General features: G+C 43.7%; 1 long non-coding RNA gene across 5 annotated transcripts; it reads left to right on the top strand.

The window, feature by feature from the left end:
* Positions 1 to 13,417: 13,417 nt before the first annotated feature.
* On the top strand, positions 13,418 to 38,378 carry LOC106508820 (uncharacterized). 5 transcript variants are annotated; one of them, XR_014844894.1, is made up of 8 exons: positions 13,418 to 13,553; positions 13,737 to 15,057; positions 16,480 to 16,609; positions 19,529 to 19,777; positions 22,561 to 22,650; positions 26,677 to 26,835; positions 29,678 to 31,321; positions 31,811 to 33,239. It is a non-coding gene; the product is annotated as an uncharacterized LOC106508820 (long non-coding RNA). The 5 variants fall into 5 exon arrangements; XR_014844886.1 differs by lacking the exon at positions 31,811 to 33,239 and having other exon boundaries at positions 30,447 to 30,658; XR_014844885.1 differs by lacking the exon at positions 31,811 to 33,239 and having other exon boundaries at positions 26,674 to 26,835; positions 30,447 to 30,658.
* Positions 38,379 to 72,089: the final 33,711 nt, after the last annotated feature.

The raw sequence follows: 72,089 nt of genomic DNA, 5'->3' as shown, positions 1-72,089 counted from the left end.
CTTGGTCCTCTTCTCCTAGCTTCTTCGTACCCTCCCCATCCCTCTGCCCTTTCCCTCTAGGAGTGAACCCCGCAAATTCCTCATATTGTCTCCAAAGCAGGCACTTCCCCTGTCTGACATCCATTGCGTGTCACCCCATCCAAGCAGGTTCATCGAGGCATTTTTTTCAAGCAGAGGCTGATCCTTTCTGAAGAGGTGTTCAGAAGCCAGCTGTTAAAATAACCACCCCTGGCTAAAATAGTGCTGTCGCTAACTGCTGTGAAAACAAACCAGGGCTCAAAAGGTGGCTCTTTCCACCAACAGCAGCTGCATCACCTGGTAACTTGTTAGAAATACAAATTTAAGGGATGCAGATCTATTAGGTCAGAAACTCTAGGGGCAGCCCAGCGATCTGTGTATTAACAGCCTCTAGGAGATTCTGATGCTGGTATGAGGATCCCTGAATGCTCTAAAGGTGCTCGAGTCTCCATCTCCCTTACCAGTTACGCAGCATCTGGCATAATGCCTGAGGGATAGCAACACTTCAATACGTGCTCCTTAAATCCATGAGGAGACAGAGTTCCACCTACCCAGCTCTCTGATGCCGTGTGAAAAGGAAGAGGAAGAACAGTACAAAACCCAATTTCTGCTCTCGTGACTTGAAACCAGCAACAAGGAAAAAGCAATGCATGAACTTGGAGGTCACAGGGCAACAAGTCAACTGAGAGATATTTAGCCCATGTTTCTAATGAGGCAGAGGAGAGAACAGAGACCACACAGATTGACCAACATGTGAGGAGCGGAGTCGGCCCAGGATCCAGCTGCCCGGGTATCCTGGCCTCGGGGTTCTTGGGATTTCCTGGTTCCACAACCCTTCCAAGGTGGAGGATGATTAACGGCTGGATTTCACGGTTCAGGCCTCGAATCTGCAGGGACTCAAAGGGAGAGCTCAGTGTGGCCTGGAGGAGTTGGAGATGGTCGTGCCGCTGCTGGGAAGCTCGGCTGGGCTTCTTCTCGGAACAAGAGAGAGCGGGATGAGCAGAGATTTATGGGATTTTCTTTTCCGGTTTTGGTAGCGTTCCAGCGTGCGGAGAGAAAATATACAGCATGATTTTATTTAGTGGACATAAATTGTATTTGCCCGAGGAAGGAATCTAGATCCAGCCGAGCAAAGACACAGGCCAGCCCCCCAGGCCTAGCAGGAAACTGTGGCGGGGCTCTGGGGCCCCCAGAGATGCCTCTCTCCTCCAGCCCCAACTTGCCCCTTAAGGATGGGGAGGCTGAGCTCGGTTCTCTCCCTTCACCTTGATGCTGCTCTTGGCGTTTTCACTTCTCTCTTCTTGGGCACATCCACCCCTCTTGCCTACCCCTTCTGGGTAAATTCAGCGGCAACAATCAAGTCTGATGATTTCTTTGAATTAGAGGTTCCCCCACCCACTTGTCTGTGTCACTGCCAGCAAAAGGTCCCCTGAGTAGTCATAGTCTTGGAGGACTTGTGGTGTGGATGAAGGTGAGTGGGAGGTGAGAAAAAGCCAAGTGAAACCTTGACAGTTTTGCTTCAAAGAAAGTAGGCTGGAGCCCAGGGGAGATACAAAGAAAAGAATGCTAAATTTGCTACTTTTGAAAAGAGTGACTAGCTTTCGACTTACAAAGGGGTGGAAGCAGTAGAGCCTGTAAGGGACATTTATCATAAAAGCTTCAGCCACAAAATCGGACACACCATGTACATGAGTGAACGAATAAATGAAGGAAGGAAGGAAAAGAGGAAAAGAAAGTAGCCTTTTTCAAGAACTTGAAGTGTGAAACGCCCATGCATGAGTCGCAAGTTATCTTTCAACAGCGTTAGAGTTTGGCAAGCGCCAGGGAGCCCACCCGATGGTTCATAATCGGCTTTGTTGGAAGCTGTGTTAAGCAAAAGGTTGATACAGTATGTTTAGCTCCTGAGGTGGTAGCCTAAACGAGTCTGCAAAAGAAAAAGCTACCTGAAATGGAGACTAACTACAAATCATCTCTAGACTTTCCGTCGATCTTAACTTGTTAAAAACATCAGCGGCTTCGTTACGGATTTATGTGTGGAGGGAAGAGGGTGGGAAGAACAAGTGGCACGTGAAGCATAAAATCAACAATTCAAAAGCAGAGCGTTTTCAGAGGCGGAAAAGTAAAACAAAACAAAACAAAAAACTTTCCATGTTACACCGCAGAACAAGAACAGGCAGTGATGCTAGTCACACAGCAAAAGCAAACACCCATGTGCTCCAACTTGAGCAAAAAGTACAGCATTACTGTCTGCTGGGGGGAAAAGTATTCTTCTGAAAGGCACCAAGCATTTCATGACTGGCAATCTAGACGTCCTTAATAGTCACGTGACAATGTATTTGGGGGAAAAACACTCTTTTTTTCATCTAATTTTTTGAAAGTCAGCTCACTCCACCTTTTTGTGTACTTTTTGAGCAATTCATGGAAAGAGGTCAACATCTTAGTAATCTAACAGCCACGGGGCTGGGGTACAGACGGGGGGGCTGTGATTCGGGTGATCAGAAACAAAACTCAGCACTACTTGGAGCTCAGGAAGCCTCATTCTCAATCTCAAAATTGACCAGAAGTTCGACATGTCTCTCTTTTGAGATTCTAGGAACTAAGCACCTTATAATAAAAGTGCCAAGGAGATTCTTGCGATTTCTGATCACTGTGTACACAACTGGGTGCTGTTTCACTAAGGATCTCAGTTCTCTAGGGGTATTTGTCTATCTTCAAGGTGAAGAGCTTAAGGATCAAAAATAATAAATTCCCATTGAAGAGTTCCCGTTGTGGCTCAGTGGTTAATGAACCTGACTAGTATCCTGCCCTTGCTCAGTGGGTTAAGGATCCGTCATTGCCGTGAGCTGTGGTGTAGGTCGCAGACGCGGCTTAGATCCCGCATTGCTGCGGCTGCGGGGTAGGCCGGTAGCTGCAGCTCCAATTCTACCCCTAGTCTGGGAACCTCCATATGCCACCGGTGTGGCCCTAAAAAGACAAAAGACAAAAAAAAAAAAAAAATTCCCATTGACCCCCCCCCCCATGTTTGAAAAGGGAAGCTGTCTTGCCAACGGTCTATTCATTTCATCAGCAATTTACTCAGTGCTTTGACACTTGGCTCTCATTATTCCTGCCCATGACTGGCTCCTCCAGGCATCCTTGAGCCCCGCAGGCTGCATTTCCTCACAGTTCTTCCTGGTGGGGATGCTGTGCCTGACACTAGGAAACATTCAATAAATGTGTACTAATGTAAAAAGTAAAATGTTTTCATATGCTACAGCAATGCAATTCATGTTTAAAAATTTCAAAATGTCATTCCATCTTTGCGTATTCAAGTTATTTCAAGATATTACCTTTTCTCTGTACAGGTGATCATGCATTGAAAATTGTCTATTTTGTGTCAGTCATTTGTGCCCAGAGCCAGTGAGATTTTTTTATTTTCACCTGCAACTAGGGGTCAGATCGGAGCTGTAGCCATTGGCCTCCGCCACAGCTACAGCAACATCAGATCCAAGCCACATCTGCGACCTACACCACAGCTCACAGAAACAATGGATCCTTAACCCACTGAGCCGGGCCAGGGATGGAACCCGCATCCTCATGGTTCTTAGTCGGTTTGCAACCTGCTGAGCCACATGGGAACTATGGTAAGATTTTTAAAAGCAACAAAATGGTGTTCTGCTGTGGCACAACAGGATCTGCTTTGTAACAGCAGGAACAGAGTTCGATCCCCAGCCCAGCGAAATGGGTTAAGGATCCAGCGTTGCCGCAGCTATGTTGTAGGTCGATGCTCTGGCTCAGATTTGATCTCTGGCGGGGAACTCCCTATGCTACAGGGTGACCAAAAAGGAAAAAAAAAGCAACATGAATTTCTTAAGAGCTCTGAGTCTAGCTATGCTAATCACTAGCATTTTCCCCGTGTCCACAGTCACACTCTCTCGTTGAGTCCTCACGGCAATTCTGGGTTGGGGGGGGAGCTGTTATCTTTGTTTTACATATGTGCACATCCAGGCTCAAGAGGTGAGCCTGGATTACCTGAGCTCACGTTGCCTAGAAAGAAACAGAGCCAGGATGCATACCCAGGTGGTCTGATTCTAAATCCCCCACACCAGAATTCCTTCTAGCCTAATGTCCTTAAATACAGAAGACACTGATACTACAATAGGGAACTGATAAAGCCAATTCTCATCTCCAAGCACGTTGTGGAAGCTGCTTTCCATATGGGGACAAGTGCTCTTCCTCCCGCCCCTCCTGCACCTTCACCATCTGCATACATTGGCAAATGCTTTTTATCACACCATCGCAGTTATTTAGGTTCTTGATAAATAAAATTTCCTTGTGCAAGCAACCTTGAAACACACTCCTTTCAAGTGTGGTTGCATAATTTGCAATGATTTTTTAAAAAAGAATATTGGGGACCTGAAAGTGTGCTTTGAGAAAGTGACTTTATATCATCGTCTAAGACTGAATGGAGTTAGGGGCAATATTTCTGATGTTCATCCCCCTTTGTTAACCAAGCTTCAGAGGCTGGCGGAGGGAGGACAAGGCTGGGCTTGGGCCTCAGGTCTCCGGGACCCTTACCCCAGAGGACACAGTCTTAGCTCTCTCCTTCCACCCAAGCATGCTCTTCTGATATGAGTCAAACCTCTCTGACCATATCTGCCTGACCCTGAAAAGTCTGGTGCTCTGTTCCTTGAGAGGAAATACTTATTATTATTATTATCCTTAGATTGGTCCCCGTGGAAGAGAAATAATGGTTCCTGAGCCAAATGTTTATTCAGTTGAGAGTGAGAAAATTCAAGCTGCATAGAGGAAAGATCTTGTTCTTGCCAAGGGGATGGGCGGAGGCTACGAAAAATAAGAGGTTCAATGCTTACATCACAGATTAAAGTATAATCCTTTCCTTTAATTTCCCAAACTCCACTCTAAGCTACCATTAGTACAATTTTCACTAATCTACCCAGGGGCGCTTGTTCTACATTTATACATTTGGCAGCAAGTTTATGGTTAAATGAGACTCAAAGAACCGCTCACTCACAGCAACCAGGATGCTTAGAGAAGTGATGGCGACAGGCAACAGTGTAACCTCTCGTTCTGTATGGCTAACATGTTGTTTCAAAGACAGCCCAACACAGATCCACTTTGTTCCCTACAGTGAGACCCAGAAATCCATTCTACGTGGGGAAACAGAACACACAGGAAAATGAAAAGATCCAATGGTGTCTCCTCCCAAGGAACGAATGAACAATTGGGAAGGCAAGATCTAAACAGAAGAAACATCAAATAGGGGCACATGATGAGAAAGCCAACAACATGAAAAAATGACCCTGAACTATACATTCAGTAAGGGGAGCAAAGAACATGACATTCCCCCCCCCCCAAAAAAAAAGACACTATTAGCAGTTTTAAGAGTGGTCGTGTAACCTACCCCTGTACACAAAGGTACAGGGTTTTGCTAAAGAACCATAAGGTCTACATGTATTGGTGTCATGGTGGCGAGAACCAAGCTTTAGGGTCCACGGAGGTGAGGCTGTTCCTCTAGACACTGGGGACATGATATCTCGCTTTCCTACTGCTACTAATTGTGGAAACGGCTACATTCCTGACCTGAGCCTCCTTAATTCCAAGCTGGTGTCCCAGTAAGACAAGAAAAAAATGTTTTCGTTTTAGCACATTTGTTCTTATTTAATGGTCATAAAAAAGAAGCAGAATTTTGTCCTGTGTCCTGTTTTACAGAAGGTAAAATAGGCAGTTTCCCCATGTGGGTTCGTGGGCAGCAGCTTTCTGGTTCCTCTGAGGGCGGGTCTGCTCCAGGCCCGGGAGGAAGGGAGGCGCAAGGCCCCCTTACAGCGGTGGGGATCTCCGTGCCGCCAGCCGCTCCCAGGGCTCGTGCTCAGCCCTCGATACTGCAGGTTCCTGCTCTGCTCCCTTCAGCCAGACCATCCTCCGAGTCTCCTGTAGTTTAGAGGAGAGGAATGTGTTTACTTTTAAGACGAGGACCCTGAACCCGAAACACGATTAGCTGCCCTTATGAAGCAGAAATTTGGGCCAAACAGGGCCTATCCAGAGAGAAATGCGTGACTTGTAATAACTGAAAAACAGGTACCGTTGATTGTGAATGATAACATATTAGGAGGTTTGCAAATAACTTAAAGACCTTTTGTTGTCAGGAGACTACCTTGGCTATTTATTCGCTCCAATTGCAAGCAGAAACTGTGCTTGAAAAAAAAAATGCAGCTGTCTCTAGTCCAAAACCATGGAAACCAGCTCTCTCTGCAAACAATGAGCCTGCTTCCAGCCAAGGCAGCAAGAGATCCTCATTGCTCCTGATTTTCTTCCAAATCCCAAACAGCAAATGCCTTTGAAATGCACCAAAGAGCAAGGAGCCTACTGAATTGGCAATTATTCTTGTTCCTTTTTAGTAAAGGACGGGAAAGCATAGAAAGCTCCATGTTTTGCTCCTTTGGGTTTTCCAAAGACAAGATGGCCTTATGACAAGTGAACCCTCAGCGTAGAGAAGGGCTCGGAGCTGCAGAGGGAGAGTGGTGTTGCATTTTCGAGGCCGAGGTATGTTTTCTTTTCAGCAAAGGCTTTGTGCCAGGGGTAAACCAAAATGTACGAGTTCCGGAATGAAGCCCGTAGAAACCACAGCACTTTTTAACATGGCCATAGTCAGCCCAGAGTTCGCCAGTTAGAAGCCACCCTCCCTCTCATGCTCCAGGACCAGCGTGTCCGCCGTCTGCTTCCCAAACACACTTGCGCAGCAAGTAGCGATAACCCACTGTAAGCTGGAATTTTAAATATGCACCCAAATGAAGGTCACGTCAAGGGTGTCGTCCTCCAAGGCTGACCTGTTCACCCAATGACTGACCCAAGCAGAACTGTCAGACGGGAGATGCTGGAGGAGGCTGTCCACCTCACTGCCTCCATCGACCCAAGACAACGTGGGCCAAGGTAAGACCCAAGTCCTCCTTGACCAGGCCTCTTCGTCCACCTGGGACAGCGGGCTGGCACACACGTCCACATCTGTGCAGGGCGTTAGCAGCCCAGGCTGGCTTCTTATCTCCTCCGAAGGACTCCTCCGCTGCTCTGGAGTGGGTTCATGTTCCTGGAAAATCCTGCCCTTCTGATGTCTGATGTTCTGAAGTCTCCTTCTAAGAAGTCTCTGCTGCCCTGGAGTGGGTTCAATTACTTCATTATGTTCCTGAAAGCTCCTGCCCATCTCGTAGTCTGTCCACAAGCCTAGGAGCTCCATTCCACTCACGGCTGGGTCCCTAGCCCCCAGTTCAGTGCCAGGCACACAGCAGAAGCTCAGTGAACATTTCCTAAATGTTGCGAGAGAGGCGATGCTCACAGAGAGCCATGCTAGCGCTCCAGTCATTCAAAAGGAACCTCTATTGGTGGAATTTCAGTGGAGGGTGTCTGAGAGGCTCACAGACATAGAGACCAGACTTGCGGTTGCCAAGGAGGAGAGGGGAGGGAGTGGGATGGACGGGGAGTTTGGGGTTCGTAGATGCAAACTCTTATATTTAGAATGGATAAGCAATGAAGTCCTGTGTACAGCACAGGGAACTATATCGAATCTCTTGGGACAGAACATGACGGAAGATAGTTCAAGGAAAAGAATGTATATATATATATGGCTGGGTCACTATGCTGTGCAGCAGAAACTGACACAATGCTGTAAATCAACTATAATTTAAAAAAAATAAGTATCTGAGAAAGAGGTATTTGAACAGAGGCAAAACCCATCACATGGGGTGGTATTTATTAGGTTTGCCCTGGACATAATCTAGAACCTTCGTAGTATCCTGGAGTGCTTTGCGAATATGACTAAACCTATACCCTCTCTACCCAGAAAAAAAAATCCACACATGCCTGCGCACACACAGAGATATTTGCAATCTTGTCAGCGATTTCAAGAGATTAAAGGATGCACTGCACTACATTCCTGGAACCCCAGACTAAGAACCTCTGCTCCATCTTAACTGGATCTTTTTCTCCATTTCTACTCCTCCCTCCCCAAGGGCAGGATGGAAATCACGGTTGGCTCTGTGTCTACTGGAAGTGACCACAGTTCCTTGCACATAGTGGGAGCTCAATATGTGGTCAGTGGAAAAAATGCACATGTGTTGAGAAAAGTTGACCCATTCATTGACAAATAGCTTCTGTGCTTCCTTTCCACCTGTCCAGAACCCCCAACACACACACCCCACCAAAGAAATGGAGGTGCTACAACCTGCCTTGTGGGGAGTAGGAGTTCTCCTGACATTCCTGGAGAGTTAGTGACCAAGGACACCTGCCCCAGACCCCTTGGGCTTCTGTGGTCCGCTGTCCTCTGTGATGAGTGGGAAGGTGGCAATACTGCCCCAGGGATGGTTTGAAATTATATGGAGGTACTTTTTGGTTGTCAGTAGGGATGCCCATCAGTGTGGACTGGCTGAGGCTCCAGACACTTTGCAATGTGCAGGCAAACCCTACCTTCATAGCAAAGAATTGTCCAAAGTTCCAGACGACCTCCGTGTGGGCCATCAGATATTCACATGGGTAAAAACCTGTTTATAAACCTGTGTTCCTAGATGTCAGCTTGGTGTTGCACATCACAAAGTAATCTTTTTTTTTAAATTTTATTTTTATTTTTTTGTCTTTTGTTGTTGTTGTTGCTATTTCTTGGGCCGCTCCCGCAGCATATGGAGGTTCCCAGGCTAGGGGTCGAATCGGAGCTGCAGCCACCGGCCTACGCCAGAGCCACAGCAACGCGGGATCCGAGCCGCGTCTGCAACCTACACCACAGCTCAGGGCAACGCCGGATCGTTAACCCACTGAGCAAGGGCAGGGACCGAACCCGCAACCTCATGGTTCCTAGTCCAATTCGTTAACCACTGCGCCACGACGGGAACTCCACAAAGTAATCTTTTGCATCCTTTGAATGTACGCTGAATTTTCCCAAAGTGAGGCTACCGCTTAAGTCAACGTAAGACTGTCTATCACTTGGTTTTGGAACTTTACCGAGAGTTGTCCACCTTTTGAAAAATCACAATACCAGGATCTACACCTCTGATGAGATTTGAGTCACCAGCACATCACATCTGCAGCAGTGCAGCTAATTCATTCATGGTGGGTCTACACAGACCTGCAAGCCCTGACTACCTCATCATGTCTTGTAGCATAGCCGGGGCCCACCATCTACACATTTAAATGCATATTCTTCTTTTAAATTTTTTAATATTTCTCCTTTACTTTATAGTAAAGGCATTATTGATTTTTTTTTTACTTGTGTGTAGAGGAAAATTTTCTTATCTAGGTGTTTGATTCCAAGAGAGTGAAAGGAATGTAACAAAAAAAATATGTAAGTCTGATAGTGAACTGTGACTGTGCCATTGACATGGGGAATCATTAAGGATGCCCAAAGGCAAGTAACCGTGTATTCAATTTATTAATGACAGTGTATTAAGTTTGGCTTTAAAAATAACACAAATTTTCATATAAGAAGAAGCCCAGTAGCAGGTAGTTCGAACATTGGTTTAGCAGTTTAACGAGATGGAAAAGGTACCCAGCTGATAGCTGGCTCCCTTCAGTGTGTGGGCATTTATGCTCGGGCTTGTCCCTTCACGGATTCAAGAGGACTCTGGCCCCTGAGGTTGTATCCAAGAGGAAGAGGCACTAGTTTTCCCTTGCATGGCTCTTTTTATTAAAGAGGAAGACGTTTTCCAGAAGCTCTAGGGAAGACTTCTCTTCTTGCTGAATTCACCAAGATTTAATTGGAGGCCCTTGGGAATGTACCTAGATGCCCATGGCCTCAAGGGAAGCCAGGAAAGTCAGTCTTTTCAGTATGAAGTAGAGAGGGGTTCTGCTGGCAAGAATATGGGGGAGGGTGGCTATAGGTTATAATCAAAACTCTGCCACTCATAGTGGTGCATATGACTTCTCAGGAACAAAAATCAAACTAAAACAGAAAGCAAGAGCAAATGTAGCTTTTAGAATGATGTGACTATACATTTATGCTTGAACCAGAAGTGTGAAAACATTGGCCAGTTAGTCTCTGTTTGACAGTATTGAGTCTTCATCACTCTTTGCCCCTTGTTGCCATAATCTGATTCCAATTCAAAGTGGCATGTTCTGTGTTAAAAAAAAAAAAAATCTTCAAATCTGTCCCCTATCTCAGCCTTGTTATGGGTACCAAATGAGGATATATGCAAATAGACAAAACTCTTTACACGTGAAGGATATTCTTTTTTTTTTTTTTTTTTTTTTTGTCTTTTCTAGGGTCACACCTGCGACATATAGAGGTTCCCAGGCTAGGGACCTAATTGGAGCTGTAGCCGCTGGCCTACACCACAGCCACAGCAATGTGGGATCTGAGCGAGTCTGTGACCTACACCACAGCTCACAGCAATGCCAGATTCTTAACCCACTGAGCAAGGCCAGGGATCGAATCCGAGTCCTCATGAATATTAACTGGGTTTGTAAACCACTGAGCCACGACGGGAACTCCAAAAATCTGCATATTTTAATTGAAGTTTTACAACTTTCAAACTAGAGACCTAATAGGCTAAACTACTTGAATATTGAGAATGTGATCCTTTTTATCCAGAGAATAAAAAAACAGGAGTTCCCCTTGTGTCTAAGCAGGTTGAGAACCCGCATAGTATCTAGGAGGATGCAGGTTCCATCCCCCACCTCGCTCTGTGGGTTAAGGATCCAATGTTACCGCAAGCTATGGTGTAGGTCGCAGATGCTGCTCAGATTTGGCATTACTGTGGCTGTGGTGTAGACCAGCAGCTGAAGCTCTGATTCGACCCTTAGCCTGGGAACTTCCATATGCCTCAAATGTGGCCCTAAAAAGCACAAAAAAAGAAAGAAATACAAAAACACTAATTTGAAAAGATACATGTATCCGTAAGTTCATCATTTATTTTACAATAGCCAAGATATGGAAACAACCTAAGTGCCCATCAGTGGATAAATGAATAAAGATCTTTAAAAACACAAAATTGGAGTTCCCCGGTGCCTCAGTGGGCTAAAGCTCTGGCAATGTTACGGTTGTGGCTAGGGTCACTGCAGTGGGACTGTTTCGATCCCTGGGCCCAGGGGGTCATCTATGTGTATAGAACGCCCCTTTGCTGCTGTGCAATGGAGCCAAGTTAACCATGGTGACCACGTGTCATGGATTTTCACTCTCAAAAGTGTTCTGGCAAAAAAAAAAAAAAAGCTCCCATCATGGCTCAGTGGTTAACGAACCCAACTAGCATCCATGAGGATACAGGTTCGATCCCTGGACTCGGTAATTTTTTTTTTTCCCCAGAATATCATCTTATTGTGAGGTTAAATATAACAGTATAAAAAGTATAATTCATATAATAACACTAGCTGCCATTTACGGACCACTTACAAAACTCTAGCCACTATGCTACATGCAACATGTTTAATCCTGCATGGAGTTACTGTCTGTGCCATCCTACAGGTTGAGAAAGGGTAACAGTATGTGATTTATTTGCCCGTTGAAGAGCACTCAGGTTGTAATGGCCTCGGTAATTTATAAATGGTCACCTCACTAACTGATTTAAAGTTTCTCGATTATAAACACACATTCATTCCCAAATCCCTGGCTTTAGGATCGAAGAAGGAAAAGGTAAGAGAAGGAGAAAGCTGTAGGGTTGGGAAGTTGGAGCCGAAGAGTGTTGAACAGGAAAGAAAAAAAAGAGTAGACAAAAAAAAAAAAAAGTAAATAAAACAACCTCCCATTAGAAAGAACAAAAATCCAGAAGTCATTCCTGCAGGTACTCTGCTCCTTGGCTGGGAGGCGTGGTGGGGAAGGAACATTTCACAAGGGCCGGATGAATGGATGGCTTGTTCCCTCCAAAGAGACTTGCAGCTGGACACCAGTAGTCCGACCGAACAGCAGTCCTGTTTCTCAGGTAGCCTTCCCGGGCCACCAGGTGTTACAAGCCCTTCAGAGAGGAACAGATTTTAAAGGGGAATCGAAACTATTTTTAGATCCCGCCAGGGCAGCTGATGGACAGAATGACGGATGCTTACTACGGTGTAGCTGTTTTCATTCCCGACCCAACTATGCACACAGCACTGTGGGTTCATGACTGGTGTGGTTCGTGCTCTCTGCCAGCAAGACGCATTCTATGAAATATGCAACGAAGAGGGGTAGGGACCAGTTTACCAGTTCTTCTAAATAAAATAGAAAAATAATGACCAGGCCATAAGAAGACCAGGCAAGTTGCTCTGGAATTTTGAGATCCTATTGGGAGAGAGGGTGATGTGACATGTACGTAACACTGTCCTTTTAGGAGTGTCATTCAGTACAGCAAAACTGAGGGTTCTTTGGGATCAATGTCACCAAATTCTTTAGCTAAAATAATAATAAATTTTAGTATGGCTTGATGATTCAACGTTCCAGTTTTGGATCAACTTGCCTTGGTTCAAATCCCAGCTTCACCAGTTACCAGTAACTTGAGGCAAGTTTCTTGACCACTATGTATCTGTTTCCTCATCTACAAAATGGGTATAATTATACTACCTGCCTCATAAGATTGTTGAGAAATGTTGATGAGGGAAATGCTTAAAATGGTCTCTGGCACATGGTAGTGCGTGTTAATGTCACTTGTGGCTCATCACCACTGTTCAAAAGTGTAATTGCCGGGTTTCATTGTAATCTCTTAAATGTACAGCTTGCTATAGTCAGTTCGATGAGGCAGGGAATTTTTTTTTTTTTTTTTTTTTTTTTTTTTAAGGGCCAAATGTGCAGCATGTGGAAGTTCCCAGGCTAGGAGTCAAATTCGGAGCTGCAGTTGCTGGCCTCCATCACAGCGGCAGCAGCCAGGGATCCGAGCCGCATCTGCAACCTACACCGCAGCTCACAGCAATGCTGGATCCTTAACCCAGCAAGGCCAAGGACTGACCCTTCATCCTCATGGATACCGGTGGTGTTTGTCACTGCTGAACCACAAAAGGAAGTCCCAGAGTGACATTCTGATGCATGTCCTAGTTTATCTCGCTTGAGTGGTTGGGGAAGAGAAGGGCTGTGAAAGAACAGAGCTTTTATAAAACAGAATAACAGGGTGGCTGGGCTTCTGTGCTGCCGTGGTTACAAAACACTGAGAGAAGTCATAAGAAATTGACAGTAATTAGAGTTTCCCAGCGCTGGAGAGTTAGGACTGGGATGTTTTCATTCCACAAGCGTCACCTAAGCACCTGCCTGCACAAAGCTCTTGACTAGGACCCTTCTGTGCTGCAAACACATATCTAATGCTTAGGAGTTCCTTCTTTCACTCACTTATTCCATAAATCTGTGAGTGTTTATTACATGCCAAGAACTGTTCCAGGGGCTGTGGATAGAATGACAAATACCCCAGGGTCCTGAGCTCTGGAGCCTTGCAGAATATGAGGAGGCTGGCCGATAATAAGCCTCAGATGCAAGCTTGATCAGCAATAGCTGGGGGAACTTGGGGAGCACAGAGAAAGGATGCCAAACCCAGGCTCTTGATGCTTGCGAGTCAATCTCAGGTTTGGGCACCGCTAGGAACGGCATCCGGAAGAGTTTCAAGGTGAGTCCTTCCTGACTTTATGTCAGATTGGGAAAGGCAGGAGAAGCTCAGTCAGTTTAGTGTGAGCAGCAGGGGCGGGGGCAGGAGTGGGGGGACAGGCACTGGGCAAGGCGGGGAGGACACTGTGCACTGGCTCTTTGCTGACAATCCCGTGAAGTCAGGATCGCTATTGTCTTTTGACAGATGAGGAACCGGCTCTCAGCTGTGGAGCTGAGTGAAGGAGGTGGATGTGGCTTCAACCCTTGGTTTTTCCACTGCTCACCAGGAGGTCAGTTCTAGAAGGACCAATGGAGTCCAGGCAGGAGGTTATGGAAGAAAATTAAGAGCAAATGGTTACACTCTGAGTGATAGAAATATGCTTGAAATTAGATTATACTAGGAAGCTGACAATGCTAGGTGTCCCCTGGTGTGATCAAACCTGGATGAAGATTTAGACAAATCAAGTTCATTAGCAGCAGCCTGATAAGCCCAAAGACAAGTGTTCATTCACTCAGGGGAGTTGAACTGCCCAGTCAAGGAGACTACCTGTGATTTTTCTCTTGTGAACCGCCTGTGTGGCTCTAGGACTTACGCAAATGATCTTTGAATGTTGGGACTTATGCAAATGATCTTTGAATGTTGGGACTTATGCAAATGAGATTTGGATGTTGGGACTTATGCAAATGATCTTTGAATGTTGGGACTTATGCAGATGACTTTGAATGTTGGGACTTATGCAAATGAGCTTTGACTGCTGGGACTTATGCAAACATGCTTTGAATATGGATGAAGTCTGTCTCTCCATCAGTTGCAGACTGCCGCTGCTCCTCCCCTCCCAATCCAGTTTTTCTTTCTCGTCTCGCTCGGTTCTTTGAATGGTTTTGCTCCTCCATTTCTAAGACCTCCTTCAGTATCACCCCATCCTGGGTCAGTTACAGGTCATGTTCAACTCCAAGGAACAGAAAACTTGACTCAACAATGGCTTCAACAGATCAGGAGGTTTAATTTTCCTTTTTGGCCATGGCCAGCACTGGCGGAGAGACCGAGGGAGTTAAGGCTGAGATAGCTGCCAATTTTTGCCGCAATCCTGTTATCATAACCATATTCTAAATGGAAAGAGCAGGAAGCACCCAGGAGGAATGGGAAATCCCTGTGTTTGAAACGCAAAACCAGTCCAGAAATGGCCCACAGACTTCTCCTGGGTCTCATCAGTCAGAGCTGAGGTTGAGCCTACCCAGCCAGGAAGGCGGCTGGAAGGTACCGTTTTTCACCTGAGACCGTTGCTGCCTCACACAGATCCGTGAGGCCAGACCTTCGAGAACATCAAGCGAAACCAGCTGCCAACAGGATCACAAATGTGTGCAGTCCCGTGAGAGGACGTGCGTCCTCACAGAGTTTGGGGTTTCTCTTCCAACTTCCCGGTCCTGTCCCAGTTCCCGTGGGAGACTCAAGGCAGAATCGGGAGCAGCTCACAGACTGGCTTTGAGGACCTTGCCACCCAGTGGGGAGATCCACGCAAACCCAGGTAACGACAACATGCCTGCGTTCTGACCTGCAGCGTGATGGTTTGGGATCCATAGATGTGGCAGGCAGTTTATAAAGATTGAAGGGGAAATGTCTTTTTCCATAAGAAATTAACAAAGGGCTCAAGATATATTTTAGGAGGTTGAAAAATGTCACTGGTCCACTTGGTCATTGCATCATCAAAAATAGTAAATAAACCATTTATGGAGAACCTGAGTATGGCGAATATTTATAAAATAAGCATCAAAATTCACTGACAGTGTCTGATGATATCGCGGGTCATCCTTCAATTGCTGGCTGTGCTGTCCTCCACCGTCTCCATCACTGGAATGTTTACAGAGAAGGTTCGGTGCTTTTCCAAACACCACGCTCCCCCTGGTGGGGTCCTTCAATGAGGTGAACCACATCCTGTGGTCAACAGCACAATCCCTTTGCCTTTTTCAGAGAAACTGAAAACACCTACTCACTCCCATCAGGAGAGTTTTTCACTGCTTCTGAATCTGGGAGTCCATGTGCAAAGTTCACGGGCGTTTTCTGGTTATACATGTAACTCAGAAGTGGAGAAATTCTGAAAAAACGTGTGTTCATAGGCTCAGACTCCTGACCAGGCCAGTGACATGGTCATGACAGGCAACGACCTCCTTGGTAACTGGAGGTTACCCTGCCGTGCTGGTGAGAGTCTTGCTCTCTCCCCAAGGCTGCTTGGTCACTCTGCACTGGGCAACCAGTAAGAGACCAGCGAACCTTCACCAGGCACTTTAAATCATATGGCCCTTAAATGGTGTGTGTGTGTGTGTGTGTGTGTCCATGCCTATGTGTGGCTGCTTGAAATTTTAACTTTTTAAAATATTTTATTCTGAAAAGAAAGCATGTGATGTGATGGCTCCATAGGGATACAGAGCCTTATAGGAACCCAAAGGAAGGTCTTTCCATGTGAGGCATCAAGCTTGGTCCTTCAGGGGACATGACGTCTAAACTGACATCTCATGAAGTTTAAGCTCCTTTACCTAGACCCTCACCCAACCTCCTATTTCTGCAACTCCATCCTGGACGTTGTGCAACTAAACCTTTTTTTTTTTTTTTTTTTTTTTTTTTTTTTCCATTTTTGGAGCTGCACCTGCAGCATATGGAAGTTCCCAGGCTAGGGGTCAAATTGGAGCCACAGTTTCTGGCCTATGATGCCACAGCCACAGCAATGCCAGATCTGAGCCATGTCTGTGACCTACACCACAGCTCACGGCAATGCCAGATTCCTGACCCACAGAGCGCGAGGCCAGGGATCGAACCTGCATCCTCATGGATGCTAGTCAGATTCCTATCCGCTGTGCCACAACGGGAACTCCCCAGCTAAGCCTTCTTGATGGAGAAAGTTCTTCCTAGGAGATTGCTGGCCTCACATTAACAAACCTTCTCTCCGGGACAGGTTCATTGCACTTCATGCTGATTGCTTCAGACTAAAATTCAGAGGGTGACTTTCTGAGCCTTTCCCCGCTGGACTGGAGCTTCCTGTAGAGACAGGATTGATGAGACACCCCTTGTTTTTACCCAAAAGGGTAGGATTTTTTCCTTCTCTATGGGAATGGCCTCAACTCATTATCAAGATTTCCAAGGCAGCTTTTAAATGTCAGCTCTGTGAGTTTTAATCCCAAACATTTGAAAACAGTTTTCCGTCTGGCTTATCTAGCAAGATTTGAAAATGGAGTTTGGTGTTTTTATTGTTTTCAACCATGTTAACTTTGGAAGGCCTGCTGCTGGGTTCTTTTCACGTTATTCTAAGTATGTCAGAAGGTTTTAATATAGGACTGAGTTGTGTTCTAAGAACAGACGGAAAAGCCAACACCTATCTGGTTCCAGCACAAGTACCACTGTAGCCGGACCAAGGCCGTGGACACAGCCTTGCCCCAGCCCAGGAGCAGGAGAGGGGAGGAGGGGACCCGAAATAGGCCCCTCGGAAGCATTAGCAGCACCAAAGTTATGATCGCAGCAAGCAGGCATGGGGTCGCTCCCTGCCACCCCGCCACCCCACCACCCCACCACCCCACCATGTTCAGAGTTGCTCGGGGTGGAAGGATTCTTCAAGGATCTCTCAATTCCTCATTGCACGTCCTTGCTAACAGATACCCTTGCCACCCACCCTACCCTGGTCTCTATTTGCCACCAGCAGCCACGGTCCTGGGACCATTGTCCAGCTGGGTGTCCTCCAGAGGAACTAATGAAGAGATATGACTATGCCCATCTCCAAAGAACCTTGAGTCCCCCCTGTGTACTTTCTTATTGATGTGCTGGCGCGGTCCTGTCACTAGTTGGCTATTTTCCGATTTAAAATATTTAACCTCATGGATTGAAGAATGGCAGTATTATCCAAACGTTAGGCTCCTCAAGTGATCATTTTCAAGGAGCTAGAAGGATTTTCAAGTGAAAATGTCAATCCTGTCAGGAAGCAAATTGCTTACTTGGGTGGGAGGGTTTTTAACGCTGCCATGGGTCTCCAGATTAATCGTCGCCATCCTAGAGGGGGCTGCCCCTGGTCACAAGACAGCTCTTGTTCCCACCAGCTGTCCCAGCTCCATTCTAACCCCATTGAATTCAGGCTGTTACTGGTCCAACCTGGAGCCTCCCCGGAAGCTCCTGCACTTGCCAGTGGTTCAGGAAGTGGGTTCGGGGTCAGACTGAGCTGCCCTCTATTTTGGGGAGCTTGAGCGAAGCCCTCATACCTCCTCACTCATTCTCTCTTCTCCTCACTCCCCAGGTCCTGCCGAGGACCCAGGGAAACCGTGATGTAGGAATATGACATTACTGAAAATTTGCTGTGCGGTAGGCTCTTGGCTAGGACTTTCGACACAGCTTCTCTTCAAAGCCTCAGAAAAACCTAGGAAATGGACCCTATTATCATTTCCACTTGGTAGATGAGGCAACAGGTTGAGAAACAGTAGCAAGTGACATGGCTAGGAAGATTCCCAAACCTGTATCTTTCCCATCGTGCAGTGCCGAGTCCTGGAAGTTCCAAATTGTCCTAAATTCCTTAGATACTCCCATCACGTGTGGAAAGAGGTGGAGAGAGAAAGACAGTAAAGATGCACATCACAGGGCACCTGAGATCCGGCCAGGACACCAGAGTCTCTGCTACTGAAAGGAATCTGTTAATGGCCCAGACAAGAATCACTGGTGGTTACACAACAGCTGTGGCTCCCCCGAAGGGTTAGCATTCATAATGGCAGGAATGCAGAATCCCTGAGCTAGATAAGATACACCGTAGACGGAGAGGAACCACATCTTGGTCAGCACTAAGGTCAGATAAGGTGGAGAGGCTGAGTTGCTTGGCTCCTGGCAGGAATCACATCAATTCCAGGTATTTGCCATGGTGATCTCGGGTGTTCATCAAAACTATCATTGGTCCATTTGTCATTCTCCCTCTCTTATTTCCCAAATGACATATTTAATCATCAGAAACAAATGAAATGGAGCATTTACAGCAGAGAAGAGAACACATCAGTGCCTTTTGCAAATGGCACTGGGGCCAATGGGGTCTTCAGGCTGTCCCTAACTGATCCCCAACAGCAAACATGCCCCCTGTGGCCCTCTCAGTCTGTCCCAAGAAAGGGGAGGAGGGATCTACCAGCCCGGTGGACTCAGATCTCCCGGCTTGTTACTCACTCCTGACCAACATAGAAGCACCCCCACCCCCGCCCTCTCGGGTCATCGTTGTGTTTCATGGCTTGGGGCAACATTGTTAGCCTGAAGAACCACTGTGTCCACAGTGGTCTTTGCAACTTCTTGGCCAATGGCTACCAATGGCCCAGTCGTTTCGTGTCCTCCCGGGTAGCTAGCTGTCCCACCAGGTGTCACAGTTTTCCTGGGGTCGGTTGGCCTTAAGGGAGGTAAGCAGAGAATTGTATCCACTCCACCTGCTTAACACGTGGGTAGCAGTAGGGAAGATGTAATAGAAGGGAAGAGTGAATGCACTGAGCCTTCGAGAAGAAGAGTCCATGAAACCTAAGTTCTTCTGACAGAGTTTTGGGGTAAGTTCTGCAACTTGGGATATGGCCCAACATGGGACTGCCCATCCTCTTTGCTCTCACAGTACACAAAGACTATGTTCACATCTGAACCACACACCGGGGGACAAGGTAAAGAGATGTGGCCACTCAGAGCCAGGAAGCTCTAGGGTCCACTCACCACCCTGAGAACCGAGGGACCAAAGTCTGGGCACGCCTTTGTGGACCTCTGGAAAAATCAACAGAATGGTCTGATGAAAAGTCAGAGGAGTCAGTCTTGGGACTAATGATGTGGCTATTTCTCCCTTGGGCAGCTTAGGAACCAACAGTACTACTTGGGGGTCTGGAGCAACCTCATAACCCCTCCCTCATCTGGGGTTAAACCCCACTTCAGGCTAATCCCCCCAGCAATACTGAACTGATATTGAAGAGGTCTCCCTTCGATGACACTGTATCAATTCTGTTTCTCTCAAATAGCCAGCATGTCAACAGTGCACTAGAGAAAGCATGTGAAGGAAAAGAATTTTCTTTGGTTCACATCATCACTGAGCATCGTGTACCTAACCTCATCCTTCTATGAAGTCTTTGAAAAAAGACTGCTTTATTTGGAAATGCGACATCCTGCCAAATGGTCTCAAGATATATCTGCTATTTGATTCTGGATAATCTCCACCTTGCCACATCTCAGGTCCAATGTGAAATGTTGATCTATTAATTTTTAAGTGGGTATGTATTTTTTTTGGCTACACCCATAGTATGCAGAAGTTCCTGGGCCAGGGATCAAACCCAAGCCACAGTGATGACAATGCCAGATCCCTTAGCCCATTGAGCTACCAGGAAACTACTTAAGTGGGCATATTTTTTATAATTTAGTTTATCTTCAATTAAATGTGTGATAAAACACCATATCACAAAGATATGCTATCCTTAACTGAAGTCCATGTGACCACACTAAAAATAACAAAAGATAGAAGTGACCTAATTTTGCTTGTATCAGTTTATAAAATGTAATCTAATAAGTGGTTTTGATATGACCCAGCAAGCCTACTCCGAAGTTCACATACCCAAGAGCAATTTGTGCAAAAGTCTGCCAAAAGGCATATACAAGAATGTTCTTAGTAGCTTTATTCATAATAATTCCAAACTGTAAACAACCCGCATGTCCATCAACAAGAGAAGGGCTAAGTAAATTGTGTTATAGACACATAACGGGACACAACTTAGCAAGAAGGGCTACAAACTCCTCCCAACAACATAGATGAATCTCACAGACATTACATTGAGTAATAGAAGCCAGACACCAAAAAAAGCGTGAATTGTATAGTTTCACTTATATGATGCTCAAGAACAGGTGTGTGGCCTGGTACCTCCAGGTGGAGTACCAGGAGTTGACTGGAAGGAGAACAAGGAACTTTCTAGACACATGTGCTAGATACGTGCTACATCTGGATCTCAGTGTGAGTTACAAAGGTGTGCACATATTTAAACACAAAGCAGCACACTTCAGATTGGTGCTTTTTACTCTCTTTACTATATGTACACTATATCTCAGTAAAAAAAACATAGATTTAACCTGCATTTAGTGGCTCCGAACTGCTTCTAGTTTGGGGCTGCCCAATTCCAGCCATTTTTTGCCTAAATAAACTCTTAAAGGTAAAAAAAAAAAAAAAAATACATTTAGTATCTAGGAAAATTTCCCTAGTGACCTAATTGTCCCTGTGTTAAAAAAAAAAAAAAAAAAAAAAAAAAAAAAAGTTGAATCAGGCAAGGCCTGAACCCTTTGAGAAAGAAGCAGGGATCGAATATCACTTCAGGATCAGCTGGAAAAACCACTGGTGAAACCAGAAGATAGTCCCTCTGCTGACCTGGTCCACCCTGAAGTCTCAACAAGGGGCTCTTCTACCTTTTCTGTTTGCCACGTCCACATTTTCCCATCTGGGACTTGTTACAGACTGACCTGTACCTCCAAAATTCATACACGGAAGCCCTAAGAAGCCCCCAATGTGACTATTTGGAAATAATCTTTAAAGAGGTGGTTAGGGAGTTCCCATCATGGCTCAGCAGTAATGAACCTGACTAGCATTCATGAGGATGCAGGCTTGATCCCTGGCCTGACGCAGTGGGTTAAGGATCCGGCGTTGCCATGAGCTGTGGTGCAGGTCGCAGATGTGGCTCAGATCCCTCACTGCTGTGGCTGTGGTGTAGGCCAGCCGCTACAGCTCTGATTGAACCCCTAGCCTGGGAACTTCCATATGCCGTGGGCACGGCCCTAGAAAGATAACAAAAAAAAGAGGTAGTTAGGACGTTATTGGGGTGGGTCCTGATCCAGTCTGACTGGTGTTCTTCTAAGAGGAGATCAGACACAGCCACACACAGGGGACAGATCACGTGAAGACCCGGGGAGAAGACAGCTGTCAGCAGCCCAAGGAGAGAGACCTTAGAAGAAACGGACCCTGCCAGCACCTTGACCTCAGACTCCCAGTGTCCAGAACTGCAAGAAAATGAAATTTCCGGAGTGCCCTTGTAGCTCAGTGGGTTAAGGATCCGCCATTGTCACTGCAGCGGCTCAAGTCCCTGCTAAGGGATGGGTTCAGTCCCTGACCCAGGAACTTCCACATGCCGCAGGTGTGGTCAAAAAGGAAAAAAATAAGTAATTTCTGTCATTTAAGCCACACAATCCATGGTGCTTTGTTATGGCAGCCCCCAGACTCAGATGAGTGCTTCTACGGGTTGAGACAAGCCACACTCCTGCTCTGGCCTCCTGTTGGCTGTGGTGGGTTCCCCTCAGTAGGCTTTATCCTCAATCTGTGTCCGGGCCTCAATTCCAGATGATGTTTGGCATCCTGGACCCATCCAAGAACAAACCAAGTCAGACAAACATGGGAAGCACAAGGCCCATTTTCTAAAATGGGGAGAAAGAAAAAGTAGAGGGATAAAGTCTAACAAGCTCACGATAAATGTCTCAGGCTCCTTAAATTTTCTTTAGAATGTAAAAAAATTTCATCTTTTTTTAGGGCTACACCTGCGGGATATGGAAGTTCCCAGGCTAGGGGCGGAATCAGTTGCAACAGCTGGCCTACAACACACCCACAGCAACGTCGGATCCAAGCTGCATCTGCAAACAGCACCACAGCTCATGGCAATGCCAGATCCTTAACCCACCGAGCGAGGCCAGGGATCAAACCTGCGTCCCCAAGGATATTAGTAGGGTTCATTACAGCTGAACTACAATGGGAACTCCTCCTTAACTTTAATATTGTCCTCAAGGAAAGTAATTGTTTTGTCCTATTTGGGGACGTTCTTTTTTAAAAAAGAAAATAAGTGGGAGATGTAGTAATTGAGGTCCAGAGCATCAAAGAGCTGTAGAGTTTTTCCAAAATGTATTACACTATCGAAAAGCTGTGTGTTTTTTTAATGTTAATGTGGTTAAACCCATGAGAAGTTGATGTTCACATCTAGGAAGATGGAGTAGATGTAATATTCTTTATTGCTTTCTCTCGTACAACTAGAAACCCTGGATGCTATGTATAAAACCATGAAACGAGGAAAGAAGAGGGCAGATCAGCTAGAGACCCTGGGACCCAAAGAATGGCACAGTGGTGAGTTCCCAGTTTCTTTTTGTGTCATGTGCCCCAAGCTTAGACCTGAAGAAGCAGGCAGCTGGGAAACACCTATGGGCCAGATAAGAGAAAGTCCCAGGTGAAGCCAGCCCTCTCCATGCCCTCTGTCTTCTCTCCAGGCCCGCTCTATGGTCTCTCCAGGCCCTCTCTGTGCTCTCTCCAGGCCCTCTCCAGCCAAAGGAGCTGGGACAGGGCCATCTGGGAAGACAGGTTATTTTAGACAATAGCTGTTCTACTCCAGTCAAATACCACAGCAAAAAACTGTGGTCCCATGCATGCCAGAAAAGGCCACATAGGGAGCCTAGACTTAAACTTTGCAGGCTTCAAAGAGATACCCCTACCCCATGCCCTTCCCTATCCTACGAGGGGGTGATATCAGAGAAAGCTGATAACCCCACCCAACAGTAGCAGAGTGCACATTTTCTGCAAGTGCCCACAGAGCAGGTATCACATCACGATAGACCATATTTGGGCCATAGTGGAATCAAATTAGAAATCAGTAACAGGGAGACACATGCACCCGCATGTTCATTGCAGCACTATTCACAATAGCCAGGACGTGGAAACAACCCAAATGTCCATCGACAGATGACTGGATTCGGAAGATGTGGTATATATACACAATGGAATACTACTCAGCCATAAAAAAGGATGACATCATGCCATTTGCAGCAACATGGATGGAACTAGAGAATCTCATACTGAGTGAAATGAGCCAGAAAGACAAAGACAAATACCATATGATATCACTTATAACTGGAATCTAATATCCAGCACAAATGAACATCTCCTCAGAAAAGAAAATCATGGACTTGGAGAAGAGACTTGTGGTTGCCTGATGGGAGGGGGAGGAAGTGGGAGGGATCGGGAGCTTGGGCTTATCAGACACAACCTAGAATAGATTTACAAGGAGATCCTGCTGAATAGCATTGAGAGCTATGTCTAGATACTCATGTCGCAACAGAAGAAAGGGTGGGGGAAAAAACTGTAACTGCAATGTATACATCTAAGGATAACCTGACCCCCTTGCTGTACAGTGGGAAAATAAAAAAAATAAAAAAAAAAAGAAATCAGTAACAGGAAGACAAGGAAATCTCCAAACACTTGGAAACCAAAGAGTTGATTACTATGTCTTCTCCGTGGACTGGTTCTTTAACCATTATATAGTCTCCTTATTTGTCTCCAGTAATTTTTTTTGCTTTGAAGTCTCCTTTATCTGATATTAATATAACCACTCCTACTTTCCTTTGATTAATGTCTGCATGATATGTCTTTTTCCATCTTTTTGCTTCCAACCTGCATCTATCTTTATCTTGGAAGTGGGTTTCTAGTAGATAGAATATAGTTTGAGCATGTTTTTTAGTTCACTCTGCCAATCTCTGTCTTTTAATTAGTGTGTTTATACCACTTACAAGCACTGAATATAACTAAGATTGGGAACAAGGCAAGGATGTCCATACCCACTACTCTAATCCAACATTGTGCAGCAAGTTCTAGCTAGTGCAATAGACAAGAAAAGGAAATAACAGACAAACATATCAGAAAGGAAGAAATAAAACAGTTGTCCCTGTTTGTAGATGGCATGATTGTCTACATAGGAAACCCCAAGAATCTACCCTCAAACCCCTAGAATTAATGAGTTCAGCAAGGTCACAGGATACAAAATAAACATACAAAATCAACTGACACTAAAATTTAAATACAATACCATTATAACTGCTTTTAAAATGAAATGCTTGGGTATAAATCTAGCAAATCACTGTATGCTGAAAACCCAGTGCTGATGAGAGACATCTCATGGACAGGAAGACTCAACATAGCAAAGATACCAGTTCCTCTCAAATTGATACACAGTTTTAATGTAATTTATATGAAAGTCCCAGCAAGATTTTTTGTAGATAGCGACAAAATATTATTCCAAATGTATATGCAGAATGGCTTTAAAACTTTTTTTTTTTTTTTTTTTTTTTTTTTTGTCTTTTTGCCTTTTCTAGGGCTGCACCCACGGCACATGGAGGTTCCCAGGCTAGGGGTCTAATTGGGGCTCTAGCCGCTGGCCTATGCCAGAGTCATAGCAACGCGGGATCCAAGCCACGTCTGCAACCTACACCACAGCTCACGGCAACGCCAGATCCTTAACCCACTGAGCAAGGCCAGAGATCGAACCCACAACCTCATGGTTCCTAGTCGGATTCGTTAACCACTGAGCCACGATGGGAACTCCCTAAAACTTTTTAAGAAGAGAAGTTCCTGTCGTGACTCAGTAGTAATGAACCCGCTAGTATCCATGAGATCTCGGGTTCAATCCCTGGCCTTGCTCAGTGGGAGGGATCTGGTATTGCCATGAGCTGTGGTGTAAGTCAAAGATGCAGCTCAGATCTGGCATTGCTGGTATAGGCCAGCAGCCGCAGCTCTGATTTGACCCCTAGCCAAGGAACCTCCATATGCCACAGGTGTAGCCCTAAAAAGACCAAAAAACAAAAAACAAAAAAAACAAAAAAACAAAAAAAGACTTTTACATAGAACATATTAACAATACATATTTTATCATTTTAAACACTTATGATTGTGAATTTTTTTCCTTCAATTTCCTTATCTTTTAAAAAATGTTACTACCTAACATGAAAGCTTTGTGGGGGTCAAATTAAAACTGAAGGCAGAGTGGAGTTCCTGTGGTGATGCAGCAGAAACGAATTCGACTAGGAACCATGAAGTTGCAGGTTCAATCCCTGGCCTCGCTCGCCCAGTGGGTTAAGGATCTGGCGTTGCCATGAGCTATGGTGTAGGTTGCAGACTCGGCTTGGATCTGGCATTGCTGTGGCTATGGTGTAGGCCAGCAGCTATAGCTCTATTAGACACCTAGCCTGGGAACCTACATATGTTGCAGGTGCGGCCCTAAAAAAAGACAAAAAAAAAAAAAAATGAAGGCAGAGTATATTTAATCTAGTTTTATATGCTAAAAAGTATATGAAAAAAGCAAAAAAACCATTTTTTAAGAAGAAAGTGGGATAAAGAAAGTGTCTCTATACTTTCAACACATCATGTAATAAGAAATGCTACATAATAAGTAATTAAAATTGGGTAGCAAGGATACAGAGAAACTGTACCACTCATACATGGATGAGAATATTCGTAGGAATGTAAAATGGTACAGCCATTTTGAAAACATTTTGGCAGTTTCTAAAAAAAAAAAAACCAAACCTGCAGCTACTCTATTGACTCAGTGATTGCACTCTTGGGCGTTTATCCCAGAGAAATGAAACTTATGTTCACACAAAAACTTGGCCACAGACCTTTATAGCAGCTTTATTCATAATAGCCCCAAACTGGAAACAACCTAGATGTCCTTCAGTGAGTGAATTGTTGAACAAACTGTGGTACATTTTTACTACCAGGTCTTTCCTAGTGACAAAAACGCATGTGACCTGATGCACACAGCAGCCTAGATGAACCTCAAGGGACATGCTGAGTGAAAAAAAGCCGATCCTATGTTTGATTCCATGCATATATGTGACATTATTGAAATGACAAAATTCAACAATGGAGAACAGAGTCATGGTTTACAGTGGGTCAAGAAGGAGGGAAATTAATCTGGCAATGAAACGTCAACAGGAGTGATTCTTATGATGACGGAACTGATCTATACTTTGACTCTGTCATTATCAATGTCTTGGTTGTGATACTGTTGCACAGTTACCTTGGGGGAAATGTTACCTTGGGGGAAATTGGGTAAAGGGTACACGGCATCTCTCTGTATTGCTTCTCATGTGATCCTGTAGTTATTTCAAAATAAAAAGTTTAATCAAAGAAAACAATGCATGAGAGGAAAAGTCAGCACAACCAAAAAATTCTCAGTATAGACTCTGGCTCAGCATAGCATTTATGATCCTGGTGCATTTTATGACCACAGCCTTTCTTAGCATGTAGTCTGTAATGATTCAAGATGGAAAGGAAAGGAATAAAGTGAGGACAGCCGCAGAGTGAATTTGTTTTGCTCCCCAGCAGCTGACCCTTCACTGAGAAATGGAGTGGAGCTCTCGCTGGTGTTCAAAGTCTATCCAGAAGAGGTCCTCCCAGCCGTGTATTGGCTTCTCTTTGGAAACATGCAATTAAGGAGAAGCTGATAAGGGTCCTGTTTATGTGAGCCCCATGCCCAGAAAGAAGGTGAGTGTCACACAAGCACATTTCAAGATTTGAAAAGACTGTCCTTCGGTCAAACATCAGATCCATCTTTGCTTCTTTAAATGATGGAAAGAGCTCATCTTTTGACTGCCGTCTAGTTTCATGGTGTCATCAGCAGACAGATGGGGTTGAGAGGAGTGCTCATGCAGACTCGCTCCTTCTTCCTGCCCAGAGTTTGGGGGTGTAAGTGCAGCCCCCCCTCCCAGGGATGGGGCCTCAGGGGGACATAACCCTGGGGAAGGCACAAGGAGTGACTGGCTAGTGACAGTACACAGCCGCTACTTCTGTGATGCTGGTCCCAGTGTCTGCAGAGATCCTCCTTCCTCACTCTGCAAGGCTGCTGGTTGACCTTCTTCTTCCCCCTCCCTACCCTTGACATTGCCAAGAAGGAAGGAGGTAGAACAGAGGTTTAGGGGAAACGGGAGAGATTCTATTATCAGCACCTAATATCTGACCCCTGATGAGAGCAGGACACCCGAAACCAGGAATAGCTAAGGTACACCACAGTACCTCTTAAATTTTCACCAACGTGCATGCCCCAAATGCACAGGAGAGGAAGTATGGGACCCCAGGGGATCCCAGGGTGCAGCCTGAGGCAACTACACACTAAAAATTTCTTTGAGGTTGCATGTTTGCATAAAATTCCATACCATATATGTTTAGTCGTTGTAAAGAAAAAAATGATGTGTTGAATTACTCACCATCCAGCAACCTGACCTTTTAAGAGAGATGACCACGCTCAACTCACACCTTTGGACATAGAGGTCGTGTCATGCTCTAGCTGAGCGTCTGCATTTGGGAACCAAACTGCCTGGATGCGAGTCTAGCCTCTGCCTCTTGCAAACTGGATGAACGTGGGCAAGTTCCTAATCTTTCTGTGCCTCAGTTTCCTTATTTATATTAGAAGGATTATGGCAATGCCTGCTTCATAGCTTGCTGGGAATTTTTTTTTTTTTTTTTTTTTTTTTTTTTTTTGTCTTTTTGTCTTTTCTAGGGCTGCACCCACAGCATATGGAAGTTCCCGGGACAGGGGTCTAATCGGAGCTGTAGCCACTGGCTTACGCCAGATCCACAGCAACGTGGGATCCGAGCCACATCTGCAACCTACACCACAGCTCATGGCAACGCCGGATCCTTAACCCACTGAGTGGGGCCAGGAATCGAACCCACAACCTCATAGTTCCTAGTTGGATTCGTTAACCACTGAGCCACGATGGGAACTCCTGCTGGGAAGATTTAGAGTTACTATGCATCCAATACTTGGCACAAATGCTCGATCCCACTAGAAAAGCACAGCAGAGATCAATCTGCGGGGTGAAAAAAATAACCTGAAAAATGCTTCCTACTGCAGGAGAGGGAATGTAGACATAAAGCAGTGTGTTTTTGTTGTGTTGGCAAGAACGTTTGGGCAGAGATGTATTATGGCCACTTCAAAGACAGAGTTCTGAATCGGTTCAGGAACGAAATCTGCCTCGCTTTTTTCACCAAGCTGCCGAAGGATCTGTGCTCTGTGAAACGCTGAATAGTATAAATGAGACCACTCAGGGTCTGAGCCCTGCAGTTCTGCGTGTCAACACTCTGCATACTCCCCTTCTTAATAAATGGATAAATTCTACATTTCGACAACGGTGACACTCTCCATGTCCTCCGTGGCGGCTACTTTGTTGGCCGCGCTCAGGAAGCCTGAAAGGCTGCGGAGAATGTTAACAGGCCTCAAACGCGGCCTTTCGTGGCAGGCTCTTAGAAGGTGGTGCAGCGAGAAGCTTCTGAAGCGGGCCCAAGCTAAACACGGGATTTGTCACACGCATGGCAATGACATAAAACTGGTGTGTGATGGTGCCCCTGGTTTTTCTGAAATGCGAGACTCTGGTCCAACCTCTGGACGGGAGGCAGCTGCTCTAGTGAGTTACGTTTTCATCAAATAGCCTTAGAAGCCAGAATCCTTTGTGTGGGGCAAGGAACAGTCACTGGCTCTTTTCTGTTTCCACCGAGGCCAGGACAGGAGGAAATAAAATGGATCAAACAGCACAGACAGGATTTAGTTTGACACAAGAGAAAACATCCTGCCGGTGAGAATTATTGAACAGTCAGGGAGAACTCTGGGGGCAAGCATACAGCCCTCTTCTCTGAATATTTTTTTATTGTTTTTAAAGAATTTTAATTAAAGTACAGTTGATTTACAATGTTCGGTCAATTTCTGCCCTATGAATGTATTTTTTTAAAAGCACCTCAGCTTGGACTGAGGGGAGAAGGCTCTCTGAATCAGGGACCAGCAACCAACATCCCTAAAGGGGGTACCTGTTTACCAGCTCACTTTCTGAAATACTGATGGAGAACACAAGGCCCTTTAGACTGCCTCGTGTACCAAACCTTCCCATAATTGTGGCCAATGGCCTTCTCTTTTAAAGGAGAAATAATGCCAGTGTGAACCATGGGACTCAGATAACTTCTTTTTTTGGCTGCATGCACAGCATATGGAAGTTCCCAGGCCAGGGATCGAAGCCAAGACACCGCTGCGACCTATGCCATGGCTGCAGCAATGCCAGATCCTTAACCCACTGTGCAGAGTCAAGGGTCAAACCCACGCCTCAGCAGTGACCTGAGCCCTGCAAAGACAAGGCCAGATCCTCACCCCGTGCAGCTAATTTCCTAAAGGCCAACCGTGTTGCTTCTCCCAGGGAATGCAAGTCTAATGAACTAGGTTCACCCTGGGCTACAAGCTGAGGTGGGCCCCTGGGTGACAGGCCGAGGGGGAGCTGCGAATGTTAGAGAGGATGAAAGGGAGGCAGGATGGCCCCGGGATCACTCATCCTCTTCTTCACAGTTTTATCGAAGCTTCTATCAACCTACACAACCGCTGAGCAGTAGTGTCCTCTCCTGCCCGTATCCGCCCCAAGGCTGTGAACTCCTTGTGTGAGGATGAGAAGATGAGGGAGACTCCCTCTACACCTGTCATCCTCTGATCCTGAGATGCCTCGATTTTCCCCAGAGCCACACACCCTGCCTTCAAGGGAAGCTCAGAGTGTCCCCAGTAGGAGGCGCATGACATGCATCAGCTCAAAGGAGGATCATTAAGGACAGGGGTAGAACATCTACTAGGAACATAAAGAGAGCATCTATAATTTCATAACAACAGCTAAAACTTATGGAGAACTTCATACATGCCAGGGAAAGTATTCTAAGCTCTTTTCACGTGTTATCTCATGTGGTCCTCACAAAGCGCTTTGTTATTCCCTTTCGTGGACACCCTGGGGGGAACTGTTCACTCAAGGGGTTAGGGATCCTTAGTCTCCCAGTGGGTCAGGGAGCAGCTGGGCAAGTCTCTTTTTCTTTCTTTCTTTCTTTCTTTGGGCCACACCTGCGGCATATGGAAGTTTCCAGGTTAGGGATCGAATTGGAGCTACGGGCTGCCAGCCTATGCCACAACACCTGATCCTTAACCCACTGAGCAAGGCCAGGGATTGAACTTGCAGCCTCAGGGATCCTAGTTGGGTTCATTACCACTGAGCCCCAAGAGGAACTCCTCTTTTCTCTTCCTTGAGTCACCCCTCCCTTGGTTCTCTGGTGACTCGTCTCTTCCTCTGAGCTTGCAGGGTGAGGCTGGATAGCCGTGACTGAGAAGCACCCACGGAGCCCCAGGGACGCGAGGAAGGAGGGAGAGGATTAGACCCGTTCTGTTCCAGGAATCGAAAGAGAAGGCCGTGACCTCAGCCTTTCCATCACATCCTTCTCTGGAAGCAGGACTAAGACCACTCTCGCTGCTACCCTCGCCCACACTCCTCTCACTGAGCCAGAAAAAAAAAAACCCTCACAGTCATTGTCATCACAGCCCTCCAGACAGCCTGGACTCGAACTGGCAATCACAATGAAATCCTTTTGCCCTCCCTACCTAACGCAGAGCGGGTTTTCCTTTAAGCATCTCAAACCCACATACACCTCAGACAGAACACGTATCCTGGCAGAACAGCCCAATCAGTAAATCACACTGACAATAACAAAGGTGTCACCAGCTGGTCACACACAGCTCTGCTGAACCTCCCCCCACTTCCTGGTCCTGGGCACATCCCCTGATAATACTCAGAAGCGCTGTCTAAGCACCCCCCCCCCTTTGCTGCCTGGACCAATTCATGATAGCAGTAAAGGTGGGAAGAGAAGAGGGTGCTGGAGGGGGGGGGGTCTTGGCCTTAAGCTGGGAGTACTGGGTGCTGCTCCCCACCCAGGCCAGGAGGGGGAGCAGAGCCTCTGTAGAGATTTCCAGGTCTTGCTCCAGCCCGGACACCAGCCAGAGGGAGAATGTCTGGGATGGGCCCACAGGGGACTCGCCCAGCTTTTCAGGCACAGTGTTCACCTCTTCAATTAAAGGACCTTCAGCCCTGTTCCCCGTGAAACCCACACACCAGCTGCCTCTTACCTCCCCAGCTCCTGGAAGAAAAAGAAGTCTGAAGAACCAATGAGAGCCTGCCCACAGGTAATGTTTTTATCTCAAAAGGACTTGAAATTGGTGTGTGGAAGACATTTGCAGCAGTGACTGAGAAGTTGCTCTCCACATTAAAAAGGAAATGTTTCTGCAGAGTTTCTGGAGAGTCCAGAGGAAAAGAATATAGAAGACGGAAAAGGGCTTGGCCACTACCCCTGGTCACAGCAGATGGAGCAGGAATCTCTTTCTCTGGCTCCCGCAAAGGAAACCAAAGTGTCTTGGAAGTGGATGGTTTTTCTTAGGGGGACAAAGCAGAACAGTTGTGCTCATTGCTTTCCCTTTCAGCTATTTCCCCTCAAGGAAAGAGGTTAATAAGGCAGTTATGGGTGGGTTGGAGTTTTTCTTTCTGTCTTTTAAAGTGGCTAGTTAGCTATCCCTGCTACATGTGGGGATGAAATTCCAAGTTCACCTTTTCACATGAAGTCCAGAGGGGTAACAATAGAGCTTTTCACGAAAAGAATTTTTTTTTTTCACCCTTAGGACATGATTCAAATAAAACTGCAGAAAAAAGAAGATGATGTGGGAAGAGAATCAGGGTCATGACTCTGGCAAAAGCCAAAAATGAGGAAAAGAAACATGAGCAAGAACCCACAAAAAGACCAAGAAAGACGGTGAAAGAAGAAAGAACAGGGTCATGGAGAATGCCCGAGCATTAAGGCCCAGCATGTGTTTATTCCTTCTTTTGAATCTCTCCCATTTGGCAAAGTTGAATCCAAGAGAATTCAGGGAATAAAATGGTCAAACCTTCATGTTTTCACCACTGAGTAGAAACTGGTGTATTCTCATGATCATTGCCTTCAAGCCCCAACTTGCTCATACAGCCCACACTTTCTGCTGTGATAACTTGGAGAGATGAGAAAAGAAAAGACTCCTGGAGAAATGACAGGAGATGCTGCTGGGCTAGTTCTTGCCTGACTCTGTTGAAAGTCAGATGGTGAAACTCAATCTTCCTGAAATCTATTTCTCCTGCTGAGCTTATGATTAACTACTCTATCCAGAACTGTACTTCTGTTCTTGTTTTGCCCCTGTTTCCCTCAGGATTGGGAGTATTAAAGATAAGGGGGGATTGAAACTGAGCAGAACGCTGCAGGGCCCTTCTGGGTACAAAAGCATCTCTGTGTTCCCTGTTTCTTGTTTGTAGAAAAAGGCTTTAGTCTCCTAGGTCTTCCCTGAGTTCCAAAGAACAGACTTAAGCAGTTACTAATTAGGGAAGTAAGGGAATGCAGAAAGAAAGGGAAAAGAGTCAAGCAAGAAAAGTAATGATAGCTTGGGAGTTCCCATTCTGATAATTAGCCTGACTAGTACCCAGGAGGATGCAGGCTTGACCCCTGGTCTCACTCAGTTGGTTAAGGATCTGGCATTGCCGTGAGCTGTGATGTAGTTTGCAGACACGTCTCAGATCTGGCCTTGCTGTAGCTGTGGTATAGGCCAGCAGCTGCAGCTCCAGTTCTACCCCTGGGAACTTCCATATGCTACAAGTGTAGCCCTAAAGAGCAAAAGAAAAAAAAAGAAAAGCAATGATAGCTGAAACAATAGTTCAGCACAGAGTCCTCCTTCTTTCTCAAGGAATATACAGGACAGTCTTATGCATATCTTGGAGTTATTCTGAAGAAATTAATAGCCCCCTTCTCCCCCATGTGGAGGTTGGTGACTACCTGCTGAACGCGAGCACATAGAACCCAGGCACTTGGAACCAGAAAGCTGATGATTAAGAGTTCCAAAACATCACCCAATAATCTCACCACCAACCAATCAGAAGAAAGTCCAGGAGCTGCAACCCTCACCCAAAATATTGCCTTTAAAAGCCCTTCCCTGAAAGCCACCAGGGAGTTTGAGTCTTTTGAGTATGAGCTGCCAATTCTCCTTGTTTGGTGCCCTACAATAAATGCTGTACTTTCCTTCACCACCACCCGGTGTCAGTAGGCTGGCTTTGTTGCATGGTGGGTGAGCAGACTAAAGTTTGTTTGGTAACAATTTAATGGAGAACTACCTAGAATTTAGGAACAGATTCAAAGAGAGCTCTGAGTCTCAAGAGGAAAACATCCTTTGGTAGCATCTCTGGGACTTGCAGATAGGTTTCTACTTTGAAGTCCTGGATTTTCAGATAAGTAATGTGTTACTTGCAAAAGTAGTCTGATTATCCATCAGGCAACATTCATAGGTTCAGTAGGAATTCATAGGAGCAGAAAGGCACTAATGAGGGTCTTGACATGATCTGGGGGCCCCAAGAATATAGAAAGATCAATCTTCTCTGTCATGTTTGGCTCTTGAAAGAAGAGACAGATAGGGGATTCTGGGGAAAAGAAAGAGTACTGACAGGCAATAAAAGCTGAGTTTCTGAAATTTTCACAAGAGGCTTCTACATCCTCCATGTATACTATGATATTGAACAAAGTCTTTGTTTCCCACTGTTCATTTCTTAACCTATCTAAAACAATTAATGAGAAAGAAAACCTGTATAAATAAAGTGTCCTTTAGACTAGCCCATTAAAAAAAGAGCTGTACATTTAAATGCTGCACACAACAAAATAATACTTATTGAAAGGAAAGGGAAAAAATAGACCCCCAAAGGAGGGGAAAGAGCGAGAGGTTCTAGATAAAGAGACACATTTCCTACCAAAAGAAGTATGCAAACAAAATAGACTGGGCAAAAGACGCTAGAGGAAAAGCGAAGGAAGCTAAACAATGGCTTTATTGATTTAAGACATGTGGATTTCATTAGGAAAGCTGAATGCATAAAAATGGGTTGTGATATCTGAACCAAGGCAAGGAGCAAAATTAGGTCACAGAGCTCCTTGGACAAAAGAAATGATGAATCTTTATTAGGGAATTGGACTCAGAGGTAAGAAGAAAAAAAAAAATAACTCTTTTCCTCCTCAACCCCCCTTTGGAGATTTTTTTAAGCCTTCAAAGGTAAATCTACATGCTGAACTAAAATGGTAAATCCCAGAGCCCCCCTTTTTGACATAGCATCTGCACTGCCAAAGAATCCCTGGTCCAGAAACTGGAGATTCCTGGGGAAAAACACTCATGCTGATATGGAAATAAATAATGGAGAGATCAAAGCAACACTTGTAAGATGCCCCAATGGCCCCAACGCAAAGCTGCAGCTGAATTCGAATGTAATAAAGTAGCCATAATAATATTGTTTCCCTTGGATAGACATTTTCCTCTGAAGACCTCATAACCCATGGTAGCTTATATAAAGTTGATATGCTGTTCATATGGGAGCCTCGTTTTAATAATAATGGACAAGAAGTCACAATCACTGAACTCTTCAAATGAGAAAATTTGTACTTCAATAGATGCATAGAAACTGTGACGGGAACCCTTTTGTATAAACCTTGTAATTTAATTTTGACCCTTAGGCTTGGCAGGCCAAGCCAAGGCAAAATTTTTAGTTAAAAAAAATTTGTCTTTTGTATCTTTCTTTCTGTTCCCTTCCCTCTGTGCGTTCCTTTTTCTACAGCTTCCTCATATTTCTCTTGTAACCTAGCTGCCTCTTTCTTCTTCCCACCAAGATCTATGATCCCATAAGCTGCCCTTCCCTTACAGCCTTGCACGTTTGATCTCGACCTCCCCAGGATCTCATGCCCTTGGGCCCGGCCCGAGGAAGGGCCCCCCCAGCTCAACCAACACAGGAAGGAGCTACTGGCCTCATGTTTGATCCCTATCAGATAATACTTGCATTAAATAATTGCCGTATAAACATTCCAACATACAATGTTATAAATTGAGGTAAATAACTATGGATGGGAGTTCCCGTTGTGGCTCAGCAGCTTAAGAACCCGACTAGTTTCCATGAGGATTCGGGGTCAATGAGGATGCAGCCTAGCCCAGTGGGTTGAGGATCCGGCATTGCTGCAAGCTGTGGTGTTGGTCAAAGGCGTGGCTTAGATCCAGTATTTCAATGGTGTGGTGTAGGCTGGAAGCTGCAGCTCTGATTCAACCCCTAGCCTGGGAACTTCCATATTCCACAGGTGCAGCTGTAAAAAGGAAAAGAAAAAAAACTATAAATGAATTTACTGACGGAAAAAAATGCAATAGCCTTTCATGTCTTAAGGAGTAAATGAGTTTTTGGAGCACCTGTTTTGTGCAAGGCATCCTACCAAACTCTTTGAAATGACAGAGACAAAAACAACACATAACTAGCTGGTCCCCAAGAATTTAAGACTTATTGAGGCAAGTTAAGTCACGTGACTTTAATGCAAGGTTTATGTGTAGCATGAGGGAGGGATACTGAGCCTGGGAAGCATTCCTTTCTGGGCAAAGGCACTGGGGACAGGTACACAAAACAATGCCTATGTCTGTGTTGTGAAGAAGAGTCAGATTTCTTCCCCCCACCCTTTTTTTAAGGATACACCTGTGGCATATGGAAGTTCCTGGGCCAGGGGTTGAATCGGAGCTGCAGCTGCCCGCCTACACCACAGCCACAGCAACACTGGATCCGAGCCTCATCTGCAACTACCCTGCAGCTTGTGGCAAACTGGATCCTGAACGCACTGAGTAAGGCCAGGGATCGAGCCCACATCCTTATAGACACTATGTCCATCTTAACCTGCTGAGCCACAGTGGGAACTCCCAGGGGTCAGATTTCCATAGGTAGGTCTGGGAAGATAAGGGCAGACAAAAGAGGTTGAGCAAAAGTGGGAAGAGTCCTGAGAGGCGCTTGTTCCTCAGATAGGCCTTGGGGATGTACCAGTGGTAGAAGCCGGGAGAGTGCGGATAAGCAAAGAGGGGTCCCAGCATCAGGTCAGGCCTCCCTGCCAGCCAGCGTGGTCCAGGCTTTCATCCAAAGGGCTCCCGATGGAGGATATATACAGAGAAAGGCGGGGGGAAAGAAAGGGCGGGAAAAATATTTGGGGATTCCAGGTGGCAGACCCCAAATACCAAGCCAAGCAGTTTGAGCCTAATTCTAAGGGCATTAGGAAGCCTCAGAAAACACAACAGATAACCTTTGCAGACTCACACCTGTGCCATGTGTGTGACCGTGTGTGTGTGCCTAGATGTGAGTGCGAAGTGGTGTGGGAGAGCATATGTATATGTGCGAGGCTGTGTGTGTCTGTGGATGCGTGTGGGTGTGTGTCTGTCTACCTATGTCTGCGTGTGCGTGTGTGTGCATGTGTCTAGATGTGTGGGGGTGTGTGAGCGTCGTGTCTGGGTGTAAGTGTAGAGGAACACGTATGACTGTGTAAGCGTAGGAGGGTGTGAAGGGGGTAGAGGTGAGTCAGGGACAGTGGCGGGTTAGTCAGAGTGGAGGGAGAGCTGAGCTGCATGCAGGGGGCACCGGATGGGCTCTGATACCAGCCAATAGTTCCCCCTGATGCTGGACAGAGCCCAGCCTTGGGAGGGAGGGCTGCCAGCCCCGAGGGCCTCTGTGCCCCGTCCAGGAGCCCGGCCTCGGCCCTGATCCTCTGTGGCATCGCCTGCCCATCCGCGGAGGATGGTGGTCAGTAAAAAATCAGAGCCCTTCCCCTGTGTGCCTCGCCCCCCAGCGGAACACAGGGCTTCCTCATCCTTTTCTCTTCCTCACGCCCTATTTTTAAACATTTCACATATAATTTCATTAAAAATTTCATATCTATAATATATATTGATATATATAATTTCAGATATACACAATTCTTAAAACATAGAGCACAGGAAGAGATGTGCCGTACGGTTTTATTTGGGTCCCATTCTCCAACCGGTCGCTCATTAACACTGTGACCTTGAGCAACTTACAGAACTCATGGCTTCGTTCTACAAATGCTTGCGCAACGACTAATGCAGACTGAGTGCTGCGCTTCTTTGCGAAAGTGGCTTTTTGGAGCAAAACAAGGGTGGAGCTCACTGTCTAGCTGGGGAGCTAGACATGACAGCAAATCACCAATCTGTAACGATACCCTGAGAACAGAGGGGAATCTCATGTACAGAATGCTATGAAAGGGTGTGCTCAGGAGCCCCGGGTTTCCTCCTAATGGGAATTGAGAACATTGGCGCAGAGCTAGTGGGGTGGCTGTGATGATTTTTTTTCTTTTTACAGCCACAGCAGCAGCATATGGAGGTTCCCAGGCCGGGGGTCAAATTGGAGCTGCAGCTGCCGGCCTACGCCAGAGCCACAGCAACACCAGATCCGAGCCTCATCTTCGACCTACACTCGAATTGCAGCAACGCCAGATCCTTAACCCACTGAGCCAAGCCAGGGATCCCACACGCATCCTCATGGACACTATGTTGGTTTCTTAACCCGCTGAGCCACAATAGGAACTCCTACTGTAAAGCTGAAATGTGCTTATGTGTTCACCATGGTGCATGATAAAACAGGGCTTATTATTATATTATCGTGGTGGAGACAGAACATTCAAGAAAGTATCTTCTTGGCGCAGGTTGAGGACAGAGGAGGAAGGAACTTGGCGGCCAGTGGCTTCTCCCCTGAACAGAAGGGAGACTCGTCCCCAGCAGGGCTGGCCAGCACGGCCGGGAAGGCCGGTGAGCTGTGACCACACAGGACGGCAGACCATTGCTCAGAGAGCAGAGCATCAAATGGCTGGAGCTCTGAATCCTGAACACCACTCTCCGAGAGAAGCACCAACAGCAAAGCATCCCTGCGCCCTGTGCAGGGAGGAAGCTGGAGCTTCGTGGTCTCCTGGCTTCCTGGCCAGATACCGCTCCAGGCCCTCTTCCCACAGGCACACAACACTGACTTGAAACCCAGAGGCGAAACGTGTGTGACAGAATCTGGTTCACACAGACTTTTCCAAATTAGAAGTATTTCTCCAGTCAGTCCCCAACTTCTGAGATGTTCAAAGAGGTTGAACAGGAACTTCCCACTGTGGCGCAGCGGAAATGAGCCCGGCTGGCATCCGTGAGGATGCGGATTCCATCCCTGGCCTTGCTCAGTGGGTTAAGGATCCAGCTTTGCTGTGAGCTGTGGTGTAGGTTGCAGATGTGGCTCGGATCCTTTGTTGCTGTGGCTGTGGTGTAGGTCAGCAGCTGCAGCTCTGATTCGACCCCTAACCTAGGAACCTCCGTATACCTCGAGTGTGGCCCTAAAAAGAAAAAAAAAGTTGAACACAATTTTTCCATTACCTGGCAGCTCCTAGCAACCAGTGGGTACTGTGTTCCATAAATCACAGGCCTATTAAAGAGAATCCTAGTAAGGCTGTGCTTGGTTGTTATTGTTGTTGTTGTTTTTATTGTGGTACAATATACATAAATAAAATGTAACTGTTTAACCACTTTTAAGAGCACAGTTCAATGGTATTTAGTACATTCACATTGTCAGTCAACCATCACCAGTCTCCATTTCTAGAATTCTAGAATCCTTTTTTGTTGTTGTTGTTGCATTTGCGGCGTATGGACATTCCCAGGCTAGGAGTCAAACCGGAGCTACAGTTGCCCGCCTACACCACAGTCACAGCAATGCAGGATCCCAGCGGTGTCTGTGACCTACATCATAGCTCAGGGCAATGCCGGATCCTTAACCCACTGAGCGAGGCCTGGGATCGAACCTACAACCTCATGGTTCCTAGTCAAATTCATTTCTGCTGTGCCACAACGGGAACTCCTCTAGAGTCCTTTCCTTCTTGCAAAACTGAAACTCTGACCCCTTAAATAACAGCTCCTCATTTTCTCCCTCCCCCACCTGCCCCTTCTAACTTCTGCTTCTATGCACTCGGGGCTCTGGGTACCTCTGGTACATGGAATCATATAGCCTGGGTCTGGCTACTTGACTTAGCATTATACCCTCGTGGTGTTTAAAAGTTCATGCAGCTTCCACCTGCCCTTGAGTGTGGGAAACAGGTTAAATACAGAGCACATCTGGCCAGAGAGGCATTGCAGGAGAGTGTGATGAGAGTGGGCTGCCTCGGGGGAAGCCTGAGTCCAACGTTTCAAGCTGTGTGATTTGGGGCAAGTCATTTACACTCTCTGTTCCTCAGTTTCCTCACACAGGAAAAATAGAAAAAAAAAATAACAGTGCATATTCATGGGGCTATTGTGAGGATCTGATAAAGTCATGAAGATAAAACCCAGCAAGGCCTGGACCAGAGTCTGCCCTGGACAAATGTTAACATAATTTAAAATAAAGGACAGGAGTTCCTGTTGTGGCTCAGCAGGTTAAGAACCCGACATAGTGTCCGTAAGGATTTGGGTTCCATCCCTGGCCTTGCTCAGTGGGTTAAGGATCCTACGGCGTTGCTATGGCTGTGGTGTAGGCTTGCAGCAGCAGCTCCAGTTCGATGCCTAGCCTGAGAATTTCCATATGACGCAGGTGCAGCTGTAAATAAATATATAAAATAAAAGACATGCATGTATATAGCTTTAAATGTAAAATTATAAAGTTTATATCCTCATGAAACAGTTGAATGTTTTGAACTGATTATGAAGAAAGCAGATATGTCTACTCGCAAAAAGACCTTATATACCTTTGGATATTAAACCTGAATTTTGTATTAAGACCTCAGAAGAAAAAGTTATTAAATACAGTGGCCCTCGTTCTTAAGAAAAGGTGAGATTTAAAAGGACGTTTGAAAGTTTTATAAAAGCTATACTCCAAAGCTCTACCTGAGAGACACCACGACCAGAAGGGGGGCTAAAGTAGGTCCCACCTAGGAAGTGAAAAATAAAACTTACAACACTTAGTGATGAAGCAAAATATGCCAATACCGCTAATGTTCAGAGGCTGAGATTTGGAGATATTGTAAGCAATGAACTCTCAAACAGAGGGGAAAAAAATCCTCTATTATGGCATATTGATGGAAGAAATTTCCCCACTCTTGAATGAAGAGGTAGGTGGCTGTTTATCTTAGCAAAGCTCATTTTATAGATTCTAAAAAACCCAAAAAGCTCGTTTTGAGTGTAGATACTGCAAAGGGACTTCCTTGTCCACATATGAACTTTCTCAGCCCAGCTTTCTTTTTCTCATCAGAGGTCATCACTGTGGCTTTGTGGCTTAACACTGCAGGTACAGCTAGAGTCCCACTGTCAGCTCTCCTAGGACTTCTGCAGAGAAACCAGGCTGCCCCCGTGGTGGACCAGAGGCCTCCCAATGTCATAGCCCAGTGAGTTTTGCACCGTCCCTTCATGTGGTCACCCCCAACATCCCTTTAATAAATTTGCCATGCAATGAGCTTTGGGATAGACCAAAATCAAAAAAGCCAATTTATGGGTTCACTGCAAAAACATGGGGAGGGCCGTCTGAGTCAGGCCACGGGTTTAAGAGTGGGATAGCCGGAGGTCAGATCCATCCTGGGTCTGGACTCACGTGGTTCTTCACTTGCAGCATGACTGTAAGACAAAGAATTAAACTGCTTTGACCCTCCAGCCCCCATTTCAGAAAGACTGCTTTCTTTTAAGAGACACTACTCATCATCCCTTAGGCTTTTCCTTGGCCCTTTTTGTGCTGGGCTGACCCAATTAGAGTCTTAAAGGGTTTTTCTCAAATGTTTACTCAGGAAGCACATGGAATGCGCTCTGACAAGCAAAGCCCACATTTCCACTATTTACCGAGGTTTTGTTTTCGCATATCAAATATCTCAGGCCTTACCCACGTGTCTTATTTGCCAATAAAGATTCAAGACTTCATCGAAAGAAAAGGGGAACCAGTGGACATTGGTGGAATTTCAGGAAAAGGGGAGATGTTTTATTAAATTTTTTGTTTAAAAGCAGGTTGTCAAGGACCCTAGAAAATTCCCCTAAGGTTGTTTCATTAGAAAGAAAACACAGTGTGTGTCAGGGCACAAAAACAGGAAAGGGGTGAGAGAGTAGCCGTTGTTTGATCATCTCAATCAAGGGGAAATTTGTCTGAGGTAAACAGTTCTCAGAAATAGTAATCATTTCATGAACTTGATTTTTTCAATGGTTGTGGTATCCTCCCCGTCAGGCTGGACTGAAAGTCCAAACCCTTTAAGGATATGAAAGCCAGTGCAGTCCGTGTAAGTCAGGGGACCATCTTAGGACATGAAAGAGTGACCTTGGGATCCAAGAGGTGATGATGTTACTATCAGGGAGTCCCTTAGAGACACTAACGTCTCATTAGTGGGGTTTAGAAAATAAAAGCAAGACAGGAGTTCTCATCATGGCTCAATGGTTCACGAACCCAACTAGCATCCATGAGGACTTGGGTTTGATCCCTGGCCTCGCTCAGTGGATTAAGGATCTGGCATTCCTGTGAGCTGTGGCATATGTAGGTCACAGACCCGGCTCAGATCTGGTGTTGCCGTGGCTACGGTGTAGGCCAGCAGCTGCATCTCTGATTCGACCCCTAGTCTGGGAATTTCCATATATCACAGGTGTGGCCCTAAAAAGACAAAAAAAAAAAAAAAAGATAAGATATTAACATTAAAGTTGTTAATTAGATATTCATGATAAAATTTCTAATAGAGCCCCTGAAAGACTAGAAATAGAGTGTACCTCCAAATACATTAAAACTGGTAGAGGAGAATAAAACAATACAGTGAGGGGAAACTTGTCTCAGAAGCTAATATATCCATTATATTGCTTATGTTAAAAAAAAGAAAAATCACTGAACAAAGCATTTGATTTAACTTTTACTAAGAAGTTAGCTATGAAAAGCACAACAGAATCCATTCAAAGAGAGTAGAAAGAAGGAAATAATAAAGATAGTAGACATTAATGAAAGAGGAAAAATAAAAACAATAGATCAAGATGCTAAAAGTTACATCTAAGAAAAGAAAAGGACTGAACCAGAGATATAACAGAGATTACAAAGATAAAGGAGAATATTATGAATAAGTTTATAAAAATAAATGGAAAAATTGGATGAAGTGGACAAATTCCTAAAAATATATAAATTACCAAAGATGACTCAAGTAATAATAGAAAATCTAGTTTTATATGGTTTAATATATACAAACAAAATTAAATCAGCAAGGAGTTCCCATTGTGGCTCAGTGGAAACAAATCTGATTAGTATTCAATAAGGATGTGGGTTCTGATCCCTGGCCTAGGTCAGTGGATTAAGGACCCGGTGTTGCTGTGAGCTGTGGTATAAGTCTCAGACAAGGCTCAGATCCAGGGTTGTTGTGCCTGTGGTGTAGGCCAGCAGCTGTAGCTCTGATTCGACCCCTAGCCTGGGACTTCCACATGCTTCAGGTGTGGCCCTAAAAAAGAAAAAGAAAATTAAATTAAATTACATTAAATCAGTAGTTTAAAATCTTCCCACAATAAAACTTCAAGCCCAGATGGTTTTGCAGGTGAGTTCTCCCAAAATTCAGGAACAAATACTTTCGTTCTTACCAACTCTTTCAGAAGGCAGAAAAAGAGGAAATATTACCTCAACTTATTTTCCAAATTTAGTATAATTCTTTTTTGTAAACCAAGAAAAAAAAAACTTCACATGAAAATAGAGGTAAAAGTTCAAAAAGTTCAAAAAAATATGGTAAACTGAATTCAGTGTAATATATATTATATTATAATCAAGTAAGGTTTATTTCAGGAATGCAAGGTTAGTTTAAACTCAGAAAAATTATCAATACAATTGACACAGATTAAAGGGAGGAGGGTATGTCATCATATTAATATGTTCAGAAAAAGCATTCGATTACATTCAATATGCAGCAGACTAGGAATAAAAGAGAATTTCCTTAATTCGAGCAAAGGTGCCTATAGAAAATTCCAGTAAATATTTTATTTAACGATGAAATATTAAAGACTACTTCCTTGGAAATCAGGAATAATTCAAGGACAAACATTCTCACTTTCATTCAAATTGTTCTAGCAGTTGTAGTCATCCTAGATAAGCAAGAAAAAGAAATAAAAGATTCAAGGATTGGAAAGGAAGAAACAAAATTATTTCCATATACAGATCATATGATTGTCTGCAGAGAAAAGCTGAAAAAAAAATCTACAACTCATTAACATTAGCGCTTCCAGCAAGATTACTGTATACTTTACAAAGATAAAGGAGAATATTATGAATAAGTTTATAAAAATAAATGGAAAAATTGGATGAAGTGGACAAATTCCTAAAAATATATAAATTACCAAAGATGACTCAAGTAATAATAGAAAATCTAGTTTTATTTGGAAATAAAGTTTTGTTTTCCTAATTTGTAAGAGTATACCAATAACAAACATTTAGAATTTTAAATTTTGAAAAGATACTATTTACCACATGAAGAAATTTGCGTATCAGTAATAAATCTAAAAAATACATGCAATGACTTTCTGTAAGCCATGGTCTATAAATGCGTATTAAAAGACATTTTAAGATACCGAAGTAAATGGAGAGACATTACAGACTTCATAGATCAGAAGGCTCATTTTTGCAAAGATGTCAGCTCTTAACTGATTTACAGATTTAATGAAATTGCAATCAAATTCCCCCAAAGATTTTTCTTGGAAGTTGACAAATTAATTCTAATATTTATGTGAACTGTCAAAGAGCTTATGGTAGTCAAAACACTCTTGAAGAAGATGAAGAAGGTAGGGGAATTTTCTTAACCTGACAGCAAGTCTCGCTGCAATACTATAGTAGTGAAGATAGGGTGGTCTTTCTTAATAGGATGGAAAAACAGAACAACTGGATAAACTAGTCAGCCCAGAGCCGCACATGTGTAAAAACTTGATATTTGTTGGAAGTGTCACTGCAGAGGAAAGCTTGGACTCAGACAGCCTGGGACTATTAGTTACCTCTATGAAAAAAAAATGTATTGGATCTCTGCCTTATAACTTACAAATTAATTGCTGAAGGATTGAGGATCTAAATGGGGAAAGCAAAATTTAAAAACTTTTAAAAAGACTGTTTTTAGGAAATACACACTGAAGTATTTAGGGGAAGGGGCTGTGATTTGTTGACTATTTCTTTAAATGTTTCAAGAGAAACAAAGAGGGGGAAAAGGGAAAGTGATTACAAAAAGAAATAGAGGTAAAACATCTCAATATGTGAGTCCGGGTATAAAGTCAATGGGTGCCTTTTGTTCTATTTTCATCCTTTCAACTTATCGAGATGCTTGAAACTATTTGGAAATAAAGTTTTGTTTTCCTAAAAATCTTTTAGAAAAAAACGTAGATGAACGTTCCTATCACCTGGTTTAAGGCCAAGCCACCCTTAAACACAACTCAGTGTGAAAATCATAAAGGAAAATAGTGATAAAATAAATTAGATTAAAACAATTTCTGTTCATTAAAAGATACCATAAAGAAAGTGAAAAATACATGCCATCAACTGAGAGAAGGCATATGCCACACACAAAACTGACAAAGGATTAGGATCATGAATATATAAAGAACTCCTATGATAAAGGAATACGGTTCTTTATGTAGTCAAAAGCATATGTCTATTTAGATATATATTCCTATGTGTTCCGCTCTATTTAAAAAACAATAAACAGCAGTTCCCATTATAGCTCAGCAGGTTAAGAACCCAACATGGTATTTGTGAGGATGTGGGTTTGATCCCTGGCCTCACTCAGTGGGTTAAGGATCCAGTGTTGGCACAAGCTGCAGTGGAGGTCACAGATGTGGCTTGAATCCAGTGGTGCTATGGCTGTGGTGCAGGCCAGCAGCTGCATCTCTGATATGACCCCTAGCCCAGGAAGTTCCATATGCCATAGGTGCAGCCACAAAGAGAAAATAATAATAATAAATAACCAAATAGAAAAATAGACAAAAAAGAACATGTATCTCACAAAGGAAGGAAACCAAATATTAATAAACATTTGAAAATGCTCAACTCATTTGAAATCAAAGAAATGTAAATTAAAACCCCAATGAGACATAATTTCAGACTCACTTGATTGACAAATATTAAAAACCTTGCTGATATCAAGTATTTATAATGACATTGAGGCGAGAGGATGTCCCAGATACTGCAGCACAGTAGAAATCAGTGCATCATCTATCAAATTTGAACCATCAATTCCACTCCTACATACTTATAGACGCAATAATAGCATTATTTGTAGTAACTGAAAAGACTGAAAACAACCTGAACTATCCAACAACAGTGAAATGAATAAGTAAAATATGATATAGTCAGAGAATGGATGGCCAAAGAGCTGTGAACAGCAGCATAAACGAGTCTCAGTTATGCTGAAAGGGGGGAAAGTAAGTTCCTGAAAAATATTTTCAAGCAATCAGGAAAAGATGAGATTTTGAAAACTGAGGAGTAAGTGAGACAAAAAGAAGAAAGGCCATTGCAGTCATAGACATAAGAAACAGCAAGACCCATTTAGGAAGAGCAGATACATAATACCTCTTCCGTCTTCGCATGTGTCCCTAATGAGGACTTCTGGTATACCTGAATCCACCTTTTTTTTTGCCTTTTCGCCTTTTTGCCTTTTCTAGGGCCACACCCGCGGCATATGGAGGTGCCCAGGACAGGGGTCTAATCAGAGCTGTAGCTGCTGGCTTATGCCAGAGCCACAGCAACGCGGGATCCAAGCCACATCTGCAACCTACACCGCAGCTCAGGGCAACGCTCATCCTCAACCCACTGAGCAATTCCAGGGATCGAACCCGCAACCTCATGGTTCCTAGTCAGATTCGTTAACCACTGAGCCACAACGGGAACTCCCTGAATCCACTTCCGGAATACCTTTTTTTTTGAACCACGAGCAGTTCTCAAAGTGAATTAATTGCTCGTTGGGGATAGTTGCAGAAGAGTGAGGTTAGAAAGCCAATAAAAGAGGGAAAACAGTTATAAAAGGAACAGAGAGGTTTATAATTAATTCCTCTCCAGGAAGCCAAGTGAGGGAAATTAATTCTTGTCTTCTGCCTGCCCTCCAGTGGCATCTCCAAGGAGGGAAGGAGCAAAGGTCAATGTCAGTCATGCTTCAGTGTCAAGATAACCAAGACTGGAGGAAGTTCATCTAACCTGGAGATTTGGAGAGGGATTTTAAGTCAAAAGCAACTAACTTAAGGGTTTCTCCCTTAAGAAAACCCCCACCTCCAAATACCATCACACTAGGAATTAGGCTTCAACATCTGAATTTTAGGGGGACACATATATTCAGTCGATGGCAGCCCATTATAATGAGTTCAAGATGTATAAAATGTCACTACATTGGTCTTTATCTATCTTTTGAGGTTGTCCCATCTTAAGCACTTAAGTTACTGTCTCTCTGAGATCAAGAGTTATGAAAAGAGAAATTTTGCGTCCAGAAGGAAAGGTTTACTGTAGCAAAGCTTAAAATTAGTACTAATTTATTAAAGCTATACATTAACAATCTCATTTTTGGTGAAGGTTTAAATTCAGATTGCAAATCGTGTTTCTTTTTTCTCTTTTAGAAATATAATGATTGTTCAAAAATAAGAAAAGTCATTTTCATGTCTCTGGATCAATGTTTAAATTAACTCATAAGTTAAAGGACTAATTTCTCCTCTCTTAAATTACTAGCAAAATTACCTTAGATGTTTCATATTACAATTATATATTTAGCACATCTGTAATTAGTACACTTTGTCAAATGTCTGGCAAATAAATTTAATGAATTTAGTAAGTACATTTTTCCTCACATTTAATCGACCATTGTGACTCTAGTAAACTTTAAAATATAGTAAGCCAGTAATTCTAATCTCACATATCTTAAAATTAAAGTAGCCCAGTAATGACAAAACTTATTATACTCATTTGATCCCCACATATATAAACCTTACATAATGACGTCAGTATTTTTGCATTTTTTTTTTTTTTTTTTTGGTCTTTTTAGGTCTGCACCCTTGGCATATGGAGGTTCCTAGGCTGGGTGTCTAATCAGAACTGCAGCTGCCAACCTACACCACAGCTCACGGCAATGCCAGACCCTTAACTCAACTGAGCAGGGCCAGGGATCGAACCCGTGTCCCCATGGATACTAGTCATGTTCATTAACTGCTGAGCCATGACAGGAATGCCTAATATTACAATAATCTCTTTATCCTGGATTTACAAACTTATTCCAGGACCTTTGGGCTGGTGGGGGTCAGTTCTGCCTGAACCACAGGTCAAGAAGAGGAGCCCTGGTTCAACCTTACACTCTATTATCTTACCCAATCTTTTACTGAAATGCTTTCATGATATTTTTCTGCTTACCCACACTCTGCTCCAATTCCCTGCCCCACCTAGATTACAACATTTTTTTTTTTTTACTCAACAGATTTTTTTCCAGATCAGTTTAAGAACTTCCTCAGTCTTTTTAATGGCTGTATTGGTTTTCATTCCATGTACCATGTATGTACCATATGCACCATTATGAATATATGTACCATAATTTGGTTAAGTACCCCCGTATTAATAAGTATTTATATCTTCTCCACTCTTTTAGTAGTATAATCAATGATGTGTTATAAAACTTTGGACATGTAATTTCTTTTTTGTTTGGTTGGGGTTTTTTTTTAGCTTTATTGAGGTATGATTGACAAATAAAAGTTATATATATTTTGGGTATACAATATGATGTTTTGATATAAATATATGTTGTAAAATGAATAACACACTCAAGCTAATTAATAGATCCACCACCTCACGTAGTTGCATTGTGTGTGTGTTGGAGGTGGGGGGGGGAAACTTGAGATCTACTTTCTCAGCCAATTTCAAGTATATATTACGTCATTATCAAGTACCTTCATCCTGCTGTACATTAGATCTCCAGAAATATTCATCTTGCAACTGAAAATTTGTACTCTTTGACCAACATCAAGTTGCAACATTTGTATGTCTTTTCATTTGTGAAACTCCATATCCTCTTCATATTTTACTTTGTATGTTTTATCCTTTCTATAATCCTTAGTTTACATAAGGCAAAGCCAGAGGGGGGACATTAAGCCTCTCAATCATAAATTCAGAAAGACGTTGGCCACTCAGAAGATGTGCCAGAGACTAAAATTATTCTTAGAAGATGAAGTATCTACAATAAAGAAAAAATGTATGACCATCTTGAAACTAGGGGTGAGGGAATTTCCCAATTGTTTCTGACAATTAGGGGCTGATACATAAAAATGACCTCAGCGCCTGAGTCTCAGCATGGGCGGCTCTAACAAGATACCGTAGGCTGGGTGGCTTAAACAACAGAAGTTTATTTCTGACAATTCCGGAGGCTGGGGAGTCCAAAATCAAGGTGCCAGCCATGCGTGTCTGGTGAAGGCTGGCTTCCTAGTTTCCGGACAGCCCTGCTCTTGCTATGTCCTCACTGCCTAAGAGAGCCCTTCTCTCTATTGTGTTTCTTCTTGTAAGGGCATTAGTTCTAGCATGAGGACTCCATCCCCACGACTTAATTACCTCCCATACCCCCACCTCCAAATGCCATCACACTGGGGATTAGGCTTCAACATCTGAGTTTTAGGGGGGACACAAACATCAGCTGATAGCAGCCCATTAGAACGAGCTCAAGGTGTGTAAAACATCACTGCTTTTGTCTCTGGTCTCTGTCGATCTCTATCTAGTTTCCACCTCACGGTGGGGAGAGAGGGGAGGCCGGATGGGACATAGACGCTGTTCCAGGAATAGAAGTAATCTAAATGTAATCAGTTATTGCCCCTACCAGCTAATGTAAGACCTCGGGAGCCCCTAAATTCCACCCAAATATTTTTGGCCGTCCCGCACAAATAGCTCACTTGGTTTCATAAACAAGTTCACTCATGCAGCTGAGGCATCAATAGTTTCAGTTGAAGTGTTTTTACATGAATGTCTTGCTCAAGATCCCAAAACTCTGGTGCTCAGCTGTGTTTCGTGTACCCACGGGCAGACATGGGTGACACCCTGCAAAAGGCTCCGCTGGGACGCAGCTGGAATTCCTCTGGATGTAGAGGTTGGAGAAATCATGAAATGCTTCTCTCAGCTTTTCTATGAGGCTTTCCCTAGAAACCAGACCTAAGACACGACAGTGTTGCAAATGTTGGCAGAAGATAGAGGAGGAGCCACAACCTCTGCTTGTGTCCCCGCTGGATCCTTGAACAATCACACTCTGATCGTCTCGTTCACACTCTGCAATTCCAAGATAAAAGCAAAACCCAAAACCAAACCGAGACACTCCAGTCTCCAAAGAGCCTCTTCTTAGCTCCAGTATATACATTATCCAGGTAGGGATGGCAGTAGAGGCGGGGGGAGAAGGGAAGCTGACATCCCTCCAAAGTGTGTCTCAGTGGCCCATGCTTAGGCCTTCTGCTCACAGAGAGCTTCTCAGAAAAACCTGAGTAAGAGAGAACCCCAGCTCCTACTATTTCCACCTTTGACTCCATAACAAATACTTTTCACCCCCTGCTGGGTTAAAAATCACACCAATCCAGACAATATCCAGTTTATTACAACACTTTTCCCACTGGGGTAGCAGAAACAGCTCATAGTTTCAAATGTATCGAAGCCAAGTTTAGAGGGTTATTTTTTGTTAGCACAGGCCAATTATCCTCCAGAAGAGTTGGGAGGTGTTGGGATTTTTTTTGGGGGGTTGGGTTTTTTTAAATCTCAGTGGACTCACTCGGCGGGAGTAAATTTATGTGTCAGCATGTGTTCTGATCACTATGGACTTATCCGTAAGAAAAAAAAACCATAACATATTCAAATTAAGTTATATTCAGGAGTTATATAGTCTTGTTTCTTTTTTTTTTTTTTTTTTTTTTTCGTCTTTTTGCCATTTCTTGGGCTGCTCCCACAGCATATGGAGGTTCCTAGCCTAGGGGTTGAATCGGAGCTGGGGCCACTGGCCTACACCAGAGCTACAGCAATGCAGGATCTGAGCCTGAGCCGCGTCTGTGACCTACACCACAGCTCACGGCAACGCCGGATCCTTAACCCACTGAGCAAGGCCAGGGATCGAACCCGCAACTTCATGGTTCCTAGTCGGATTTGTTAACTACTGAGCCATGACGGGAACTCCCATTCTTGTTTCATTTTTTTCTAACCCTTTAAATTGTATTGACCAGCACCAGGCTATATAAGCAAAGAACTTGTGCCTCAGATTACCATGGCAGGAAATTTGATCAACATCAGAGCCATTGTTTTGGTCAGGATAATGTAGTCATTTCAGTCAGCTTAAGTAAAGGGGTTATTTATTACAAGAAGAAAGGAATATTTCATGAAGCTCAAAAATGCACAACTTAGAAACCCATATCTGTTGGTAACTAAATGTTTCGTTGCTCTGTCTCTTTTTTCCACCTTCCCCAAACCCACCTTGATGGTTTCTCATCTCTACTTCCCTCTGTGCCTTTGCTCCATCCTCTGGCTTCTCTTGACAGACTGGCTCTTTCTCTGTTTACTCCCGGTACTCATGGCCCCAACACGGCTGCTCTAGCCCAGGCTTCTAGTTGAAGACATGTCTATGGAACAACAATCTCTTTGTCTCAAGTCAAATTTTTGTGATTTAGATCTGATTTCTTCAGGATGGATGTCCTTGACCTGCTGTGATAAAAATAGTTGCCCAACCCAACTCTGAAACAGAGTCTTTGAAGGTTTTTGTGAGAATGAGGGATGGGCTTCGCGGTCACCCCAAGCACGTTAACCACACTTGTTGCCTTCACATTTGAGCCTCTTAGCAAATCCAACACGATTCCCCCTGGCGGCTATGAGATGAGAGACAAACTGTCCATCTTAGTGAACCTGTACATCACGTTTGGTTTTGCATAAAGGTGCCCAATAGAGCTTGGACTAATAATCCCAAAGTTTGGGTGTATAATGTTTATGAAAAAAGTAAGTGGGAAGGAACTATTTTGGTATTTTTCAGTATCTCAGAAGAGGCAGGGTTTGTTTTTTTTTGTTTTTTTGTTTTTTTTTTTTTACCAAAAATATATTAATTAAAATTCCTTTGACCTAGGAAATCTACCTCTCAGAAGGTATGCTATGGAAAAAAAATCATAACAGTACATAAAATGTTTTAGAAGAAAAGTACTCATTGTAGATCGGTACAACTGGAAAAAAGCTACTTATCTACAAGTAGGAATTTCAATGACAAACTTATGTTCTTTCTATGCATATGGCTGGGTATCATGCAACCTTTAAAAATCACCTTTTTAAAGAATTTACTAACATGAGGAAATGTTCATAATATTTAAAGGAAAGAAGATGCAAAATGATATGTCTGTATCTTTTTTTTTTTTTTTTTTGTCTTTTTGCCATTTCTTGGGCCACTCCCGCGGCATATGGAGGTTCCCAGGCTAGGGGTCCAATCGGAGCTGTAGCCGCCGGCCTACACCACAGCCACAGCAACGCAGGATCCAAGCCGCGTCTGCAACCTATACCACAGCTCACGGCAACGCCGGATCCTTAACCCGCTGAGCAAGGGCAGGGACTGAACCCGCAACCTCATGGTTCCTAGTCGAATTCGTTAACCACTGCACCACGACGGGAACTCCTGTATCTTAAATTTGTTAGATATTAAGCATTTAAAGAAGATGAGAAGGAAATGGATCAAATTTTACCAGTGATTATTTCTGAATGTTGGGGATATGTCTAATTTTAAATGTCTTCTTGACAGTTTAATTTCTTAATTGTCTAAGATGAGTACATACTGCCTTTATAATATCAAACATGTTTAAAACACCAGGCAACCTTGGAGTCATTACAGATTCAGTTCCAGATCACAGCAATAAAACAAATATCGCAATAAAGTGAGTCACACAAACTTTTTTGGTTTCTCAATGCACATAAAAGTTATATTTAGACTATATTGTAGTCTATTTAGTGTGCAATAACTTTACATCTTTAAAAAATGTACATACCTTAATTTTAAAGTAATTTATTGCTAAAAAAAAATGCCAAAACAATTACAATGGTAACATCAAAGATCAATGATCACAGCTCACCATAACAAATACAATCATGATGAAAAAGTTTGAAATATCATGGGACTCACCAAAATGTACCATAGAGACACAAAGTAACCAAACGCTGTTGGAACAATGGCGCCGATAGACTTGCTTGAGTCTGGGTTGTCACGAATGTCCCATTTGTAGGAAACACAGTAGCTGCAAAGGGCAATAAGGCAAAGTAGGCCTGTGCATATGCTAATGGATTCGTGTCTGAATTTTCTGATTAGTTACTTCAGTTCTCCACTTTACAGCAGTGGTTCAAGAAAACAAGTACTAAAAGTGGGAAAGAGAGAGAAGAAACTACTAGTGAACTACCGTGAAACAGGACCAGAGTTTGCTTTTATTTTCAGCTTATCTTTTGTTCTTGTGGGAGTGACCCATGGAAACTAGCAAATTCTGTGAAACTGCCATGTGACGGTAGCTGTTTATGATTCTTCGTCATGATCTCTACACGCCCCAGTCTAACCTTTGTGATGGCCAATAGTCAACTGTGCATTTCTGCTTCCACCGATGCATGGGAAGTCGGTAAGGGTTTGTGAAAATGGTCACTTCCATCTTTTTTTTTTTTTTTTTTAGCAAATGTGAAGTTTATTACTTAGAGTGTTGACAAGCATGGCAGAGACTAAAAATATAGTTCCTTCTCAAAATAAAATATTCAGCATTTTGACAGGCCGAGGATTTATTTGGCAATAATTCCTGGTTAAAATTCCCTGAGGTTTGTTTATGTGACTATTTTGGTTCTTTATTTTAAGTATATCAGCATTTTTCTACAGCTTCAACCTATTCTCATCTCAGCATGTAGGAAGTTAATAGGTAGCACAGAAGCTCATTATTTTGCTTCCAGTAAAAACATAATTGGCTAAAAGGGCATGGATATTAATGCCCTTCCTCCTGGTCCCTGAAGGACCACAGATGATGGCCACAAACTTGTCTTGGCGATCAGGACCACTGGTCCAGGTGAGGAAAGGGGTGGGCTTGGCCATGGTCAGTCCCAAATAATTTACAGGCACTGCCTGTAAATGTGGAATAAGGACCCCTTAGAATGTGGTTTTTCTAATGTGATAGAACTTCAAAAGATTTTTTTGAAAGAAGCCTAAAAAGAGTGTAGTTCCATCTAAGGTTGTCACCCACCTAGATAATACACTTATTCCAGGGGTACCACCATTCTTCAAAACATCTGTGGAATTCCTTTTTGGAATGGCTCTCAGATCTAGTTTATGGAATGCATCAGAAAATTAGTCTTGTTAGTTTCTAATCACATATGAATGAGATTAAAAAGTTAAATTACTTAACATACTTACCAGACTGGGCTCCAGATGCATTTTGCATTTTCGAAATAGCAGATCCTCTCGCAAAACCAAAGTTTGCCACCCATACATAAATCCTTCAAAACCACATGCCTTGGTCTAAGACAGACATTCCAAGAAGAGAATTCCAAAAGGGATTAGAATAATGGCAGAATCAGTGGAATAAGTGTACAGCCTTCCAACCTAACAACTCTGAACTGGACATTGGGATTTGTTAGATCAGGTACACCTCAATTAAAAAAAAAATCCTTATTCAACTATTGGTGAGGGAGTGCCAGGCACCATTCCAGGGAACATAGCAGCAAACATACATTAGATTTAGCCTCTGCTCTCTGCCAATACCAATCTTAAGGGAATCACTTTTGAGAAGGGTTCAGAAATGCTATTTTAGAATTTGAACTATCTCAGAAAAAAATATGCACAGGATAAGGTGCTTGGAAATTTGCAAAGTGAGGTGAAATTTTTTGAAGTCCTTTCCTCTATTTTGGTCTTTTGGTTTTTGTTTTCTGTTTTGTTTTGTACAAGACTTTGAAGCTAGGCATTTGTATTCATCTAAATTTAATTTGAATGCCTACATAGCCTCTGAGAATTTGAGAGGCTACTAGAGCTGGAATAAACCACTGAAACTACCTACGTACTTCACAGGGGCTGTGACAAGATGAAGGACTAAGACCTTAAAATGATATTTGATTAAAGTATATTTGCCCTCATCAACATCTCTGCTAGTTGGGAGATGTCCTATGTTTCACTCTTCTGAGGGATGAATGCAAAAATAGTTCGGGAAGATCAGGTAAATTTAATTCATCTTCAGTCAACAAATAGAAATCAGACACCAGGAATGGTGCCAAGATCAGAGGATACAAAAATGACTGTTCTGGTGAGATTTCTTCAGCAGCAAGGAACTCATCCAAGTTATCTCAAGGATTGGGGGCTGACTGAGAATAAGTAATAGGAATGCACATTCTCTCAGCTGAACCAGCTCTAGAAGCATTCCTCTACCTCTACTGGTCTGGATACCTGGTGATCCTCTAAGCTTAGTGGTGTCTTGAGCAAGGGAAGTGATAGTGCTCATGAGATGACAGTAGTTTGGCAGACAATATCTAGAAAGGCCGTAGTCTGATGTTGCCACCCAGAAGACCCAAATCTTAACTAGAATTGCATTGCATCCAAACAAACTTTAAAATATTTTGTTCAAGTTCTGTGAAAAACGTCCTTGGTAATTTGATAGGGATTGCATTGAATCTGTAGATTGCCTTAGGTAGTATGGTCATTTTGATAATATTGACTCTTCCAATCCAAGAGCATGGTAGGTCTTTCCATCTATTTGTGTCACCTTAGATTTCTTTCATCAGTGTCTTACAGTTTTCAGAGTACAGATCTTTTGACTCTTTAGGTAGGTTTACACCTAGGTATTTTATTCTTTTGGATGCAATGGTAAACGGGATTGCATCCCTAATTTCTCTTTCTGATCTTTCATTGTTAGTGTATAGAAATACCATCAATTTCAGAGTGTTAATTTTGTATCCTGCAACTTTGCCAAATTCATGGATGAGCTCTAACAGTCTTCTGGTAACGTCTCTAGGATTCTCTAGGTATAGTATCATGTCATCTGCAAATAGTGATAGTTTTACTTCTTCCTTTCCAATTTGGATTCCTTTTATCTCTTTTACTTCTCTGATTGCTGTGGCTAGGACTTCCAAAACTATGTTGAAGAGTCATGATGAGAGCGGACATCCTTGTCTTGTTCCTGATCTCAGTGGGAATTCTTTCAGCTTTTCACCATTGAGAATGATGTTAGCTGTGGATTTGACGTATGTGGCCTTTATTTTGTTGAGGTAGGTTCCCTCTATGCCCACTTTCTGAAGGGTTTCTATCAGAAATGAGTGTTGGATTTTGTCAAAGGCTTTTTCTGTGTCTATTGAGAGGACCATATGGTTTTTATTCTTCATTTGGTTAATGTGGTGTATCACACTGATTGATTTGCGGATATTGAAGAACCCATGCATCCCTGTGATAAATCTGACTTGATCATGATGTAAAATCCTTTCAATGTATTGTTGGATGTGGTTTGCTAGTATTTTGTTGAGGATTTTTGCATCTATGTTCATTAGTGAAATTGGTCTGTAGTTTTCTTTTTTTTGTGGTATCTTTGTCTGGTTTTGGTATCAGGGTGATGATGGCCTCATAAGATGAGTTTGGGAGTATCCATTCCTCTGCAATTTTTTGAAATAGTTTTGGCACAAAAGACCCAGAATAACCAAAGACATCCTGAAAAAGAAAAATGGAGCTGGAGGAATCAGGTTCCTTGACTTCAGACTATGCTACAAAGCAACAATCATCAAAACCGTATGGTACTGACACAAAGATAGATTTATAGATCAGCAAACAGGATAGAAGGCCCTGAATTAAACCCATGCACCTACAGCCAACTAATCTATGACAAAGGAGGCAAGAATATACAATGGAAAAAAGACAGCCTGTTCAATAAGTGGTGCTGGGAAAACTGGACAGCCACATGGAAAAAAATGAAATGAGAACATTCCCTAATACCATACACAAAGATCAACTCAAAATGGATTAAAGACCTAGATATAACACCAGATACTGGGGAGTTCCTGTCGTGGCGCAGTGGTTAATGAATCCAACTAGGAACCATGAGGTTGCGGGTTCGGTCCCTGCCCCTGCTCAGTGGGTTAACAATCTGGTGTTGCTGTGAGCTGTGGTGTAGGTTGCAGATGCGGCTCGGATCCCGTGTTGCTGTGGCTCTGGCGTAGGCCAGTGGCTACAGCTCCGATTCGACCCATAGCCTGAGAACCTCCATATGCTGCAGGAGCAGCCCAAGAAATAGCAAAAAGACAAACAAACAAACAAACAAACAAAACAAAACAAAAAAAACCACCAGATACATTAAAAATCTTGGAGGAAAACATAGGCCAAACACTCTCTGACATAAATGACAGCAACATCTTTTCAGATCCCCCTCTTAGAGTAACAACAGTAAAAACAAAAATAAACAAATGGGACCTAATTAAACTTAAAAGTTTCTGCACAGCAAGGGAAACTCTAAACAAAACAAAAAGACAACCCACAGAATGGGAGAAAATCTTTGTAAATGAATAGACTGACAAGGGATTAATCTCCAAAATTTATAAACACCTTCTGCAGCTCCATACCAAAAAAACAAAGAACCCCATCAAAAAATGGGCAGAAGATCTAAACAGACAATTTTCCAAAGAAGACATACGGATGGCCAAAAAACACATGAAAAGATGTTCAACATCACTCATTATAAGAGAAATGCAAATCAAAACCACTCTGAGCCACCATCTTACACCAGCCAGAATGGCCATCATGAAAAATCTACAAACGATAAGTGCTGGAGAGGGTGTGGGGAAAAAGGAACCCTATTACACTGTTGGTGGGATTGTAAATTGGTGCAACCACTGTGGAAAACAGTATGGAAATTCCTCAGAAAACTAAAAATAGAACTCCCATTTGATCCAGCAATCCTACTCCTGGGCATCTATCCAGAGAAAACCATGACTCACAAAGACACATGCACTCCATTGTTCATTGCAGCAATATTTGCAATAGCCAAGACATGGAAACAACCTAAATGTCCATCGACAGAGGAGTGGATCCAGAAGACGTGGTACATATACACAATGGAATATTACTCAGCCTTTACAAGTAATGACATACTGGCATTTTTAGCAACATGGATGGACCTAGAAACTATCATGCTAAGTGAAGTCAGCCATACAAGGAGACACCAACATCAAATGCTTTCACTGACATGTGGAATCTGAAAAAAGGACAGACGGAACTTCTTTACAGAACAGATACTGACTCCCAGACTTTGAAAAACTTATGGTCTCCGGAGGAGACAGTTTGGGGGGTGGGGGGATGCACTGGAGTTGTGGGATGGAAATCCTATAAAATTGGATTGTGATGATCATTGTGCAACTACAAATGTAACAAATTCATTGAGTAATAAAAAAAATAGAATTTCATTGCAATGGGAACATCACATCACAAAGCATCACCTCGGGTTGGGAGGACCTCTTCATCCCTCCTGAGAATTCAAGGGCTGCTACTCAGAGTGCTTCTCCCACTTTCAAGTGACCCTCACATTTGGGGGTGGGGGACATTCAGCTGATCTAGAGCCAGGTCCCCTCTTTCCCAAGCCACACCCTTCTCTCCTTGAAGTCCTCAAGGACAGCTCCCTATCAGAGAGTAAGTTTTGACAATTTCTTCAGAAATGATGTCATTACATCTAAGAAATGAAAGTACCTGCTCTCATTAATCACAATCCTGAGTTCATCTGTATTTCTCTTGGATGCTCAGTTCTTGACTTTCTAGGACTCTTAGATGCTGTTTAGCAGGTGTCAGTTACTGAGCTCCCGGCCTCCCACTACCCCCACCCCACCTGTTCCACATCTCCTTAATAAGCAAGCATCAGAATTGTCAGTACTAACTCTCAGACTAAAGAAAAGTATTCATCCAACCCAGGGATTCTCTCTTTGTTAGAAAGTATTAATCAATCATGCCCAATGCTTTAAAAATACTAACCAATTATACCCAACCGTATATAAAGATCCATTTCTAAAGTCCCACCAATTCAAATTAGTTCCTCTCTATTGCCTTAAAAAACAAAGGAGTTTACTGCTCACTGGAAGCACAAGTTCTTTTGGACACCCAGGCCAGTGAACATGCCATTGGTATATATTAATTCCTCTTTTAAGTTATTAGTATATAAATGAGTACGAAGTGTAACTGAAATTTAGGGATATAACTGGTGCTGTCTCTTCTGCTCATTAAATTTATTTGATAAGAGAAATGTGCATTCCAGAGCTCCTGCTGTGGCACAGCAGGTTAAGAATCTGACTGCAGTGGCTTGGGTCACTCAGAGGCACAGGACGATCCCCAGCCTGGCACAGTGAATTAAAGATCCGGTGTTGCCTCAGCTGTGGCTGGGATTCAATCCCTGGCCCAGGGTGCAGCCATTTTAAAAAAAGAAAGAAAGAATGTACATTTGGTAAAAATCGAATTACTAAGGCTAATGTTTCAGAGTAGGTAAGAATTCAAATGATTTCTTCTCATATAGCAATGTTCTGTGTGCACAAAGTGACTTGAAATTGATCAGTGCCACTGGCTTTTTCTGTGACCTTATTAATATTCCTAAGCGCTTTGGTAATATATGTATATATATACATATATACATAAATTTGTTTTTTTTTAGGGCCATACCCACAGCATATGGAAGTTCCCAGGCTAGGGGCTGAATCTGAGCTATAGCTGCCGGCCTACACCACAGCCACAGCAACACAGGAGCCAAACAAGCCACGTCTGTGACCTACACCACAGCTCACAGCAACGCCGGCTCCTCGACCGCCTGAGCGAGTCCAGGGATCAAACCCACATCCTCATGGATACCAATCAGAATCGTTTCCGCTGAGCCACAACAGGAACTTCTGAATTATACATCATTTTAAAAAATTCAGGATTAATCAAAATTATTTCTGCCACCTTTGGACTAGTCTGAAACGGCAATTGTAAAGTGGATGGCGTGTGAACACGCACGCAGCTCCCCTGTGAGAGTACAGTGTCCAATCTCAGCATCAAGTGGTCTCATGTCCTATCGCACAGCTCCTCTCTGGAGTCTTGGTCAGTTTCGGGGCTGTCGGGGCTGAGCCCGGCATAGGCTGGCACATAGGTTGGTTTTCTCTGCCTTGTTTGCTAGAGAATATTGTGCAACAGTGGACCTTCATGATTCCCAAGCATTCAGAAAAATGCTGTTCGACCACTGAACAAATTCTTCTTGATTGCTTTGGATGAAGAATTGCTACTCTGCTGAAATTAAGCCAAAGCAGCATTGAGGAAGCAAGGTATTTTCTTTGAATGGAATATAAATCAGAGCTGGAAATGGGGGCAGCTTGGGCGCCCTATCCTGAAGCCCTCTGAGTCTGTGAATTCCATCGCCAGAGCTTTGCTTCCAGACCTCAGGAACACGGCTTCACGGTCTGCCTGCTCCAAACTCACACTTCCCACTGCTTTCATTCTGTGGCTTCCAGGCCTATTTCAAGAATGTGATGCAAAATTATAATTTCATGGAATATTGTGCAATTTTTTTCTAATGGAAGGCCACTTAAATGATCAAATTTCATTGATTACCAAGCCAAGTAGATGACTGACCAATAGTAACAAACCGAGGGAACCATTAAAGAAAACATAAATGGAATGACTCCAAAGCAAATATGAGCCTTTCATGGCCCTTATTAGGGTTTTTCCTCTTGGGACGAATAAGTAAAGAACTGAATGATGACTGAAGAGGAGAATCACTGTGACATTTGCGTGTGTCTCTCTGATGAACACAGCCCCCACCCCACCCCAAGAGGTGACAGCGAGCGGTCAGTTGGACCTTAAGTCTGTGTTAACTCACTGTGGGACCTTAGTTAAGCTCTTTTAACTTCTTCCTAGGTTTTCCTTCTTTCTTTCTTTTTCTTTATTTTTTTAATCTTTTTTAGGGCTGCACCCACAGCATATGGAGGTTCCCAGGCTAGGGGTTGAATCAGAGCTGCAGCTGCCAGCCTATGTCACAGCCACAGCAATGCCAGATCTGAGCCAGGTTTGTGACCTACACCACAGCTCACAGCAATGCTGATCCTTAACCCACTGAGCGAGGCTAGGGATCGAACCCGTGTCCTCGTGGATACTAGTCAGTTTCATTCCCACTGAGCCACAACAGGAGCTCCTTCCTAGGTTTGTTAACCCACCCATAAAAATAAAGTAGGAAAACCACATTGAATATTTGAAACACTCGAAAAAAGATGATAAGAGTAGGGAAAACCCCACTTTTATTTCCTTGAAATAAAATATTACCATGAACTGAATGTTTATGTCTCCCTAAAATTCACACATCGAAGACTTAATGTGACGGTATTCTGAGGTGGGGCCTCTAGGAGCTAACTCAGCTCTATGAGAGGCTTATTGTCCTTATGGGAAGAGGAAGAAAGCTAGCCGTCTCTCTCTCCACCATGTGAGGTACAAGGATAAGACGGCCAATCTGCAAGCCAGGAAGAGGGGCCTCACCAGATACCTGATCTGCTGGGACCTTGAGCTGGGACTGCTCAGGCTCCAGCATTGTGAGAAATAAAAGTCTGTTAAGCCACCTAGGCTATGGTCATTTGTTACAGCGGCCTAAACCAAGGCAAACAGTGTTTAGAAAACAACTAAAGTGATAATGTCACATCAGAGATTCTCAAATTTGTAAAATGAGAAACTCTTTGTTTTGGTTTTGTGACACCTCTGTGTTACATAGAGTACATTTTTTCATGAGAAAAGAGATACATGCTCATAGTGGAAGTTGCAACAGTTCGAAGTTGAAAAAAGTATGGATTTTTACTACAACATTCAATGATGCAATAAAATGCTTAACATTGGATGCATTCATAGAAGCGGAAATAGATCAAAGAGTATGTACCTCCAAAATTGTGAGATATTTGTCAAATCGTCTCCGAAATTTATGTGTCAGCCATGCTATTTGTTGCCATGCACCTCCCCACACTGCATATTATCAAACTTTTAAATTTTACCAATTTTTGAAGTTTAAGAATATGATATTTGATTAAGATTTTAATGTGCATGTGTTTGATGATAGGAAATTGAACAAAGTTTTGCTTTTAAGTCGATTAGAAGGCCTTCTTTCAGAGGGAATTTTATAATAGTTCTTGAAATAACAGGTAATGCCTTGAAATAATATAATAAATTAAGGGCAACCTAACTTATGTTAGAATAATAAAAATGGAAGTTATCACTTTTAAACAAGCAAAAGAAAATTTGATACAGCTGTGGAAAATAGTAAAGGAAAACAAGAAACAAAAAGAAGCCATGATAAATATGAAATCAGAGCAGAAATGTATTACATATTAATACAATAATAAGTATATGATATTATTTATCATATAGTATATAGGGCACAATATACTATCATTATTACTAACTATGAATTAATTAAAACAGAGTTCAAAGACAGACATCTTCAACACATTTTTAATTCTTTATCTCCAATATTTTTTATTTTATTGAAAGATACAGAAAATTGAAAAGACTGTGATGGAAAAGGATGCAGCAGTTAAATATGGACCAAAGAGAAATGCAATAACGGTTTAAATATTTGTATGTAATAAATTATATTTACTCTAATAGTAATATCAGAGAAAACAGAATTTAAGGCCAAAGAAGTCATAAGGTGTATTTCTTGGGCAAAAATGAATTATTTAGGAGTTCTCATCGTGGCTCAGCAGTAATGAACCCGACTAGGATCCATGAGGCTGTGGGTTTAATCCATGCCCTCACTCAGTAAATTAAGGATATGGTGTTGCCGTGAGCTGTGCTGTAGGTAGCAGATGCGGCTTGGATCCTGTGTTGCTGTGGCTATGACGTAGGCAGGCAGCTGTAGCTCGGATTTCAACCCCTAGCATGGGAACTTCCATATGCTGCATGTGCAGCCCTAAAAAGAAAAAAAAAAAAAGAATTATTTAGAAATGGCATTATTGGAGTTCCCATTGTGGCGCAGAGGAAACGAATCCAACTAGTATCCATGAGGATGTGGGTTTGATTCTTGGCCTTGTTCAGTGGGTTGGGATCTGGCGTTGCCATGAGCTGTGGTGTGGTTCTCAGACATAGCTCGGATCTGGTGTTAGTGTGGCTGTGGTGTAGGCCAGCAGCTGCAGCTCCAATTCGACCCCTATCCTGGGAACATCCTTATGCCTAAAACTCAATGGTGTTATTACACGGAGAATACTAAAATTGGAGCACTACCTCTCAGATCTCACTAAATCTAATATCATTAAAGATATAACATGAAAATAAAGGTATGAAATTAAGGAGTTTCCTGGTGGCTCACTGGGTTAAGAATCTGGCATTGTCACTGCTGTGACTCTGGTTGCATAGGTTTGATCCCTGGTCCAGGAACTTTTTCATGCCACAGGCATGACCAAAAAATTATTTTAAATTAATAGAAGAAAATATTAAAGGATTTCTTTAAAAAGTCCCCCAAAGCATAAACTTTAAAAAGTAAAAATTAATGGATTTGATGACATCAAAATTAAAGATTTCTGGTCAACGTAATAATGGCTAATATCTACTAAGCAGAACCTTCAACGTGCATTCATTCATCTAATCTTCCTAACTCTCCTTTAAGGTAGAACTTATCACTCCCCTATTTTACAGATGAGGAATCAGGCCCAGAGAGGTGAATGACCTACCCTAGGTCACATCAGGAGTGGAGGAGCAGACACGAACTCTAGCAGTCGTTCCAGAGCCCTGGTGTTTGACCACTGCACCATGTCACCTCTGCTAGACAACATGGACAATGGAACAAACGGATGACAGACTGGGAGAAAAAATTTTTTTTTCATTTTATTGAAGTAAATTGATTTACAAGGTTGTGTTTGGAGAAAGAATTTTTTTTTTTTTTTTTTTTTTGCTTTTTAGAGCCACACTTGTGGCATTTGTTACCAGGCTAGGGGTCAAAGCAGAGCTACAGCTGACGGCCTATACCACAGCCACAGCAACGCAGGATCTGAGCCACATCTGCTACTACCCCACAGCTCACGGCAACACTGGGTCCTTAACCCACTGAGTGAGGCCATGGATCGAACCCGCATCCTCGTAGATTCTAGTTGGGTTCGTTAACAGCTGAGCCATGACGGGAACCCCAAATATTTTAAACCTCTGTAGCTTACATGATAGAACATACAAGAAACCCTGCAAAGTGGCAGAGGAACAAAAAGGAAAGCCTGCAGAGAAACGGGCAAAGGATATACACAGACAATCCACAGGAAAGAAAACACACGTAGTCTGAGAAGGACCACTCAGTCCACCTGGTGATTTTATTATTTACTTGTTTTGTCTTTTGTCTTTTTATACCCCACCCATGGCATGTGGAGGTTCCCAGACTAGGAGTCAAATTGGAGCTGTAGCCGCCAGCCTATACCACAGCCACAGCCACATGGGATCCGAGCTGCATCTGTGCAACCTACCCCACAGCTCATGGCAACACCGGACCCTTAACCCCCTGGAGCGAAGCCAGGGATCGAACCTGCGTCCTCATGGATCCTAATCAGATTCGTTTCCTCAGAGTCACAATGGGAACTTCCTAACTGATCATTTTAAAAATGCAAATTTTTTAAAAGATCGGCTTCACTGGCCTTGCCCCAGGACCTCTCCCACTCGGCTGCTGAAGAAGTGAGGCACGAATGGATGGGTATACTTGGAACAGGAGCAGAGTCCAACTGTGCACCTCGTCCAGCCTCAAGCAAGAGGCATTGCTGCATCTCAGACCCCACTTTGCACCTGATTATCTCCCACCATAATGTCTAGAGCTGGGTTTCTGTTTTCCTCTGAACTCCCTAAATCTGCTTGTACCTTTCCCTGGCACCAGCCATGTGCTGCCTTCTACAGCAGTTCTTGGTGAATTTAGCCTATATTTTACCTCCTAAGCGCAGGAAGTCTGCAGAGTTCTCTGCAGTAGGCGCACAATATTTTGTACATAACAGAAGCCCCATAAATATTTCCCTAACTAAAGTAGGTGGATGTGCGGTGCGTCAGTTCCCAGCTAACAGTCAGGAAACCATATGAGCTTTGCAAAAGAATAAATATTAAGAGGGGGGAAGAAAAGGACAAAGTTGAACTAGATCAGCAGTTTCCAAAGTATGCTCCAGGGAACACAAATCCTATAAAATACTACCTGAAGAAAGGCTCCTGGGTCAAAGAATTTTGGAGAGTACCACTTAATAGACTTCCATCCAACCCCTTTGGAGAGCGAAAGCAGTGGTGTGCTGGGGCCAGTTTGTTCCTGCCTACAAAAGTCCATCACTCAATTTGCAGGAATTTTATGCACCAAATGCTATACACAGTCGTTATTAAAAATTAAATATGTAACTTAAAAGAATTGTACTAAAAATCAAGGTAATAATTATGCAAAACAGTACTTCCTAATTATTTTACTGTATCTTGCTTTTATTCTGCTCTTGAGGTAGAAGACATTTGTTGTATGTGTGGCAGAGCGTGCGACGCTGTGCTACTATAATCTCCCCCCAGCTTCACAGTCACTGATGTTGTGTGGGTAGCTGGAAACAGACCAGAGCGGGAATATTTCCACCACACGAACCCATCACAGAAATCACCTGCAAAGCAGAGCTTTATCTCTGGAGAAGTGGTTATTAAACATTTAACATGTGATCACAAACCTATCAGTCTATTAAAATCCCTGTAGGCTTACAGTAAACACACCTGCTTAACTATCCAAATCGCTCTTCTGAACTTTATCTGCTCATGGACTTCTTTTAATGCATAACACCTATTAGCATCCCGAGACTTGTACTTTGGGAAAAACTGATCTAAATGATGGCTAAGACTTTTTCTACTTCTTATGACACACATAAATGACAAGCCTCCATGTACAAATGTACCGTCCCACCTTAGCGTCTCAAAGTATTGAAGGTATAGATAGAGTTAAAAGATGCCGTCTTTAAAGACAGTCAAAATAGTTTAAAAAGAATCTTACTTCCTAGGAAACATTAACTGATTTATTTACAGTTGCTCAGTTCCATGCAACTTGCTTAAAGGCAGAATATCAGATAGAAAGATCTATATTTATTCATCTGTGAGCAAGGAACTTTATGCCTCTCAATCTCGTTTTTTCCATCTGTAAAATGGGGTCCTTTACAGGATTTTTTGAGAAAGCAGACTAGGTTACATATGAGGAATTACATGGGAAGCTGTGCAGTTATTATACATAAGAGGAAATATGATTTGGATGTTTCCCTCTGAAAGTGGTGTGATTTAAGGTTAGTTCATGAACCCTCATTAGCTGAGTTTGCCGGATCTCAGAAGCTTTCTCCCAAATGCCCTTTAGCAAAGTGGAGAAGTCCTTGGCTGAAACCCCAGAGCAACCTTCCTGTGCTCCAAGCAACAGCTCAAAAGTGATGATATTAAGATGCCCTTGGCTTCATGGTCGAGCTCACACAAAACTACAGATAATGGGGGTGGGGGGATATGCTTGGTTATGGGATGGAAATACCGTGAATGATCATTATACAACTACAGATGTGATAAATTCATTTGAGTAATAAAAAAATTGTTTTTGGGGAGTTCCTATAGTGACTCACTGGTAGCGAACCCAGCTAGTATCCATGAGGATGTGGGTTCGATCCCTGGCCTCATTCAGTGGGTTAAGGATCCGGTGTTGCCATGAGCTGTGGTGTAGGTCTCAGACACAGCTCAGATCCAGCATTGCTGTTGCTGTGGCACAGGCTGGCAGCTGCAGCTGTGATTCAATCCCTAGCCTGGGAACTTCCATGTTCTATAGATGCAGCCCTAAAAAGACAAAATAAATAAATAATAAATAAAAACAGTGTTTTTTTGCGGGGGGAAAAAAAAAACTACAGATAAATCTTCAAAAGATCTAATCAAAGCCAGTTTTATCCTGATAGTCAATGGGAAGAGGCTGAGTGGTCTCAGCACAGAGGGAATTCATGGTGGATTTTTTTTTTTAAGAAGTGGCCTTTGGAGTTTCCTGGTGGCTCATCAGGTTAAGGATATGGCATTGTCACCACTGTGACTCAGGTATCTGCTGTGGCGTGGGTTCAGCCCCTAGCCCAGGAACTTCTGCATGCTGCAGGCCATGTGCGATTAGACTCGAGCCTAGAGAAAGGTGATTTTCTCTCTCAGGTGGCCCAGATCTGCTTTGGAATGACATTTTCATAAATAAGGACATTTTCATGTTTTCTGAAGGTCGAAAAATGTGAACCTGCCCCAGGAGGTCCCTTTCAAAGGTGAGTGCGAGGAGATGGGAGGAGAAGAAGGAGAGTGCTCCACCTGGCTCTCTTTCCCTCTTTGATCCAAAGCAGGTAAAGGGAAGGCAAAACACCCCACACACCCTTCTTCTTTGTCTGTTCCCTGCACAAGGATGGACGCCCTTCAGCTGAGGCCACGGTGCAGCTCTTCTGCACTGGCCTGCAGGGAGTTATCTGCTAGATGTTTAACCTTTAGAGCAGGGCGAGCACCAACTGGTGCCAGAATAGGCACCAGCTCTGGTACCACGTCCTGAAGGCCCAGCCAGGGTGCTTAGAAGGACAGGAGCCGTGGCGAGAGGGAGGCTCAAGGAAACAGCTCATTACCAACCCAAGTGGACACATTTCACATTTTAACAAGTGCTATGAGCACACCGGCTGCACGTCAGCCCTGCCTGCCTCCGCCCATCCTTGGAAATGAGACTTGGCTAATGCATATTTTCCAGTTCCCTGACTCTACCCTTGTGGGATAATTCACATATGGGCAACTACTGGATCGCCCATGTAAGTGACAGTACAATGACTAGCTCTGCCTTGCTGAGGAATAGAAAGGGGGCACTGATATTTATCTACCACTTATTTGTGTACCAGCGTGTTCGGTGCTTTCATTTCATGATTATCATCTTATTCTATCCCAGAACAGCCCTACTGGATAAATACTATCACTCTTATGTTACAGACGTACCCTTAGATCAGAGCTGGTTAAATTACTAACAAAGTCACCCAGCTAATGGTAGAGTGAAATTTACACAGGGGTCTGTCTTGTTCCCACAAAGGGGCTCTTTCTACTGTACTTGACAGCAGAGTGGTTGAAAGCACAGGCTCTGGCACCATACTGCCTGGATCTGAACCCCATCTCTGTCACTTAGCTAAGTTCCTCAGCGTCTGTGTGCCTCAGTCTCTTTATCTTTAAAGTGGAAATAATGGCATGTCCCTCAGGTTTTTGTTGGGGGGCTAAACGAGCCGTAGCCTTAGGAAGAGTCTTGCACGTAGCTTCCCCAGTAAATAAATATCAGACTTCGTGCTTTTGCATCTCTCAAGACTGCCACCCAAGCTCAGCCCATGCCTGGCCTGGATCCTTCTAGGGCAATGGATCTGAAATCTATTTCTGAATTTCACCTCGTTTCTACTCCCAGGCCAAACACTGGGCGCCTAAGAAGACATATTTATCATGCTTCACTTCATCCTTAAATACAGAATTTCAGAGATAATATGTGGCACGTTTGCTACCTGGGGCTATCCCTAGTGATCTGATACATGGCCCTGGGGTAATTGGGGCAGGCAGAGCGTGCCCAGAGGGCAAGGGTCAGATCAAGGAAGTGTCCTGGGCATCAGTCCTTCCAGGGTCAACAAGGCCCCAGGTGTCAGAACATTGAACACAGAAAAGAAGGGACAGGATTGATATCCCAAAGGGCAGGGCGCCAGGCACCTGTGGTAGAGAAAGGAGAGAATTCAGAGGGAAGAAGGCAGAGCCAGCCTCCGTAGAAGCACCTGTGCGATGCTGTCAGCCTGACTCAGTCTTCTTCCCCTCGGCATCACCCCACCTCCCCTGGGGAGCTGGAGCACTTGCTACTTAGCCAGGCTTTTTCTCCCCCCTCTATCTGTGTCTCGCCGCTCCTGGCCCCTTCTCATCCTCCTCCACAAACCTGTGGTTGTCCAGGCTCGGGTCTCCCCTGGCTGGTCCCTGGAAAGCCTGGCTCCTCAATCCTAGCTTCACAGAACGCAGCAATTCTGTCCCATGTCCCTCCTTTCAATTAGCATACACAAACAGGCCTTTTACTGGATCCCCACGGGCAGCAAAGACGCACACAGACTCACAATGCAGCGCATTCAGCAGCAAAGCATGAACTTCTGGGTCTGCGCTTGCATTTCAATGGGCTTTGTCGAACAGCGGTCTGTGCCCTCCTGGGGGCGGGCAGGGCCAGGGCAGAGCTCTGAAGCTGACCAGGCTCGGCTTTGGGGCAAACAGCCTAAATGCCTCCTGGGTATAGTTGAAGCCCCCTGAGTCCTGTCTGTGCTGTACCAGCTGGACAGAAGCACCAAGAGATACCAAGGAGGTGCCCCTGAGGAGCTGTTTGTATTCTGCGCTTTGTGATGCTGGCGAGACTCCTGTGAATCATTTGCAAAGTAACTGGGGGAAGGCCAGTAACTTAGGGTCAGGATGGCAAGCAGTTTCCATGGATTCTGAGGCCATCACGAGGTCTGCCTGGTAAGACGTTTAACATCAGTGAGAAAACGGCAGCCATGCTTCCTGCCCATTGACCCTTTGTAAACGGAGACAAGACCCAGGATCCAAAACCATCCGTTTTCCCACCCTTATCTTCACATTGTTAAGTCCTCTCTTAGGACTGGGGAGTTTCCAGGAAGTTCTCTCAGCTAGAAGCTTTGCTTCTAGTAAATTAAAATGCACAGAAGTGAGGCAAACATCAGTATTATTACATAATTGTTTTCTCATGGAGAAACCTTCCCACGTGAGAGCTTTCAAACCACTTTGGACAAGGCAACCTTTCCTTCTGTAGTTAAAAAAAAAAAAAAAAGACCAGATACGAAAAGACCTGTGAGAGAAATTAGATAAGAATGAATCTTTTAAATTCTGATCTTTAGTAGTTTTATCTCAGTATTGCTGTATATAATATTCTATAAGCTTTTTACAATGAAACATGCATTTTAAACACTTCTCTGTAAGAAAGCCCAGATTATCAGCCGTTATTACAAAATCTGGACTTTGCAGAAAAGATTTCTTCTCCTCTCATTTTTCTCAGAGTAGTTGCAAAACATGAAGTCCAAAGGCCGAAGCGTTTCCCAACCTCTCTCCACCACTGGGGCTTCTCCTGGTGGCATCTTTCAATCTCCCCTCTTTGCCCTCTGCCACTCCATTCTGCCCACCTGGGAAGGACCCCTATCCTTTGATCTGTTCCTCTTTTACCCACCCCTGTGGTCCAGCCCTGCTTCTTTTCTGGCCATGGTGGTTCCTTCCTTCCAGTGCAGAAGGATGACCGCTAATAGGATGGCCTTAGCAATTAGCCCCGGATGACCGTGAAATTGTCCATCTATTGCTCTCTTTTAAAGTGTCGCTTGAACAAATGCAGTTTGATTTTTCCCTGAGTTACAATTTATCTCCCCACCTGAACTGGAAGTTCCTGGGGGGCCAGCCCTCCTGGCTTTTGCATCCCTGAGAGAGCCCAGCACAGTGGTCCTAAGAATCATTTAACTGCTGTGAGGTCTTATTTTTGCCATTTATCTCTTTATTGTCTATGTTCTATGAGTCCACATAAACTTTTGCAAAATGCCATGTGCTTGACTTCTTTCTGGTCATCTGAAACTTTGAGTTCTGCTTGTTGACACGTGTAAAACTGTTCCATGAAGAACTCTTTTTTTTTTTTTTTTTTTTTTTTTTTTTGGCTTCTTAGGGCCACACCCATAGCATATGGAGGTTCCCAGGCTAGGAATTGAATTGGAGCTTTAGCTGCCAGCCTACGCAACAGCCACGGCAATGCAGGATCCAAGCTGAGCTACACCACAGCTCACGGCCATGCCAGATCCTCAACCCACTGAGCGAGGCCAGGGATCGAACCTATGGCCTCATGGATGCTAGTCAGATTCATTAACTGCTGAGCCATGAAGGGAACTCCCTATGATGAACTTTCTTTAATAAGTAGCACAGGAAAATAGAATAGATGATGATGGAATATAATATAATATATAATATATATAATATATAATATATAATATATAATATATAATATATAATATAAGAACGGGTCACATTGCTATACAGCAGAAATTAGCACAACACTGTAAATCAACTATACTTTAATAAAAATGTAAAATAATATTTTAAAATATACTTCAGTAATACTTTACTTAAAAATAAATAACTTGGAGTTCCCCTTGTAGCTTAGCAGGTTAAGGACCTGACATTGTCTCTGTGAGGATGCAGGTTCGATCCCTGGCCTCACTCAGTGAGTTAAGGATCTGGCATTGCTGCAAGCTGCAGCATAGGTCACAGATGCACCTCAGATCTGGTGTTGCTGTGGCTGTGGCATAGGCGCTCAGCTGCAGCTTCCTTTTGACCCCAGCCCTGAGAACTTCCATATGCCACAGGTGCAGCCACAAAAAGAAACATAAATAAATAAAATAACCTGATATATTAAGGTGTGGTGTCTTTAAATGATGAGCAATAACCTTTAGCATGAAGTGTATTCATACTTTATTTCATGATTAAATCTCTGTCTTATAATAGAAAAAAAGAACTTTTTTTAAAGATGAGATAATTAGAAGATATGAGTAAATACGTTCTTTCCCATCAATGACTTTTAAAGATTTATAGACCAATATAAGTTACAGCTTAGTCAATGGTACTTCTCAAATAGGTCTAAGATATATTTCCGGATCCTGTCATAATCAAACTTTCTCGTGCAGCAAGACATGCCAAACCATTTCCAGAGCTGTGAGCAAATGAAAGCAAGCAAAATGCTATTGAGCTGGTGAGGCTGAACTACCCCTATTCATTTCATGTCCAGAACTATTAGAGGGTTCAACTAACTGCAATTATTGAAATATACCAGGGAGACCTGGTCTATGAAATGGTGAGAAAGATTTTTGTTTTAGTGCCAGAGTTGAAACCAGACCTGAGTGGTACTTAAAATTTCAATTTCGTGAGCAAAGGGGCTTCTTTACACTTGAGGAGAGGCTCTCACAGCTCCAAGTGGGAACAAGTTCAACAAATGGGATCTACGAGCCATATGTTGGCTGCCTCTACTCATCATGAAACAGAGCGCGTGCTTCAGCAACTTAAAAAGAAAAACAAAATAAACAACAAGCCTATACCCACAGATCTGGCTCTCACGCTTACAGACGGAGCTGCACGGAACCTCCTGTGTCTATTAATCCTCTTTTCCTCCACAGATGCAGCAATCCTGCAGTGTAAGAGGCCCCAGCATCTGCAGCAGCACAAAAGAGCCATCTAAAATCACAGGGGTTGGAATTCCCATTGTGGCTCAGTGGGTTAGCAACGTAGGGCCTGTGAGCATGTGGGTTCGATCCCTGGCCTTGATCAGTGGGTTAAGGATCAGGCATTGCCGTGAGCTGCAGTGGAGGTCACAGAGGCGGCTCAGATCCTGCATGGCTGTGGCTGGGGGTAGGCCTGCGGCTGTAGCTCCAAATCAACCCCTAGCCTGGGAACTTCCATATGCCTCAAGTGTAGCCCTAAAAAAAAAGGAAAATAGATAAATAAATAAAATCACGAGAGTTGCCTGTAGGGAGCTGAGAACTCCTCTGGGTCTGCTCAGTCCCTAACCTGGAAGGAGCCCCATCCCAGAGAACCAGAGGCAGCCTCTGGGCTGTGTTTCTAGAAGCGTTGGCATGTCTCAGAGGCCTCCAGGCAAGCTTCAAATACCACCACTACGGAGGATGCCCTTCAGATGAGACCACTACCTCCCATTAAAAGGTGGCATAAACACACACACACACACACACACACACACACACACACACACACACACACACCCAAATGCATGCATGAGCCTGCATCACCCTGGGACCAAGGAAGATGAACATATCGAGCCAACACCCCAGGCCTGACCCTGGCAAGGTCTGACCATCATAGGGCCTGCCCTGGAGCCTGCCTCAGACAGAGGGCCTGAGTCACCCCAAATCTCTCTATAAGGCATGTGTCAGGGTCAGCTCAGGCTGATGTAACAAAATACTATAGACTGGGTAGCCTAAATGATAGACATTTATCTGTTGCAGTTCTGGAGTCTGGGAAGTTCAAGATCCAGATGCTGGCAGATTTGGTTCCTAGCAAGAGCTTTCCTGCTGCCTTGCAGACAGCCACCTTCTCACTGTGTCCTCATGTGGCAGAAAGAA

Source organism: Sus scrofa, chromosome 1 (assembly GCF_054392235.1).
Source record: "Sus scrofa isolate SSC_HxYL_T2T_F1_AM1 chromosome 1, Sscrofa_HxYL_maternal_Yorkshire_Landrace_v2.0, whole genome shotgun sequence".
Classification (NCBI taxonomy): domain Eukaryota; kingdom Metazoa; phylum Chordata; class Mammalia; order Artiodactyla; family Suidae; genus Sus; species Sus scrofa.
The sequence above is the reverse complement of the archived record's forward strand: the minus strand, read 5'-3'. Positions and strand labels throughout refer to the sequence as shown.